Source organism: Hordeum vulgare, chromosome 6H, assembly GCF_904849725.1.
Source record: "Hordeum vulgare subsp. vulgare chromosome 6H, MorexV3_pseudomolecules_assembly, whole genome shotgun sequence".
Lineage (NCBI taxonomy): Eukaryota > Viridiplantae > Streptophyta > Magnoliopsida > Poales > Poaceae > Hordeum > Hordeum vulgare.
The window spans coordinates 24,433,680-24,499,791 of record NC_058523.1 but is presented as its reverse complement, the minus strand read 5'-3'; the positions used below and the strand labels follow the sequence as shown (position 1 = coordinate 24,499,791).

The 66,112-nt window shown below is 45.5% G+C and overlaps 1 protein-coding gene, 2 non-coding genes and 1 pseudogene across 4 annotated transcripts; all 4 read right to left on the bottom strand.

Moving 5' to 3' along the window:
- Window positions 1-17,559: 17,559 nt before the first annotated feature.
- Window positions 17,560-17,645, bottom strand: LOC123406504. The gene has a single exon (XR_006612193.1). It is a non-coding gene; the product is annotated as a small nucleolar RNA SNORD24 (small nucleolar RNA).
- A 54-nt stretch (window positions 17,646-17,699) lies between these two features.
- On the bottom strand, window positions 17,700-17,781 carry LOC123406569. The gene has a single exon (XR_006612241.1). It is a non-coding gene; the product is annotated as a small nucleolar RNA R12 (small nucleolar RNA).
- A 91-nt stretch (window positions 17,782-17,872) lies between these two features.
- Window positions 17,873-17,964, bottom strand: LOC123406576 (annotated as a pseudogene).
- A 19,066-nt stretch (window positions 17,965-37,030) lies between these two features.
- On the bottom strand, window positions 37,031-40,125 carry LOC123401962 (gamma-glutamylcyclotransferase 2-2). 2 transcript variants are annotated; one of them, XM_045095826.1, is made up of 9 exons: window positions 39,817-40,125; window positions 39,518-39,656; window positions 39,335-39,411; window positions 38,324-38,380; window positions 38,176-38,232; window positions 38,048-38,088; window positions 37,897-37,968; window positions 37,722-37,801; window positions 37,031-37,478 (listed from the first exon to the last, which is right to left on the bottom strand). In XM_045095826.1, exons 2-9 carry the CDS (start codon window positions 39,624-39,626, stop codon window positions 37,315-37,317), a joined length of 657 nt encoding a protein of 218 aa, XP_044951761.1. In that variant the 5' UTR covers window positions 39,627-39,656; window positions 39,817-40,125; the 3' UTR covers window positions 37,031-37,314. The 2 variants fall into 2 exon arrangements, with proteins under 2 accessions (XP_044951761.1, XP_044951760.1); XM_045095825.1 differs by having other exon boundaries at window positions 39,518-39,647; window positions 39,817-40,116.
- Between the last annotated feature and the right edge of the window lie 25,987 nt (window positions 40,126-66,112).

Genomic DNA, 66,112 nt, shown 5'->3' with positions numbered 1-66,112 from the left:
CAGGGGCTGGATGTCGATCTTCTCCGCCTTCGTGAGCGTGAGCTGCTTAGGCAAAGCGGGACGATCTAAGCTAAAAGGAGGCAACCCTGTCGAGGCGTTCGGGCAGGCAACGTCTTGGCAGTAGAACCACGTCGACTGCCAGTTCCTAACCGACTCACTCAGCTGAAGAGCAGGATAACTACTCCGACTCTTTTTCTGGAAACCTAAGCCTCCGCAGAGTTGGAGAAGATGCGTTTTATCATCCGACTGGCTGAGTCGTTTGATAGTTTGAGATCTAGCAGAGAATATATGTTTGAATAACCCCCAATGGGGGGGGCAGCCGATGAAGCACTCGCACATAACTATGAAAGCGGAAAGATGGGCAATAGCATTCGAAGGAAAGTGGTGAAGCTGTGCCCCGAAGTGGTTCGTAATGCCCTTGAAGAAAGGATGCGGGGGCAGAGAGAAACCTCGATAGACATGGCTGAGCAACAGGACGCGCTCCCCCTCCCGGGGTGCCGGCTCGACCTCATTCTCCGCCGGCAGCCTCCAAGACTTGTGCACGATCATCCCGTCTTCCACCAGCTGCAGCAGATCCCCCTCCGTCACCGTGGAGGGGAGGAAGTCGCCTTGAATCCACCCCACCGGCAACGGCCGCTGCCGCCGCTGAGCAGGAGCCGCTGCCTTCCCCTTCTTCTTCCTCGCCTCCATCTTGCTGGTCTGACCCTTGGTCATGGCGGAAGTTGCGAATCCGTAGAGGGGAAGGAGGAGTGGAGAAGTTAGGTGCGCTGGAGGCGGCGAGGAGGACGAAGCAGAGGCAAGATTAGGTGCGCTGGAGACGGCGAGGAGGACGAAGCAAAGGCAAAAGATCCGGCGGGCGTAACGAAAAACCCTTGCCGCTGAGATTTAAATAAGGTTCCGAATGGGCCGCTGGCGGGTGGCCCCGAAACCTTATCCCCCGACCGACCGCGGCGATATCAGTGGAGAAGTTGAAGGCGCGAGAATCGAGGCGTCAGGCGCTACTCGAGCGCGCTGGCGTCATCCCCGCTGAGCGCGCGGAAACCGAAATTTGAGGATCCCGGAAAATCCGCTGCTGTCAGTTGACTGGTCATGTCAAGAGATACCCAGGGAGCACTCGGTTTCCGACAGTTTGTTCCACAAAGATTTCCACTCGGATCGTTGGTCAGAGAAGATAAAATGGATCGAGGCAGACAACGCCAAAGTCGCATTCGTTCCAGTCGGATCCAAACTTCAAGCACCGCTTCGTCGTTCCAACCCCAATCCATTCGGGGACTAATGATGGGGTTATAGTCCTAGGGTAGGGTCATAGGCCTGCCCTATAAGTCCTACCCAAGGACTACCCCTCATAAGGGACAAGACCCTTAGTCAGTTCCGACTGAATTAAGGAGTCCCCATCATCCAGTCGGCAACGGTTCCTCGACCGTCCAGTCGGAGACTAGCATTCGGAGAACATCCAACTAACCGACTAGCTGCCACTCGGGACACCGTAACCCCCCTGGAGGGAAACGGTCGTACGTTTCCCTGTGCATTTATTAGCATTTAGGACGTACGTTACCGGTAACGTACGCATTCAATCGCCACTACTCCACCCCTGTACCGGAACCGTTGTGGAGGACAGCACACTCTATATAAGCCACCCTCCCCCTCTGGTGCAGGGGTTAGCAACTCATTTGTATTCCATATTCCACTCGACAACAAGCTCCCAGAGCACTGAGACGTAGGGCTATTACCTCCACCGCAGAGGGGCCTGAACTCATACAACCTCGTCGTAGCTAAGGCTCTGCCCATCCTTTTCGTACCCTACACATCTACTGTCAGGCTTATACCCACGACAGATAGGATATGCGTGCATGCATGCATGCGTTCGCAGGACGAGTGTATGTGCATATGAATAAGCGTGTGTGAGTATATTCTAGTAAAAACAAGAGTAAAATCGGCTATTTTTTAAATAATATATTTTTATCAAATTTGAGAGATATGTCATATGTTACAAAATTTACACTTATGTTACACCGCCGGTCGAACGGTGGCCGACTAGATCCAGTCGGTTGTACTGAAGCCAATAGGGGGCAATCGGTCACGAGTAGGCCGACAAGTGGCCACTCGATCGCGTGGCAGTCAACTACTGGCAGGGCCACGTCACTCGGCCTGGGCGGTTTTCAGTCGGCCACGGCAAGACCGATAGGGGCATGCTCACCCTCGACTGCACGTGCCCCTTCTTCCTCCTCTCCTCTTCTTCTTTCTTTCTTACTTTCTCTCCCCCCCTCTTCCATGCCCCGATTTTTCTATGAAAAATCAACCGATTTTCCCCGTTTTCCACCGTGGTTGGATTCTAAAGGGTTAGAGGAGGCAAGGGAACCCTCGATCTCGTGATGGGGTAGCTCGTGGTGGTGGTTTTGAGCATTTTGTTGGTGGTAGTGTAGGTGGAGGTGGGGGTGGTGGTGGTGGTGGTGGTGGAGGAGGAGGAGGTGGAGGTGGTGATGGTGGTGGTGGTGGTGGTGGTGGAGGCGGGTGCCTTGGCCGTTCGTCTCTCGGTGTTCGTCATTCTTCTCCGTGGTTTGTCGTTCACACGCTTCAAGGGTAAGTTTCAACGTCCGTTCCCTCTCATATTTAATTGTGCAAATATTTGTAGTTTCTTTGGTAATACATGTAGATGTCAAATATTTAGTTATGTGCATATTTTTAGTATTTCTTGTAGGTTTCTCCTTCTGCTTAATATTTGTCCATGTTGAATAATTTTTTAGGTCAACAGAGATGTCTGATGTACTGAAGTTAGGTTTTTACTACGGTTCTTGTACTGTTCAAACAAATGAGATGTGAGCTGATTTGAGTGAATTTCAGTACATTGAGGTGCGAGTGACTTCTTCTGAAACATGGTCTATTGGTGAGTTGATAGAATGGTTGGCCGGAAGTTTAGGGTTTAACATTGAAACACACACCGTCGGTGTTCATGCATTATGGACCCGGTCCAGTTCAAACATTTACTTTTATTTGAAGCATATAGAGCGGGACTCTTAGTGGGTGCAGTGATTAAAAGCTTGCGAGGGTAGGGGATGTAATCGTGTCGCCTTACTACTTCCCGTGGTGAAGCCGGCTAGTGCACCTGAAGCTGAATGTAGGTACGGTTATGGCCACAACAGCGAAGGGATGCATGATTCAATGCCAAATTATGCGTCCCATGCTGGAGATGATGTTTACGAAGCAGGGCAGAACAGTCAGGCAGAAGGAGGAAATACAGATGATTATGTCAGTGGCGAGGCGGACGCTGACGAGATAGACGGAAACATGCAAAACCAGATGGAGGAAGAAGATAGGGATGGTGATATTGCCGATGATTCCTCCGAGTCGGACGAAGAAGAGAATGCACATGAAGCACCTATTCCTGCATCATGGAATCAGGACTTCTCATCTGCAATGATCGTGAACAACATTGCGACAGGTGCCTTGTCCAAACAAACAAGCTGTGAAGGATGCAATCATTGATTGGGCAGTGTCCATGCAAAGGGTTTTTGTAGTTCATGTGTCGAGTGTGAAATACTTGCCAATGGTATGCAGAAACTAGGGTTGTCCCGCAAGGGTGCATGACTATCTCCCTAAGTATGGCACAAGCTGGGTCATTGGTGACTTAGTTCATCATACTTGTGTTATTCCATGTATCCCTCAAGATCATCCTAAGCTTACGTCCACGATCATTGCTCGACTGCTTTAAAGCGAGATAGTGGAGAGCAAAGCGATGGAAGTTAAGGCTATCCAAACAAAAAGTCTTCGTCAGGTTCAAGTACAGAATTTCTTATGGCAAGGCTTGGAGGCTAAGCAGAGGGCACTTGAGACCAGATTTGGTTCATATTTCAATGCATATGACTCTGTTGTCCGACTCCTCCACACATCGACTCCTCTATCTCAAATCATGTGGTCATTATTATCGAGTTCAGCTTTTGCCTGAGGACAAGCGGGGTCTATGTTTGGGGAAGTTGATGCATCCATTATGCATCATGAATTATTATTGATATTTATGTTATTCATGTCCTTTATTCTACATTATGATACAATTATTATGCATTTTCTCTCTGAATATGCAAGGTACACCACGAAGAGGGAAACTGTAGGAAATTGTAATTTCGGACGTGAAAACCAAGAAAAGGGTGAAAAATCATTGGACTCCAAATGGCTTAAAATTTCACGAAGAATTCTTATGAAATATATAAGAATGAGTGGGCCAAAAATATACCAGAGAGGGCAGCTGCTGTCCACAAGCCAACAGGGTTCGAACACACCCCTGGTCGCGCCCTGTTGCCTTGTGGGGGCCCAGCAGGTCTCCCGACCCCATTCTTCTCCTATATGGTGTTTTTTCACCTAGAAATAAATAATAAGCATACTTTCGGGACGAAACGCCGCTGTCTCGAGGCGGAAACTTGGACAGAGGCCCTTTTGCTCTCTGACGGAGAGATTCTGTCGGGGGAATTCCTCTCCGGGAGGGCGAGATCAAAGCCAGTGTTATCATCAATGCTTTCTTCTTCGTGGAAGGACCAATCATCATCAACATCTTCACCAGCACCATCTCATCTCCAACCCTAGTTCATTTCTTGTATTCAATCTTTGTCTCAAAATCTCAGGTTGATACAGGTAGGTTACTTGGAGTGTTGATTAGATCTCGTAGTTGATACTTGTTGGAATATATTATGTTCAGATCCTTGATCACCATTATTACACCTATGATTTTCAATTGTTGCGTATTTTAATAGTTACATGTAATTTTTTAATAGAAATTCAGCGCGTGCTCCGCTGGGCCCAACCAGCTGGCCCAGCATGTTTGTGCGTCCAACTCGATGGATACTTACAAAAGAGTCTGATTCGGTATTTAGAAATTACAATCATTTTTTCCTTTCACATGATCATTTTTCCTACGAAATAAAGGGTATTTATATGATTACATATGAAGCAAGGGGGTTTTCTAAAAAAACTTGCCACGTTGGCACCCGACAGACTGGTCTGTCGGTCAGATACACCATAAATACATATTTATACGCGGTTTAGATCTTTTTGTAATGGCTTGTTCCAAAGTTGGTACCAGCATAAAAAATACGAATCTTGATACCAGTCTGCGCATACTGCCCCAATTGTGGTACGTCTATGCAATTTACTCATGTGAGACAGTGAGGCGACAACAGATGGAGGCGGACGGTGTAGCCCCTAACTTGCGTCTGCTGCAAGCGGAGCCCTTCGGCCTCTCTTAATAGTATCATGTACTTCTTGTCCCCGTGGCATAAGAATGGCAAACTTGTTTTGCTTCGACATCAAGAACAAAGAGGGTTTGTCCCAAAGTTGGTACTGACATGAAACAATTACCAAACCTGATATTAATATGCATGTATTGTCTCAATTGTGATACTTCTATGTAATTTACTCCTGTGAGTCAGTGATGCCACACCGGATGTAAGCGGACGGTGTAGGCCCTAACTTACGTCTGCTGCAAGCGGCACTCCTCGGTCTCTCTTAACAGTGTCATGTACTTCTTGTCCCCATGGCATAAGAATGGCAGCTTGTTTTTCTTCGACATGGAGAACAAAGAGTGGGGGCGGGAGATCAAAGGCCCGCTATTTTTTTAATACAGACACAAACTTTCATATACATGCATATACATTTATCTCTATGAATGCACACACATATACCTTGCCCCTATGAGCATCTTTGAAAGACTAAGCCGGCATATCATTTAGAAATTTAAGAAGTTATCGTAGGCGCCTCGTCGTCGACGGAAACGTCTCCTCCAACTGAAAGCGTATCGCCGAAAATCTAAAAATAAATTAAAAAATAATGCGAGCATCAGGAGTTAAGCCTTAATGAGCTGAGAATGTCATTATCCCTATAACTATTCAATCATAAATTGGTTCAGAGGCCCACTAAAATATTAATATGTAAACCTTGTGATGTACAAGTCTGACACGTCTAGCACGTCCAGCCCGTTTATATGATCACAACCGCAGCCCAGGCCAGCCTGCGTTCTCGCCTAGGAGCCATATAGCGAGTGCTGCATGCAATAGCTAATACGGTAAGGGAGCCCTCTCGCTTTAAGCGAGCACAGAGGGATGCCTACTGTAAGAGCAACTCTAGCACACCCCGTAAAACTTTTACGGTCTAACCCATAAAACAACTATCAAAATGCTGGTCGGGACGAAAAAGCCAGCCCGATCAGACCCTGCAGCTAGGGCTGGGCGTTTGGTTTATATGGTTAATACGGTTCGGTTTATTTGGTTTTATATAATTTCGCTTTTGAAGGAATAGAAAGCGAAATAATCATTCAAAATTCAGAAACCGAACCATATTAACCATAATATACGGTTCGGTTTGTTCGGTTAACCGAAAAACCAAAACTCATGCACTTGTCAGTATAAGTGTAATGACTCCAGAGCTCTAATTTGGATTTTATAATATGCAAAAGGATAATCACAAGTTCTAGCAACCTTAATATCATTCTACGGTTCATTGGGTCAAGCAAACTAGTAACCATAATTAAGTAGAAAAAGCACATGGAACGTGAAATGTATTATGTGCGGAGAAATGTGTGATGCCTCCATATCGTTGCATTTTCGAAAACAAGGTATTACATGAGATATCTCACATATCGGTTTGTTCGGTCTATTCGGTTTCTCGGCATAAAAAATCGAACAAAAATAAAACACCGAGCAACCTTAAAATTTCCCACCGAACCAAAAATCAAACCACCAAATAAACCGATAAATCGGTTAATACGGTTCGGTTCGGTTTGGTTTTTCGGTTTTCGGTTTATAATGCCCACCCCTACCTGCAGCCCGCCCCGGTCCACAAAAAAATTTAGGGGACGCGGCAAATTCCCAACCCCAATACGGGAAAATGCGAGTTTCCCCCTCGCGGCTGCGGTGCCCTGCATATATGAGGAAGCGGTTGGTGGGGGACATTTCATCCCGCGCTTTCTACCACCAACAACCTCTCCTCTCCCCCCTCGCGTCGCCGCCGGCCGCCGCCCAAGATTCCGGCGACAGCAGCCGGCAGGAGCATGCCGGAAGGTCGTCACGCGCACGAGGCCTCCCTCCCTTCTCCCCTTCGTCGGAGGGCCGCCGGATTTGCAGATCTGCGGCACTTCATCGCCGGATTTGTCTTTTTCCGACCGCCGGTTGCTGCCCGAGGCGATGGAGTGGTCGGCGAGCCTCTCCCGCAGCCCACGCATGGTCGCATCGCCGCATGCAGGCACGGGTTCGTCCGCCCGCCGCCTAAGGTTTGCGGGCATGGACTCGTCCGACCGTCCACCGGGCTCGGCGCTCGCGCAGCGTCTTTGTGGCCTACCGATGCCGCTCATACAATGCGACGACTGTCGACGCCAAGTGCTGCGGCTCACTTCGGGCACGTCGACGCACCCCGGATGGGTGTTCTACAAATGCGAAATCGACGGGGTACGTGCACTTGCGGTAGCTCGTTTCATAGCTCATTCTTTAGTTCAAAGCTCACTTCGAGCTTCCTCATTCTTTTGTGTAGGACGATGGATGCTCATTTTGGTTTTGGGAAGGCCAATACATTGATTTGTTGATAGAAAGAAACTTAATAGATGTTAGTGCACTCCTTGGTACAATCGAAGGCAATGCTGCTACATGTGCAACCAGAGGGGAAACAACGTCTACTTCTTTGGAACCAAGTTTGAAGGATGAAGAAAGCAAGATCAGCAATGAGTGCATGGAGAAGATATTGATTCAACTAGTGGGAGCAGTTATGGAAGTTGGAAATCTTCTGAAATGCATACTTGTGGTTTTTTTTCTTTGGTTTTGCTATTCTAGCCAAGAATTGGTGATATCTTTTGTATCGATAATATTGTTGCAAAAGCAAAGAAAAACATTGTGCTAGATCAATTTAAGTTGGAAATCTAAGTTTTACGGGTCGGGAGGAGCTACGCCAGATCAGAACCCGCAGAAGCTGACCCGTAAAAAAATATATTCCATGAATATACATTTTTACGGATCCATTATGCGGGGTCTGCATCTGTGCCAGCCCGCGCCGGCCCGCAAAAGCGGTTTTGCGCGAACTGCAAACGTGTTTTGCGGGCCGGCGGGATACGGGGTCTGCTAGAGTTGCTCTGAGGGGCAGCCCGGATGGGTGGGCCCAGCTACGCGGAGGCTCTGGCCTTATTATTTTCTTTTTTCTGTTCTTATTTTTGCTATATTTTTATACGTTTCTTTATAATTTAAAATAGTCTACATATATATAGAGAAAACACTCTTTAAAAACACTTTGAAAAGTATTTGCCAAAATATTGAATAAATATTAAAAATTGTTGAACGAGTATCCAAAAGATGTTAAACAAGTATTTAATTTTTTAAATAAGGATTAAAATGTTGACCAAGTATTTAACAAAATTTTGAATAAGTATTAATAATTGTTGAACGAGTATTCAAGAAATGTTTAACTAGTATTTTAAAATGGTGACAAGTATTATAAATCTTGACAAAATATTTATGAAAATGTTGAATAAATATTAAAAATTGTTGAACATGTATTTGAAAATGTTGATAAACATTAAAAATGTTGTACAAGTAATTCAAAATGTCGAAAAAGTATTAAAATATGTTGAATAAATATTTTTATTTTTTGAACAAGTATCTAAAAATAGTTGAATACATACTAAAATGTAGAACAAGTATTTTCAAATATTGATTAAGTATTATAAAATTTTGAAATTATTTTTGAATGCTGAATAAGAACAAAAATATTGAACAAGTATTTATAAAATGTTGAATAAGCGTTCGGACTATGTTGAACGTGTATTCAAGAAATGTTAATCACTTACTTAAAAATGTTTTTAACACATAAGACAATATAGAGTGAAAACGAAAACAAACATTAAAAATAGAGAATAAAGAGAAAATCAAACAAAAAATAGAGAAAAGAAAATGAAGACAAAATAAAGAAAAAAACCCAATGAAAACAGTGAGGAACAAAAAATGGAGAATAAAAATAAAGTAAATGATATAAAGTGATTCTTTTTGGAGAAAACGATGAAGAAACAGTGGAAATCTCAACACATTTGCACTTAAGTAAATTAGCATAATAGCTCTGTGACGAATCTGACGAAAATCCTATTCGTTAGCTGGACATTTCCTATTTGCGCCACAGCCGCCAGTTACCGTGCATTTTTGTTAATTCACGCCTGTGGAATTTATAAATGGGCCGGGCCAACTAGGCACCGGTTGATCATTTGTTTTTAAAAATTCTATGAAGTTGGTAGGTATTGATGATTTTTTTAAAATTTGAACAAATATTTTATAAGATTGGTGAAATTTTCTCTAAAAATTGATGAACCTTTTGTAAAATAATAAAAATATATGATTTTTTCTGAATATGGAAGATTTTGTTTGGAAATGTCCATTTTTTTGGTTCGATGAACTTTTCTAAAAAACACATGAACTTTTTCAGAATATATATGAGCTTTTTTAAAATAACATGAGCTTTTTTAAAATAACATGAGCTTTTTAAAAATTTAGTTAACTTTTTACGAATTGTATGAAGTTTTTTTCAACAACAATGAACATTTTGTCAAATCGATTAACCTTTTTGAAAGGTATGATTTTTTAGAAAAATGGATGATCTTTTACTTTAAATCTGTAAACCTTTTCTGATTTCATATTTTTATTTTCGTAACAAATAGAGAATCTGATACTTTTTCTACTGGATCAACAAGAAAAAAGAACAAAATAGAAACTGAACAGCAGACTAATTGGCCGGCCCATGCCAGCAATGCTGCAAGCAACCGATCGTTAACAGGCGTAGGATCGTTACCGGACGCCTGTACACAGCAATTCCTATTTAACGAGACCACCGATTTAGCTTCCTGTGTTGCAGAAAACAGTAAAAAAACGCAAACCTGTTTTTCTTTGAAAATTGGGGGACGCCACCTGTTTTCCTTCTTTTTATTTTTTTAGGGTTTATATTTTTTCAAAAAGTCGGTGTTTAAATATTTTCCTGTTTCTGAAAGAACTGAATTCAAAATTTCACTATTTTTTCAAACTAAGAAGAAACTTCATTGCTTCAAACAATGTTCGCCGATCCAACAAAATGTTCATGTATTTCATAATAGACTTTCAACAACAATAAAATGTTCGTGTATTTCAAATGTCCGCAATTGAGAAAATGGTCACAAGTTTTTAAAAAATGTACACAATTACAAAGAAAGTTTATTAATAAAGTTTTGGAAAGGAAACAAAATAAAAAATAGAAACGAAAATAATAAAGGGAAAAAGAAAATGAAAAAGGAAAACAAATAAAAAAAGAATGAAAAACTATGTAAAAACGGAAAACTCGGTTGTAGAAAGAAACTGATAGATGCTAGGTTGATATTCAGCGAGCTACGCAGCACCAAATAGGACTAGCACCTATTTAATGCCTTTAGCGTCAAATTATTGTCGATAACCCAGATAAAATCTTCGTGGGCCAGCCAAAGTTGGTTCAGATTCACAGGTTTTTCTTTCCGCTTTTGATTCCATATTTTATTTATTCTTGTTTTCTAGTGTTTTATTTTACTAGCAAAAGGGGCGTGCGTTGCAACGGGAGAAAAAAATACCATCTTCAATGACGATGACCACATTATGTTCATATCTCATGACATGATTTCGAAAATTTGTCCATAAATACAAGAAAATATTTTAATTTTATTCACAATTCACAAGTTGAAACAATGTTCATATTTTTTTAAAAATATCATGGTTGTCAAAAAACTTGGTAACTCAAAGAATTATTCTGAATTTCAAGAAACATTTTTTAAAATATACTATAATATTCCGATCCATCCTGACAATTAATTCTTCAAAATTCACTCAGGTATATAATCTAAAAGACTCAGAAGCATTGTTGTTGAACTGCATACATTCGATCATTCGTGAACATTTTTACAAATTTGGGAATATTTTTACAATCAAAAACATTTTTTACTATTTATAAACATTTTTCAAAAATGCCAAACAAAATTTTATATTACGAACTACTTTCAATTATTTTCTTGTGAATTGACGAATAATTCATTTTTTGAATTATCAAATATTTTTTTATTTGCATTAAAGAAATTGCTCAAAATGATAGACTTTTTTGATTCACGAATGTTTTCTCCAAAATTACAATTTTTTTAATATGCAAACATTTTTACGAAAATCCCGAACAATTTTTGAATTCGCAAATATGTTATGTTTTATCAAACATTTATGTAAATATAATTTTTTGAATTTCCAAAGTTTTATTGATTTATTTGAAATATAAAAATGAAAAGGAAGAGATAAATAATAATTGAAAAACTAAAAAACAGGCTGAGCATAGCGTGCTGTTTATTTTCCACTAAGCAGAGCGTAGTATAGTTCGTGCCTATTATTGGGCCGGCCCATGCGAGGGTTCCCTGCAAAACCTTTTTTATATTTTTTTTTAAACTTAGGTGTATGCTACGGGTCAACTGGCTACCTTGATTAGAATTTGATTGTACGAAAGGGGTTTTTATGTAAAACTGGAAAAAAAAGGTTCATAGTCATTTAAAAGAGGGACTGCGGGTTAGTTCGGATAAAATATAGGGTTTTTTTTTTGCAAAACGTAAAATAATGGTTCGACTTGACTTACAAAAGGACTGCGGGTTGAATCCTCAAAAACGGAGGGGCATTTTCACAAAAGCGTCACGACGGACGACAGAAACACTACGTGCTTTATTATTAGGAAGAGATACATGCAAGTTTACTTTTCGACGTTCGAACACATTTCTTTTCTTCCATTCCTTCCTTTACAATAACTGCCACAACACCCTCTTCCATCTACAAAGTGTCCCCTTCTTTCCTTTGACCGGCTGACCCGTAATAAGATGTAAGGTGGGTGCCTTGGGTGGCAAAAGAGTTATGTGAGAAGGTGACTGGTCTAATTGCAAAATGAGCATTCAAGAATTTTTTTTGTTGTGCTGACTCAAGTGCGAACCGTGCATGACGAACAAGTGCTTGAACCGTGCATTGTGAAGGATAATTTCACCGTGCAATCGACACCAACAACAGCCTACAAAATTCTAGGTGAGAGATTTTTCCAGTTACTCATCTAGATTCCGTCAACCTCCTAGACGTTGTCCATCATTGCATTGTTGTTGTTGACCGCACACACCATTCTCCGTGGCTCCGTGCAATCCACGGACATGAAACAGATGCCAGCCGATCCTAGGGATGTATCAGTGCTGCAGGAGTGTTCGTGAAGCAGAAATATTATTATATGGAACAATAAACTATCTTGGCTTATGGACTATATATAGAACTATGTCCTCGTCACTATAAGGCAGGCGTAAATCAAGTTTTGGGAAAAAGACAAGCGGGAGCCCACATACCATCACACGTACTCAGCGTGGATGCCGTTGATGTCTCCACGGGCAGAGGTGATACTATCCGGTCTCTCATGTTGTAGACACCGGAGTCGAGAAAGGGATTCTCACGACTTGTGTTTCTACACGAGTCCGAGGACATGGTATCATTTTTGGACACGAAGTAAATGCAGTCTTCTTGAACTCCGGTGCGGCCACATTGGTTGCCCGCAGCAGCAGGGACCGACTCAGAGCAGCTTTGGCTGACGAAGAGTGCATGCCCCATCAACGTACTGACATCCCTCCATCGTCCATCGCCGCAGCTCAGGTCTGCCGCTTCGTAGACATGAAACTGGTAAGTCCATGGCTGACATATTGTTGCTGGTATAATGGTAGTTAGTTCCACCCTTAGTAGCTGATTTCCGGCCACGACGAGGTAGTCCCGTCGTATGTGCATGTCGGGGCCATAATAATCACCGTTCCATATATGGTCGAGGTCATGATCTTCAGGGCTCGGGGTCAGTGTTTTGCGTATGCAGCAGATGTTTGTGATGTGCGGATCCCCGGCGTCCAGGACATGTAGCTCCTCTTCTCTGATAAGGACATATAGCTTCCCTTGGAAGAGTGCAATGTCGGCGATGGATTTGTGCGCAGGCGACGTCCACGCCATGCATGTTGTGCTAGCCCCTGCTGCGAGGTCACGCGCCGCCGCGAGTATACACGCGGCAACCCACGAATTGTCTAAAACTGCGACGAGTGAACGGACACCACCACCTTGCTGATCGTGTGTCCTGAAAACCAGAACCGTGGCTCGGGAAGATCGACGGTCGCAGCGGAGGAAGGGCACATTAGGGAGAAGCTGTCGTCTTCATGCATGAGGAAGAGCGCGCCTCCGGTTGAGAATCCGAAGAAGACGTCGTCTGGGACGGGCAAACGGTGAACGGCGTCGTCGGGGAGGCTGAGGAAGGTGCCGTTGGGGAGGGCTAGCCAGGGGAGCAGCGGCTGCAGCGGGTGCTGCTGCCTTTGCGGCCGAGCGCCATGCGCGGCACACGGCGGGTAGGCGGACGCGGTCGGCGTGCGATGGAAGCCGCATGAGCACGAGGGCCAGCAGCTCTGCCGGGAGATCCGGCCATGGAGAGCGGCGGCAGGAAGAGCCAGACGCGGCCATCAAGATCGTTTATTATTAGGTGCGCTTGGGTCGGGGGCGCTTGTGTCGTTCATGAACAAAACGGTTTTGAACTGCGGATTGAATAATAAAAGTTACAGATTTTTTTATATAAAAATGCCGTGGTGGGTTTTCCGACGAAAGCAATAGCCTCTTTATTATTAGGTATAGATTTACTATTTTTATCTGGTTTCCAGTTGGTTTTATGTTTCCTCCCATTTCCTCTAGGTTTTTTTCTTGTTTTTCCTTTGAGTAATTTTACTTTTATATTTATGTATTTTCATAAATTATATATATAAATGTTTCTCAATATATGGTGGACATTTAAAAAATATAAATTTAACATTTTTAACATATCTAGGGAATTTAATGTATGATGAAATATTTTCAACAAGCACTAAACATTTTTTAGCGGCATACATAATTGTCTTTAATATTTTCGAACTTTGTGAATATGTATTATATTTAATAGATTTGATATATTTAAATCCATAAAAAGATCTACAATTGTTTCTGCGGGAGGAAAACATATTTAAAGTAAAAAAGAACCAAATCCCACTATGCTCGAACTTTCCCTCACAGTCCCTTTACTTCAAAAAAAATATGCCCCTTTTCTAACACAATCCAAACTCAGACTCTTATACGTACGCACGTACGCTCACCTCTACATATGCACACTCTACGGTTATGAGCACTTTGGTAGTCGACACATGGACGCGCATCATTGGAAGGCTTGCAATGAATTTAGGATAATGCGAGCATCATTGTTAGAGCATCTACAGTCGAACCCCCTACTTTCTCCTCAACCTCCCAAAACGTCCGCTCGCTTAGTGCCCGGTCAAAAAAGAGTGATCCCGCCTGACTCCTCACTTTACACTAAACGTCCGAACTAATCGGCATCCTTCAAACCCGTCTCAAATTTAGGGATATTATGAGGAGATCCGGTCACGCCCTAGCACCATACTGCATGCCAATAGGGTCCCACCTACAGCGACTTGGCGAGAGCACAACAACCATGGCCCACGTCTGGAAGGAAAATCGCAAGAGCTCTAAGACCGGAGCTTGCACTCATGGCCGTTCCATGGCTGGAGCTCGCGCCCGCAAGCTAACCACATGCTGCCCCTATGGCATGTGTGCGCGCTCTAGTCATAACGCACATAATCTCCTTGTCGAAATGTGTGCAATTTGAGATGTGTGGATGTGAATGCGGGTAAACAAGGGCTCAAAGCGAACGCGGCCGGACACTGACAAGGCGTGTCCGTATTTGATGATTGCGATTGTTGATGCTCTTAAATAGAGTATTTGAATCCTAATGGGCTAAGGATAATATTTGTCCTCCTAACCATCCAAACACAAATTGGTTCTCATGCCCCATTTTCCGTTGCATCTAATAACAATGCTCCTTGAATATAATTATACATTATACAAGACAGTTCGTCGATGACGAATTTGTAGATGCATTTGAATAAACTCTTCAAATGTGGTCTGATTATTTTTGAATGTTGAATAGGAACACTCATGTTCTCAAATTTCAAAGTTTGCGGCATCATCATCACCCTCATCCTCAACAACTATGGCGTGCATGATCACATAACATGTCATCAACTCTCATAAGGTCTACGGATCCCATTGTTTTGAAGGTCCACGAACAACTGCAAAAGGGGTGTGTAAAATCTAAAGGTCCTTGGCCAAGTGAGACTTTTTGTATCTTTTGGGTTAGAGATGGTGGCAAAGGTAGCCCGAGAACAATATCAAGGTCATCTTAAGAAGTCCATCATTCTTGAAGCAGTTGCGTCATAGGATTTTTGAATTTGGCACGCTTTCTTTGGTATGTCCAGGTCTCACAATGACATCAATGTGTTGCAATGATCGCCGTTTACGAGGAGGATGACTGAAGAACATGGGCTAACTTTGCCAGGATCATCTCTAGCCATTGAGAAGTTCTCCCGTTTCCAATGCATGCAGTCAAGAGATCCAAGCAAACCCGACCATCCTCTTGCTTCTAAGATTGCCAAGAGCCTCTGCATGTCTGCCATACTCAGGTCCAAACACCTTGATTATGGCAGTTGCAAACCTAACAATGGCATCTCCGCAAGAGCTCTAAAACATCCATAGGTATTCGTCCCACGAATCAGCAGATGCAGCCATGCCCTTCTGATAAGCAAAGAAGCCAATCAGCAGATGCAGCCATGCCCTTTTGATAAGCAAAGAAGCCAATCGTTCCCACCTCACTTCTTTAAGATGAAGTAGTCACCATTTGATTAGACGCTATGGTACAAATGACCGACAGTCCTACGCATCCAAAAACACGGACAGAAATGGTCACACAATGTCACACAAATAGTGCATCGAGGTAAAGTAGTCAGCCATCAATGTCCATTTTGCAATAGTGCATCAAGGTAAAGTAGTCGGCCATCAATGAATCATGTTGAGGATTTTTTTGACAACACAGATCATATCACAAGAAAAATTCATGACAGTGAGATTGTTGAAGAAACACCTTCGCCGCCGTTGGAGAGGACCTAACATCTCACACGGGTTGCTAAAAGGCCGATGTGAATAGCCAAAGAGCGCACAACACCAGCGCAGTGACAGTGAGATTGTTGCAGAAACACCTTCGCCGCCGTTGGCAGGACCTAACATCTCACACGGGTTGCTAAAAGGCCGATGTGAATAGCCAAAGAGCGCACAACACCAGCGCAGTGACAGTGAGATTGTTGCAGAAACACCTTCGCCGCCGTTGGCAGGACCTAACATCTCACACGGGTTGCTAAAAGGCCGATGTGAATAGCCAAAGAGCGCACAACACCAGCGCAGGGATGGTGAGATTGTTGCAGAAACACCTTCGCCGCCGTTGGCAGGACCTAACATCTCACACGGGTTGCTAAAAGGCCGATGTGAATAGCCAAAGAGCGCACAACACCAGCGCAGTGACAGTGAGATTGTTGCAGAAACACCTTCGCCGCCGTTGGCAGGACCTAACATCTCACACGGGTTGCTAAAAGGCCGATGTGAATAGCCAAAGAGCGCACAACACCAGCGCAGGGATGGGATGGCCGGCCTGCAGCAGCGGCCGCTTCTCCGTAGCATTCGTCAGTAGCGGCAAGGACGGCGGGGCTACATAGTTGCACCATGACCACGAGCTTAAGAGAGATTCTGAAAAATTGTGGATGGATAAGGGACGTTGACTTGCGAAAAGATAGAGATGCGTTTGGTGAAGCTAGATATTGATTCACATATGATCAGACGGCTGTTCACTAGGCCAACGTATCGGTTGAATCAGCCGGTTGAACAAAAGCTTTTCTCCTTCAAACAATTGCCCAAGGTTTACAGGTCCACCTTAAAAATGCCAGCATAGACGGTACGTCATACCATCCGTGCAGAGGCTCACCAACCCCACGGTTCCACAGCACACCCCTAAGTTAAAGTGGGTTCAGAACAACACCACCAAATGCTATCTTATTTATTTTCTGTTGAAAGACAGTTCAGGTCTAAATGTATTAGAGGATGAGAAGATTGGGATAACATTTTCTCATCGTAGCAAATTTGTATAGAAATGGCAGTTATACTAGCAGTTTACAAAGTGGCTTGGTAATTTTACAGAAAACTACATACAGAAATTGGGAGTAGTATTTTTCAACATCGTTAGCCTTTTTTCTGTTTTGATCACATATTATTTTCAATAACTCAGATTGCATTTCCAATTTGTAAGGCAGTTGTTTATGAGAAATGATTTTTGTTATGGTGTTTTCTTAATAAAAAAAGTTAACTGTCAGAGTTCGGCCTGGTCTGTCTCAAAGTTCCGAGTAACCTAATATTCAAGATTCTGCAATAATCGATCAAAAGAACTGTGTCTGAATCCCAATCGATGGCCACCAGATGATATGAATGCCCTGTCGAAACAGCCTCCTCATGCGACGGTAACCGTCTTTCAGTTTCCATTTGAAACTCATACATCATATACAGCATACCATTTGAACCTAGTTGAAAAACGTACAGATATGGTGCACCCGAACGCGGTGCTGTCCGAAGAATCGACAAAAATAACAGAGATGGTTTACAGGGCCTCAGAGATCTTGGTGGTTGTGGTCATCAGATGAGGCCATTGCCCCATCAAGAGTAGCAAATATTTTGATAACATCACTGGCACCAATAAAAACATGAGCAAGCACAAAAAAAAACAAAGATGGCAGATTGCATGGTTCGAGTCAGAAGTAGCTGGTTAAAGATCTCATTTTTATTACAAATCAATGGGAATCCGAACGATTTTCTTCTTCATCCTCGCCATGCAAAAGGACACAGCACCCAAAACAAATCAAGAACACAGACAAAATTCCCTAGAAAATCCAAACAAACAGATGGCTCATGGCATGCCGCCGGGTCAGAAGTAGCTGGTTTAAGATATCATGTTTGTGAACACAAATCTATGGAATTCAAAATTCCGAATGATTCTCTTCGTCACACCTCGCCGCGCCACCGGGCGAAAGCACACAGAACAGAGAACGGGCAGATGCAATACCGAAAACAAATTACCTGCGTATAGAAATTTATCTGCTTTGTCACCGGCAAATCCTGGATAAACAGAGGGCGGCCGGAGCTTAAAAAGCAGACGGGGAGAGCTAGGAAAGTGCCCTCCCCTCTGGTTCGATCTGGCCTAAGGATAGATTCCTCGCCGCATGTTGGCGGCGAACAATTGCAATTTTAGGCCAAGAACAGAAGAAACCGGACATGAAAAGCAAATCAACGTCGGGGCGGGATAAACACGGCACATGAAAAGTCAAGAAGGATCAAGACGAGGGCTAAACCCTATATCGGAGAACGGGGAGACGAGGTTGGGGGCGGCGGCGGCGGCGGCGGTGGAAGGAAGAGAGTTCGGGGATCTTGTATTTGTAGCCGTCATGGCGGGTTGGTGTGGTGGGTGCTATCGGGCTAGGGTTTGGACCCCTGGTGGATGTGTGCGTGGGCTACGGCCCATGAAAGGATGGACCGAGGTGGTGGGCGGCGACGAGAGCTCCTTTTGTTACGCTCGTTGAGGCATCTCTACCTGATCTCTTAGCTTTGTCTCGAAAAAAGAAAACTGATCCCTTGGCTTAAAAAAAGCTTATCTCTCAAATTTTAGAGGAGTAAATGACCAGTGTTTTTTCAGAAAATCTATAACATATCCATCTCGCACAACCATTTTAAGTAGATTCATGATTTTCAACAATATAATATAATCTTTATGCAACAACACTATAGATTAAAATTGTTAATGTTTTGGCATCGTACAATAAGGTAATCATCTCAATTACAATATTTGTTCACATCTGAATAATTAAAACAATACTAATGGTACGGAATGAAAAGAACTGTTCAAATTACGCATGGATACAAATAAGGCGTGTGTCAATGCATCGTCTCTTAGCATGTAATCATATACGTAATAAAAATATAAGAAATAACCAGTACAATGCATTGCATCTTATGTGGTGTATGTAGATTTAATGATTTGTGACTCATGCATGCATGTGATTGGGTTAGCACCTCTTTTTTGCTTATGACCACGTGCCAAGGTTGTATGTTAGCTAAGGCCACTTTCAATGCATTGGTGCTAAAATGAGGTGCTAAGTACATTAAATAGTTTAGTAATTAAAGTTTTCAATGCATAGTTGCTTAGCTTGTTGTAGCTAAGCCTTCTTATTTAATGCTTTTTCAATTAAAGTTGTGCATGCATTGGTGCATTTTTTTTCATTTTATTGTTTTACCTAGGTTCATGGGTTTAGCATTGTTTCTTCCTGGGGTCATCACACCATCTCTCTCCTATTAATTAGCTTGCCACATCAGATTTTTTTGCCTATGTGGCAGCCTTAGCATATGTACAAGGTGGAGTATTTGCGAGTAGCCTAAGGTACAACCTCACTATCTCTTTCCATTAAATACAGTGCCACATAAGCAAAATGTCTATGAAACTGCGCTAAGAGACTTGCATTGGCACATGCCTAAGATCAAAAGAATAAAATGGAGTCTACCTCCCATACAGTTACCACTAGTGCTTAATGGGATCATCACACACCTAACTATGTGTGGCATTGCCCTCAATCTTTCGATAGGTCTTTAGAAATGCGAGTAATCCTTAATTTATTGGTTCAGTGCTAGAAAAGCATGTTCATACGAGAAACTTTCTTTTTGTGGTAGAAAAAATGTTTCGAGAAATTATTCATTCAAATGTGCCCATATGAGATATAGTCTTGAAGATCTCATTGCGAGGGAGACAATGGTGAAAGCAGATTTCAATTTGGCCAATTTCGTTTGAAAGTAATGAGTATTTGAAATTTAAGAACATGTTTATATGAGTTGATATCAGCTGATTCATGTTCCTGTTTAGTTGGAAGAAAACAATTGTTCCGTGTTTATGCGATGTAAAAACAGTCTATGCCGAGTCGTCACCTCTCTACCTTTGGTGAGCTCAAGTGGATTCATGTCTCAATTTGAAGCGAGACAGCACACATGCACTTTATAGCATTTGGGTAAAACCTAATTGTCATGGGTATAAGCCTGACAGTAAATGTGTAGGGTACGAAAGGATGGGCAGAGCCTTAGCTACGGCGAGGTTGTATGAGTTCAGGCCCCTCTGCGGTGGAGGTAATAGCCCTACGTCTAGTGCTCTCGGAGCTTGTTGTCGAGTGGAATATAGAATACAGTGAATTGCTAACCCCTGCACCAGTGGGGGAGGGTGGCTTATATAGAGTGCGCTGCCCTCCACAACGGTTCAGTGCACAGGGGTGGAGTAGTGGCGAATAAATACCTACGTTACAGGTAACGTACGTCTTAAATGCTAATAAACCGTTTCCCTCCAGGGGGGTTACGATGCACAGAGTGGAATCCAGTCGGTTAGTTTGATAAACTCCGAATGCTAATCTCCGACTAGATGGACGAGGATCTGTTACCGACTGGATGAAGGGAACTCCTTAGTTCAGTCGGAACTGACTAAGGGCCTTGTCCCTTATGAGGGGTAGTCCTTGGGTTGGACCTACGGGGCAGGCCTATGACCCTACCCTAGGACTATAACCCCATCATTAGTCCCCGAATGGATTGGGGTTGAAACGACGAAGCGATGCTTGAAGTTTTGGATCCGACTCGAACGGATGTGACTTTGGCGTTGCTTGCCTCGATCCATTTTATCCTTTCTGACCAACGATTCGAGTGGAAGTATTTGTGGAACAAACTGTCGGAGAGCGAGTGCTTCTAGGGTATCTCCTGACGTGACCAGTCAACTCAGAGCGGCGGATTTTCCGGGATCCTCAAATTTCGGTTACCGCGCGCTCAGCGGGGATGACGACATCGCGCTCGAGTAGCACCTGACGCCTCGATTCCCACGCCTTCATCTTCTCCACTGATATCGCCGCGGTTGGTCGGGGATAAGGTTTCGGGGCCACCTGCCAGTGATGCAGTCGAAACCTTACTTAAACCTCAGCGGCGAGCGTTTTCTCGTTACGCTCGCCGGATCTCTTGCCTTTGCTTGCTCCGCTCCTCTCGCCTCCTCCTGCGCACCCAAGCTTCCTCCTTTTCCTTCTCCTTCACGGACCCGCAGCTTCCGCCATGACCAAGGGACAGACTAGCAAGCTGGAGGCGAAGAAGAAGAAGGGGAAGGCGGCGGCTCCTGCTCAGCGGCGGCAGCGAGCGTTGCCGGCGGGGTTGATCCACGGGGACTTCCTCCCCTCCACGGTGACGGAGGGGGATCTGCTGGAGCTGGTGGAGCACGGGATGATCGTGCACAAGTCGTGGAGGTTGCCGGCGGAGAGTGAGATCGAGCCGGCGCCCCGGGAGGGGGAGCGCGTCCTGCTGCTCAGCCACGTATATCGAGGTTTCTCCCTGCCCCCGCATCCTTTCTTCAAAGGCATAATGAACCACTTCGGGGCGCAGCTTCACCACTTTCCCCCGAATGCTATAGCTCATCTCTCTGCTTTCATAGTCCTGTGCGAGTGCTTCATCGGCTGTCCCCCCCATTGGGGGCTTTTCAAACATATTTTCTCTGCTAGATCCCAAACCATCAAACGACTTCACCAGTCGGATGATAAGACACACCTTCTCCAGCTCTGCGGAGGCTTAGGTTTCCAGAAGAAGAGCAGAAGTAGTTATCCTGCTCTTCAGCTGAGTGAGTCGGTTAGGAACTGGCAGTCGACATGGTTCTACTGCCAGGACGTTGCCTGCCCGAATGCCACGACAGGGTTGCCTCCTTTTAGCTTAGATCGACCCGCTCCGCCCAAGCAGCTTGCGCTCACGAAGGCGGAGAAGATCGACATCCAACCTCTGGTCGACGCACTCGTAGATGTCGTCAGAAGGGGAGTCATCGGCACAGATTTGCTGAAGGTTTTCCTCGGACGGCGCATCCAACCACTGCAGGCTCGCGACCACGCCATGTGGCACTACACGGGGCCCGAAGACTCCACTCGGACCAACGTCTTGGGCGTGACCGAGGAGAAGGTGGCATCATGGGTGCTCCAGATCACGGGCGCCTGCGAGAACCCCAGAGGGTCCCGGCGAGTGAGGGCTTTCTGCACGGACAACCCTCCTCCGAACGAGGTGAGTACCACTTGTCGAGTGCACGTAACTGTCTTAGTTTTATCGCTTTCTTGAATCTCTGTCTGACGCCTGATGTGACCGACTGTATTTTATGCAGAAGTGGACCAACTGGTTTTCCCCTGTCTCGAACGGGAACCCGGCCGAGGAGGAGGAGGAGGGCAGCGTGGAGAGCGTCGAGTACGTCTCCGACAGTGGGGAAACGGAGGAAGAGTCTAGTGAAGAGGAGGGGGAAGATGAAGAGCATGACTCGCCACCTCCGCCGCCAAAGCATCGAACCAAGCGCCGACATGAACCTGCAGCTCTCTCGGCCCTTCCAGCATCCTCGAGTGCTCCGCCAACGGCTACTACAGTTCCAAGTGCCCCGTCAACTGTTCCCGGGGGTCCGAGTGCTCGGAGCACCAAGAGGACCAGGGACGCTGCTACTGAACTTGCGGGTCAGCCTTCCAAGGTGGCCAAACCGAGCGGATCAAAACCTCGGAAGGCTTTGCCGTGGATGAGGGTCACCGTTCCCGTCACCTCAACGTAAGTGTATTGTTCTTCTAACTTCTTCTGATATTCGATTGGACTCCTGTTTATTGGTCGAATGAATTTCACTCGACAGGGTTGCTACCTCTGCCACCTCTCCGGCACGCCAGGGGGATGACCCCATGGACATGGACAACGTCGTCTCGTCCCAGTCAGGTGCATCGTAGCGATTCCGAGAGTTTACATCATCGCATCACGAATTCTGTCTTCGGTCTTGCCCCTTTCTTTTTCTGAGATCTCACGCCGTTCGGTCTGACTTCCCTCAGGGGCGATTTATGTGGATGAGGTTGACGAGGGGAGATCTGAGCAAGCTGCGGTGCCTGTCCTTGAGGTTGTTCCACCAGTTACTGCTCTCGCTGCGGACGTGCCGCCGACTGAAGCGATGCCGTCGACTGAAGCGGCGCTGGTTGCTGCTGAACCGACTGGAGCAAGCCTTGGGATGCCCAAGGAGCCTCCAACGATGCCAGGCCCGTCGAATGTAGACTATAACGTCCAGCACCTCCCAGAGGATCAGGTGGGAGCGGCCAAGGGGGCCATGGTGCAGGCGGAGCTGATGGCGGGAGAATCCAAGAAGGCGTACGACTCCATCGCATCCCTGTACCAGCGGAGCTTGGAGCTGCGGGACGATATCCGAGTAAGTGGGCTAGTAAGTATTTACTTTTCTCTTGTAACCCACTGGGTGTGCTCGGATACCGTATGATTTTTGCAATGGGTTCACTCTTAGTGAACCCAGTGGGTGTAGTCCCCGAGACTTATGTCGAGTGCTTGCACCGGCAGTTGTCTTTATACACATTGTCTTTGACTTGAGCATATCCAAAATTAATCTGTTCGAATGCTAACAGTTGAGGCACTCGGAGTACCTTGACTGTATGAGTCCCCGAGAGTAAGTTTACTCAGGTCGGGTAGTATTAGCCTCGTAGGCGTAGGTGTTGTCATGTAGCTCAATAGGGCGGACCTATTTGAGTTTCATGCCAGTGGGGTCACTCTCAGTGAACCCACTTGGTGTAGTCCCCGAGACCGCTGTCGACTGCTTGCGTCGGCAGGGGTCTGAAGAACTTAGACTTTTTATTGTTGGATTTGTCTGGTCGTCTCTTGGCGCTGGCTGGTAGAAAACTTGCGAGATGGGGACAACGTACGAGACTCTCAGGGCTGAAAAGGTTCAGTTTGCTGGTGAGCTGGATGCAGCGATGGTTGCCATGGCTGGAATGAAGGATGTGCTGGCGGAACGAGAGAACTCGTTGGAGCAGGCCCGCGAAGCAAACAAGGCATTGACTGCTGAAGTGGAGAGGATGAAAACGCATAGGTCCGAGCTGATGGGACAAATGAAGGTGCTGAACAGGCGGTGTATAGCGCAGGAAAAATATGTCAGTGACTGAGCCCGACAGATGACAACGCTTCTGGGTGGTAAGTACTGTTTTCTGAGTGCTTGTGGTATTTCCATTTCACTCGGCGCTTATTGTTTGCTTGTCTTGTCTTTGCAGATTTTTTGCATGGACGCTGAGGCTGAAGCAGCTGACATCGAGCGGTCGATACTTGAGAACATTCCACTCGGCGAAGACGCCAATCGAGATCTGCTCCGAGCGCACATTCGCCTGGGCAAAGTTGGTCCTTTCATCGGTCGACTGAGAGAAGTCGTCGGCCGGATCGATAAGGAGCTTTGGCCTGAAGATGAGTCGCGACATGAGATGGAAGGCTTGATGACTCGACTGGAGGAGGTTCCAAACCGAGTGCAATCATGGAAGAAGTCTGCGGCTCGTTGTGGTGCAGACGTTGCCCTGTCCCTGGTCCGAGTGCATTGCAAGGAGGTGCGTGAAGAGAAGCTGAAAGCATTGAAGGTCGCCAACACGAAGAAACTTCGTTTCGAAGACTTCATGGAAACCTTCCTTGAGAGTGCCACCCGCATCGCCGACGGGATCGACCTGGACACATTCGTGGAGCCCTTTAGTCCTGACGCCAACCCGGACGACGCTTAAGAAAACTTTTACCTCGGTATGCCGAGTGTTGGTTGTAAGAAACCTTGGCCACTTCTGTTGGCCGTCACATTCTTGGTTCGGTGCAGGTAAGCTTGATCCGCACCGAGTCAACTATCTTTAGGTGAACTTCGAATTTAAATCAAATCTTTTGCTCTTCTGCTGCAATTTTGGCTCGAGTTTTTGTTTGGCGTTTCTTGGTGAAGCCAATGGCAAACATGCGGAGCATGTCAGTGTCAGTTGTCTTGACAGCTACATGAGCCTCTCTGAGGGTCTGCCGAATCTCCGAGTGGATCTGTAGGATACACTGGAAGGTAATAGAGTACTTAGGCGATTCATGATCGCGGCTAAGTCTTCGAGTGCGACGGCCAGGCCGCACTCGGAGCGAGTTGGTACTGATGTAATTGTCAGTGGTCTTGACATCCACATGAGCCTCAATGAGGGTCTGCTACTCATGTAATTGTCAGTGGTCTTGACATCTACATGAGCCTCAATGAGGGTCTGCTGAGTCCCCGAGTGTATCTGTAGGATACAGTCGCAGGAAGCTTTCCCATTATAGCGATTCTTGATCGCGGTTAGGTCTTCGAGTGTGACGAGTGGTGCACGCTCGGAGGAAATTTGTACTGAGGCGATTCTTGATCGCGGCTCGGTCCCCGAGTGCTACGTTTAGTGCACACTCGGAGAAAGTTATTGTTTAGGCGATTCTTGATCGCAGCTAAGTCCCCGAGTGCGACGTTTAGTGCACACTCGGAGAAATTTAGTACTTAGGCGATTCTCGATCGCAGCTAAGTCCCCGAGTGCGACGTTTAGTGCACACTCGGAGAAAGTTAGTACTTAGGCGATTCTTGATCGCAGCTAAGTCCCCGAGTGCGACGTTTAGTGCACACTCGGAGAAAGTTAGTACTTAGGCGATTCGTGATCGCAGCTAAGTCCCCGAGTGCAACGTTTAGTGCACACTCGGAGAAAGTTAGTACTTATGCGATTCGTGATCGCAGCTAAGTCTCCGAGTGCGACGTTTAGTGCACACTCGGAGAAAGTTAGTACTTAGGCGATTCGTGATCGCAGCTAAGTCCCCGAGTGCGACGTTTAGTGCACACTCGGAGAAAGTTAGTACTTAGGCGATTCGTGATCGCAGCTAAGTCCCCGAGTGCGAAGTTTAGTGCACACTCGGAGAAAGTTAGTACTTAGGCGATTCGTGATCGCAGCTAAGTCCCCGAGTGCGACGTTTAGTGCACACTCGGAGAAAGTTAGTACTTAGGCGATTCGTGATCGCAGCTAAGTCCCCGAGTGCGACGTTTAGTGCACACTCGGAGAAAGTTATTACTTAGGCGATTCGTGATCGCAGCTAAGTCCCCGAGTGCGACGTTTAGTGCACACTCGGAGAAAGTTAGTACTTAGGCGATTCGTGATCGCAGCTAAGTCCCCGAGTGCGACGTTTAGTGCACACTCGGAGAAAGTTAGTACTTAGGTGATTCGTGATCGCAGCTAAGTTCTCGAGTGCGACGTTTAGTGCATACTCGGAGAAAGTTAGTACTTAGGCGATTCGTGATCGCAGCTAAGTCCTTTTTTTTTAGACCGGAGTCTGCGACCGCGGAAGAACTTTGGATCTGCAAAAGCTCAATCTGCTTTATATTATTTCACCAAAACTTGTTCTTTACATTGCTTCAGTCGACGGTCACGTGTAGAAGCGCTTCAGGAGATCTCCGTTCCATGCTCGCGGCTCGTCTGTCTCCCTGTCGATGTTGTAGAGTCTGTATGCTCCGTTGTTCAGCACCTTGGAGATGATGAAGGGTCCTTCCGAGGTAGGAGCCAACTTGTGAGGTCTTTGCTGATCCACTCGGAGCACCAGGTCGCCTGCTTGGAACGTGCGACTCCTGACATGTCGTGCGTGAAAACGCCGTAGATCTTGTTGATAAATGGTTGAGCGAGTCAGTGCCATCTCGCGCTCCTCCTCTAGAAGGTCCACTCCGTATTGCCTTGCTTGTTCTGCTTCAGCTTCGGAGAAGAGTTCGACTCGTGGAGCATTCTGAAGCAAGTCACTCGGAAGGACTGCTTTTGCTCCGTAAACGAGGAAGAACGGTGATCGCCCTGTAGATCTGTTCGGGGTTGTGCGAAGACCCCGAAGCACTAAAGGTAGCTCGGTGACCCATGCGCGAGCGGCATGTCCCACCTCTCGCAGGATTCGGGGCTTCAAACCTTGCAGAATAAGTCCATTCGCCCGCTCTGCTTGTCCATTGGATTGAGGATGCGCCACGGATGCAAAATCCACTCGGATACCTTGGCTTGCACAGAAACCTTTGAATCTGTCCGAGTCAAAGTTTGTCCCGTTGTCCGTGATTATGCTGTGAGGTACACCGAATCTGGAGATGATGTCCCTGACAAACTTGATGGCTGTTAGGGCGTCGAGCTTCTTGATGGGCTTGGCTTCAATCCATTTTGTGAACTTGTCGACTGCCACCAACAGATGTGTGTATCCTCCTTGGCCTGTCCTGAATGGACCAACTGTATCTAATCCCCATACTGCAAACGGCCACACAAGAGGGATTGTCTTCAACGCAGATGTTGGCTTGTGGGACTTGTTGGAGTAGAACTGACAACCTTCACATCGGTCGACCATATCTTTAGCCATTTCGTTTGCCTGCAACCAGAAGAAACCAGCTCTGAATGCTTTGGTGACGATCGCTCTCGAAGAGGCGTGATGACCGCAGGTTCCCGAGTGAATATCTTCCAGGATTAACTGTCCCTCCTCTGGGGAGATGCATCGTTGAAGAACGCCTGAAACGCTTTCCTTGTACAACTGGCTATCAATGACAGTGAACGACTTCGACCTGCGAACTATCTGCCTGGCCTGGACTTTGTCTTCTGGTAATTCCTGCCTCAGGATATATGCAATGATCGGCACAGTCCAATCGGGGATGACATCAAGAATCTCCATGATCAGATCAACCACAGCAGGTACGTCGACTTCAGTCGGATCTGTCGAACTCTTTGGTTGTACTGGTTCCTCTGTAAAAGGATCTTCTTTAACTGAGGGAAGGTGGAGGTGCTCGAGGCAGACGTCACTCGGGACTGGTCTCCGAGTGGATCCGAGTTTTGCCAACTCATCAGCTGCTTGGTTTTTCAGTCGCAGAACGTGATGGAGTTCCAAACCTTCAAACTTTTTCTCGAGCTTCCTCACCGCATTGCAGTATGTAGTCATGGTGGGGTTCCTGACGTCCCACTCCTTCATCACTTGATTGACCACCAAATCTGAATCGCCGTAGACCATCAGGCGACGGACGCCGAGTGAGATGGCCATGCGCAATCCGTAGAGGAGAGCTTCATACTCTGCCTCGTTGTTGGAGGAATCAAAGTGTATCTGCAGCACATACTTGAGTTTGTTGCCCTTTGGCGATATGATCACAACGCCAGCGCCGGAGCCATTCAACATCTTGGACCCATCGAAGAACATTGTCCAATGAGCCGAGTAGATGTGGGTTGGTTGCTGTTGTTCTACCCATTCTGCTATGAAGTCAGCCAGAGCTTGAGACTTAATAGCTTTCTTGGCCTCGAACTTGATATCGCAGTACAACATCTCCATTGCCCACTTCGCCACTCGGCCTGATGCGTCCCGATTGTGGAGGATTTCCGACAACGGAGCATCAGAAACGACAGACACCGAGTGGTCTTGGAAATAATGGGCCACCTTCTTCGCAGTCATGTAAATCCTGTAGATAAGTTTTTGATAGTGGGGATACCTTTGCTTGGAAGGAATCAGGACTTCGGAGACGTAATACACTAGCCGCTGAACTTTGTATGCTTTGCCTTCTTCTTCTCGTTCGACTGTAAGAACAGTGCCGACGACTTGATTAGTAGCCGCGATATACAGGAGAAGGGGCTCTTTACTGAGCGGAGCAGTAAGAACCGGCTGGGTGGAAAGTAGGACTTTGAGGTCGTCGAATGCGACATGGGCTTCATCTGTCCACTCGAAAGTATCTGACTTCTTCATGAGTCGGTACAGAGGAAGTGCTTTCTCGTCGAGTCGACTGATAAACCTGCTCAAAACCGCTAGGCAACCTGTGAGCCATTGAACATCGTGTATTCTGACCGGCCTCTCCATTCGGACGATGGTCCCGATCTTTTCGGGGTTGACATCGATCCCTCGTTCGGAAACAAAGAAACTGAGTAACTTTCCGCTGGGAACGCCGAATGAACACTTGGCGGGGTTGAGCTTGATATCGTACCTACGAAGGTTGGCGAATGTTTCTGCCAAGTCAGTCAGCAGGTCGAAACCTTTGCGTGACTTGACTACGATATCATCCATATACGTCTCCACATTCCGAACGATCTGGTCGAGGAGGCATTTTTGGATCATGCGCATAAAGGTAGCTCCTGCATTCTTCAAACCGAATGGCATAGTGATGTAGCAGAAGCACCCGAATGGGGTGATGAAGGCTGTTTTTAATTCATTGGGGCCATACAGACGGATCTGATGATAGCCCGAGTAGGCATCAAGAAATGACAGACGCTCGCAACCCGCAGTCGAATCGACAATTTGATCGATGCGGGGGAGCGGAAAATGGTCTTTCGGGCAGACCTTATTGAGGTGTTTGAAGTCGATGCACATTCGGAGCGACTTGTCCTTCTGGGGAACCATGACAACATTGGCGAGCCACTCGGAGTGGTGAACCTCACGAATGAAGTTGGCTGCCAAAAGCTTGGCTACCTCTTCTCTGATTGCCTTCCTCTTGTGCGCGGCGGACCGACGCAAGCGTTCTCGGACAGGCCGAGCGGTGGGATCCACATGCAGTCGGTGCTCAGCCAACTCCCTGGGTACACCTGGCATGTCAGAGGGTTTCCATGCGAAGATGTCCCAGTTCTCACGGAGGAATTGGGTGAGCTCGGCTTCCTATTTAGGATCGAGGGTGGTAGAGATGTTCGTCGGGGCAGCAGTGTCATCCGTCGGGTGGATGCTAACCTTCTTCGTCTCTCCCGCCGACTGGAATGCAGACTCCGAAGCTGGCTTCTTCGAGCGCATCAAGTCAGCGGGGTCAACTGTTTTCTTGTACTCATCAAGCTCGAGGACGGCCATCTGCTGGTCGGTGATTCTTGATCCCTGCTGCAGACACTCTTCGGCTCGATGCCGATTGCCTGTGATGGTGATCACACCCTTCGGGCCTGGCATCTTCAGCTTCAGGTATACGTAACATGGACGGGCCATGAAACGTGCATACGCTGGGTGGCCCAGAATTGTGTGGTAAGCGCTCTGGAAGTCGACCACTTCGAACGTCAGCTTTTCCTTGCGGAAGTTCTTGTCGGAGCCGAAAACGACGTCCAACGCGATCTGGCCGAGTGACTTGGCCTTTCGTCCAGGGACGACTCCATGGAACTGCATGCTGCTCTCGCTGAGTTTGGACATCGGAATGCCCATCCCCTTGAGAGTGTCGGCGTACATGATGTTCAAGCCACTGCCACCGTCCATGAGGACTTTGCGCAGTCGGACTCCCTCCACCACCGGGTCGACGACCAGAGCCTGTCTCCCTGGGGTGGGTACGTGTGCTGGATGATCCGACTGGTCAAAGGTGATCGCAGTCTGAGACCATTTGAGGAACTTGGGGTTGGTAGGGGTGGCCATGTTCACCTCCCTGTTCACCAGCTTCAGTCGACTCTTGCTCTCAACGTCAGCAAAAATCATCAGTGTTGCATGGACTTGGGGGAACGGATCCTCCTTCTCCTCCTCATCCTGTTCATTGTCCTTTTCACTCGGTTGCCCTTCGTTGAACCCCTGGATCAGGAAGCGACACTGTCGAGTGGTATGCTTCGCATATATGGGGTTGCCCTCTTCATCCATCTTCGTATGAAGCGGACATGGCTGGTCCAGGATGGGGTTATTGAACTGCTTCTTCTTGGGGGTGAACTGAGCCTTCCCTTTGCCCTTGAACTTGGCATTGGTTACGGCTGCAGCTTCTGCCTGCGGAGCGGAGCTTTCTGCTTCTGCTTCCGAGTGTTACTCCCATCTCCATCGGCGACTGTTTTGTGCTTGCCGCTTCGGATGTGGTCCTCTTCTTCGCCATTTGCATAGCGTGCTGCTATCTCCATCATCTTTCTCATGGAGATGTCACCTGTTCGGCCGAACTTCAGGTACAGATCCCTGTACCGCACGCTTGCCTTGAAGGCGCAGACTGCTTGATGCTCTATGACGTTCTCCACCGTGTGGTAGAGAGTTGTCCAATGCTGAATGAAATCACGCAGGGGCTCATTCTGCTTCTGGACGCAGTGCTGGAGCTCCACGAGGCCAGCATGGCGCTTGCATGTCGCTTCGAAGGTCCTGATGAACACTCGGGCCAGATCTGCCCAGCTGTAGATGCTTGAGGGGGCCAACTGGTTCAGCCACGCTCGCGCCGAGCCGTCGAGCATCAGAGGGAGGTGCTTCATGGCGACATGGTCGTCTCCTCCTCCGATCTGGACTGCCACTCGGTAATCATCCAGCCACGTTTCTGGCTTGGACTCTCCTGTAAACTTGCTAATTCTCGTCGCCAATCGGAAGTTGGGAGGGATGTCATCCGAACGGATGGCTCGACTAAAACACTCGGGACCAGAAACGATGGTCCTGCTTCCACTCGGACGGTCAATATCGTAACCATCGCGGTGGGCTCGACCCCTGTCGACCCTCCGCTGGGCGATATGCCCTCTCGCGTCGGGCCTTGGGTCGTAAGTGTCACCGACTGAACGCCGATCATCATGATGTCGGGGCCCGTAGGGCACACCCCGCGGAGGGGTGCGTGAACGGCGACGATCTTCGGGATTTATGGAACGACTGCCTCCCCTGTGTCGCTGATGAGAACCAGGGCTGTGAACTGACCGATGCGTATTCGCATGAAGAGAACTATTGTGGATCCTGTTGTGCGACTGGGAGACAACCGAATTTTGCTGCTGCGCCGTGTGCAACAGGGCGCGGATTTGCTCGATCCCCCTGCCAGCTTCTGAATCAGTCGGCTGAAGGGAATCGGCTATCTTGGCAGCCGCAGCCAAGTTGAGGAGGGGTGTGCGGAACAACTCCACGTTGCTCCGCCGAGTGTGCTGACTCGCAGAACGGCGTGGCGGACGACGCGCGCCGGACGTTTCGCCGATCTCGTGCTCGTTCCGGCCAGCTTGACGGGGATCTTCATGGGAGTTGGCCATGTGTACTTCTGCTGCAAGCCCGCGACCCGCGTACTCGGAGAAACTCAGTCGGAACCGAGTTCGAGCGCTGGGACGGCGGGGCAACCACAACCGACTCTAGAACCGCCACTTGTGAAGACGCGTTCTGGCGCGCCTGGGCGTGTTGCACCCAACGCTGGAGCCGCGGACGGCGGGACCGCTTGTTGCGGCGCGTGACGGCGGTGTAGGTCGACACCGGAGCCGACTGCTGGAGAAGAAGAATGCCGCGGGCGCCGGCACGGAAGTGCGTAGCCCCGCGGCGGGGAAGCGCCTCGACGTCGAGAGGGGCGTCCCGAAGCCATGCCGAATCATCGACGATGAAGGAGAGAGCGCCGAAGAAGATCTCGTGACCCATGCTCGAATCTCCACCGGACGACATGACGAAATGATGTAGTCGCAAACTCGCCGGAAGTCGCTTAGACGTCTGCCCCACGGTGGGCGCCAACTGTCGTGGGTATAAGCCTGACAGTAGATGTGTAGGGTACGAAAGGATGGGCAGAGCCTTAGCTACGGCGAGGTTGTATGAGTTCAGGCCCCTCTGCGGTGGAGGTAATAGCCCTACGTCTCAGTGCTCTGGGAGCTTGTTGTCGAGTGGAATATAGAATACAGTGAATTGCTAACCCCTGCACCAGTGGGGGAGGGTGGCTTATATAGAGTGCGCTGCCCTCCACAACGGTTCGGTGCACAGGGGTGGAGTAGTGGCGAATAAATGCCTACGTTACAGGTAACATACGTCTTAAATGCTAATAAAGGCACATGGAAACGTATGACCGTTTCCCTTCAAGGGGGTTACGATGCACAGAGTGGAATCCAGTCGGTTAGTTTGATAAACTCCGAATGCTAATCTCCGACTGGATGGACGAGGATCTGTTACCGACTGGATGAAGGGAACTCCTTAGTTCAGTCGGAACTGACTAAGGGTCTTGTCCCTTATGAGAGGTAGTCCTTGGGTTGGACCTACGGGGCAGGCCTATGACCCTACCCTAGGACTATAACCCCATCATTAATAATATCTTTCGGATCAAAGTGGTCTTTGAGGAAATTTATTGTTCCAGGGGAGAGAGCTCCCAATCACCAACGTCATTCACTAAAAATCCAAAGGAAATAGAACAAAGTGAATTCACTCAAAAAGAAAAGGCTAGGAGCTAGATTCACATGCCAAATTTCATCAAGTGATGTTCGGTCTGTAACAACTGTCCAGCTCGCCATCAGCATTAGTAATAGCTTCTTTCAAACTTAGGAGCGAGTGCATACATCAGTCCCTGAAGGATGATCTTTGCGTAACCTGACAGCGTTGGCCTTCTTCCATTCTTATACAGCCTTCACGAGAAATACATCCAATTTGGACAAATATGAAATACTTCTCTGAGTTGAGAGCAATAACATCTTCGTAGACAAACAAGACATCAATCTTAGAAAAGATTATATCATATCCAGATGCATGGGCCTTCATCTTTGCATAGTCGTCCAATAAGAAAATCTGAAAGAACACTTTAGATCATTGCTAAAAAGACAACTTTCAGCATGCACATACTCAAAAGACATCTAAAAATACCATGATTCACCTTATCAGGGCGGTAAACTCTATATGATGCTCCACGGTAACACATCATCTTCAAAGCTGTTGCAAATTCTATTAGAAACCAATTCGCACTGTCAATGCCAGATTTAATCATAAAGTCCTTAAGAAGAAGACACAAGAACTTCAAATATTCCTTTTCACGCAAATCGATTTGGTGCAAGCGATGATCTTCCTTAACAATTGAGTCGTTAACCTGGATAAAGAGGAGCATCTACTACCACTAAAAAAGCAAGAGAAGACATATCCAACTCTAAATCTGGACCATCTAATCACATAATCAAGGGACTTAACTCGTCGCTAATGAAATCTTTCGTTAACACTGCGAAGCCCCACGTTCTCTTCGCGAAGCGCCCCAAAACCGCACCTGCCCCGACTCCTCTCCCCTCCCATCCCCGCCCGCCGCCTCCCCCGAGCTCGCCCCGCCCGCTACCTCTCCCCCGCTCAGCCCCGCCTACTCGCCCCGCCCGTTGCCTCCCCCCTGCTTGCCCCGCCCTCCGCCGTACCCCACCGCCCCGCCGTTCCCCGCCGCCCTGCCGTTCCACGCCGCCTTTAGGCTGGGAACTGCCCGTGCCGCACCCCGCTCACACCGCGTCGCACCCCACTCGGCCGCCGCCCCAGCGCCGCTCACCCACACGCGCTCCCGGCTCGTCCCGCTCACATTGTCTCTAGGTTGATGCCGGCGAGACCGGACAAGGGACAAGGGCGACGCCAGCGAGACGTAGTCGCCGCCAGGGACGGGGACGCACGGGGCGGCCGTTGGCGAACAAGGTCATGCGGATGTGAGCCAGCAGTGCGGCGATGCTGGGTCCTTCGACACCAGCACTCTCGGTCAGTGCTATCCTGCCCAAGTCTTCTCACTGAATTTCAAAGCGACTTGCACAATGAACACGAACATGCAGTGGATAGATTTTTTCCTATCATCTCTTCCTGAGTACTCCCTCCGTCCCAAAATAACCGTCTTGACTTTATACTAGCTCTAATACAAAGTTGTACTAAGCTTAAGACAGTTATTTTGAGACGGAGGGAGTACAACTTTTCTATATCAATCAAATTATTGATATTGCAAAGCAGCAACTAGATGTGCTCTGAGGCTCCTTTTTTCCCCTCCGTCTTTCTACTCACAGGATATGCTTTCCAATGGGAAGGGGCACATATCAAGTGGTTCATATACGTGAAGATGAGTCTGTTCCTCTAAACTCCAGAGAAAAAGCTCCTTATCTTATATGTGTTGATGTTTTGAAGGTAGAAACACCAACGTATGTAGCTCAGCTGCTAGGATTACATGCATAAGGAGTGCTCGGTGTTTATGTATTACTCTAAAAGGATCATATTACACAGTCAAGGTTGTGCCAAAAGAATGTTCGATACTAAGCAGATTAAAGCACTGTATCAAAGCCTAATTCACCTCATCCGAAAAAACGATTAAAGGTTAATTATCCCTATCGTGTTTATGCCAATGAAACAGAGTTTCCAAAGGAACAACGGCCTCCTAACAATGGGCTTCATGCATCTTCTCAAACAGTACTGTATGAAACTAGAAATTCCAACAATTGCATGTATTACTTCAATTTGTTCTTATAAATAGTCAAACATCGGAATCATTGAGAAATATATTATGATGCTCACCTCCAGATTTTCTTAAACATTTTCATTTACACTAATATGAGAAGCATGCATGTGACCAAAAAGATCATGTGTCCACTGTCCACTGAAATCTATTTGCAATGAACCAACAAAAACTGAAGTGTTAATAACTATTTTATTATTGCCTCTAGGGCATGTTTCCAACAATCTCTCACTTGCATTAGAGTCAATAATCTAGCTCACATCACTATGTGATTTACATTGTAATGAATCTAACAATCATACAACTCTACTACTGATCATGTTTCGCTCGTGGAAGAGGCTTAGTCAACGGATCTGCATCATTCAGATTCGTATGCACTGTACAAATACTTATGTCATCCTCCTTGATGTAATCACAGATGGAATTGAAGCGTCGTTTTATGTGTCTGGTCCTCTTGTGAAACCTTGGTTCATTGGCTAGGGAAATGACACCACTGTTGTCACAGAACAGAGTCATTGGATCCAGTGCACCGGGCACAACTCCAAGATCGGTCATGAACTCCTTCATCCAGACACCTTCTTTAGCCGTCTCCGAGGCAGCTATGTACTCTGCTTCGCATGTAGAATCAGCTACCACGCTTTGCTTGAAATTACACCAACTTACTGCACTCCCATTGAGAATAAATACGCATCGGGTTTGAGACTTAGAGTCATTCAGATCAGTATCAAAGCTTGCATCGATGTAACCCTTTACGACGAGCTCTTGATCACCTCCATACACGTGAAACATTTTTTTAATCCTTTCAAGGTACTTCAGAATATTCTTGACCGTTGTCCAGTTTTCATTCCTGGATCACCTTGAAACCCTCCCACCATATTTATGACAAGGCTCACATCAGGTCTTGTGCACAACATTGCATACATGATAGAGCTTATGATTTTCCTCGGTTGGACTTCCGTGATGCCGTTCACGCAGTTTAGGCCATGCTTATTAGGCTACATTGTGCATTACATTTTTGCTAGTGTTGTTTACAACACAAATAATTTAGCCTTTTCTGGTAGCCAGTCCTACTTCCAAGGTTGAATGCAAAACACATTGTTTTTTGTGTCTCTGTTAAAGCGGGCAAAAAAGAAGTTCGCAAAGAGAAGGTTTTCTACGTATTAACCGAGTGCAAACAACTATCAAAGGCATTGCTGACATGGAAGCCACATGGCTGGGTTTTTTGATGGGTTTTTGTCTTTTTTTGATCAAATTGCAAAGTTTACAAGCTAAAATTGCTCAATTCAGTGTCTAAAACATGCAATCAGTTTGAGTTATTCACTCCGTGCACGCTGTCTTAGAAAGTTAGAACAAATGTTACGCGGATACGCTAGATCATGCGTAGTGCTGGTACTGGGGTGCTACAAATGCAATCCTTACGTGAAAATTTTGTACTACCTCCGTCCGGAAATACTTGTCCTAAAAATGAATATATCTAGACTTATTTTAATTGTAGATACATCCATTATATGCATTTTTAGGACAAGTATTTTTAGACGGAGGAAGTAGCATTTTTTTACTGCACAAAAGAATTCGGAACTTCTTGTAAACACACACATACACATACATACTATTCATGTGCAAAAATTCATTACATTGTACATTCATACGAGGCATACAAAAAAGGCAAATATGTATTTTTCAAATGAGCCAGAATTTTGTTTTTTTGTACAGCCTACAAATTGCATTTTTTTTCAAAACAAAAATTTATGGATCATAGTTAATACATACAATTTTTTACATAATTATCTTTGATTTTTTTTAACTTATAAATATGGTTTTTTATTTTATTTCTTCATTAAAAAAGCACACAAAGTTCACACTCATCCTTGGGAGCTTTCTTACAGAACCTACATATTCTATTTCATGGGATTTTTTTCATGACGTCTGACCCCTCGACCAAAATCCTATGATTTCCCAATGCTGCCATCAAACACTAAGTTATGACAATTCCTGTGTTCTCCAAATCTATGCGACTCAAGTGCGCCGGACAAACCAATCCTCCATTTTCCCCATTTTCTCTATTATATGAATCGAAGGAGCACCAAGAGACCATTCGCTTGCTCAAAAAGAGTCAATGATATTCATAACCCATTAGGAAACAGAATTATGAAGCAAAGCATAGCATCACACTCAGCAGCACAGAAGTGCTGAAGTCGCCAAATGCATTTATTATTAAGGGAAGCAATAACACTTGAAGTCTCAGGCTTTCGCATTAGCACTCTGGAAGCTACAGCCTTTGCCACAATAGTTGCCAAAGAAAATTAGCACACACCCTCAATGGTGCCAGAGCCGAAGTATACCGCGGATCTTTCAATGGGAGAATGTCAAGAGTGAGTATGGTCAGAGGAAAATGCCATCTGTTTCGCTAATCCAGCCATGCCGCTCTTCTTGCTATGTTGAAACCGCGACGGTGCCCTCGGGAAGAGCAGAGATGTGCACAGCTGGAGTATGCGATTTTAATGGTACGTCGGAGCCGGTAACCTTCTTCTCTGTCGACCTGCCCAGCACCTTCCTCACCTCATCCGCAAGCACAATGATCGAGTCGTCTTCATGGCCTGAACAATTCCACATAGCACCATTTGTAAGGGATTGATGATATCACTAAAGTGCAATTTTGTTCTACTAATATGCAAGGAGGACAGATAACCAGAACAAACTGTTTGTTCTACGGACAACTAGACTGTCATGTTTGCAACGTCAACATAATAGACAGATGAGAAATAAGTCCAACTTACATGCTTGATCAAACAGCATGCGTTAGAATAGGACAGATGATAGAATGAGAAACAATTCCTTACTTATATTGGACAGTGCCTTCTCCATTGAGAACAGGTAGTCCCTATTATATCCATTAGGGCCACTGGCTGTAGCAATTTGCCTGTTTTTGTAAACAAGACAATTGGAAAGGAAGTCAGAATGCTCTTAATGAAGCAGAGTATTCATAAAAGAGGATCGAAGGGTTCAACAGCACACCTTGCCATATCCTCCAAAGCAGCAGGGCCAAGATAGTACTTGTTGCCAACTGGATCAGGAGTGGATACGAATCTGTGCATTGACCAAGTAAGCTTGGCAGCGAGTCAACACGAAATGTGCACAAAAGTTACTAGTCAAGTTCGATCCTTACACTAATACATCCGTCACAGCTGGTTCCAGAGAATTTCCATCCTAAACAGTGGAGTTCAACAAGAGCAAATGAGAGTACTGAAGGAAAGAAGAGAGAAATATGTCAAAATATCCGCCTTGCATTTATACCTTGTAGAAATCCACAGAGATCTTCTGGTCATACTCGCATTCTCTTCTCTCCAAGTACTGTGGAAATTCGTACATCATCAATTTAATTCTAGCGTGATAAATCCAATCTTTCTTTCAACCAAATAAACAAGAAATAAAATCACTGCACCTGCATTGCTTCTCGCTCTTTTTCTAGACCACCTTTGACACAATAAGCAATTCCCCACTGTAAAAAGGATGAGTTGTAAATGTAAATACCAAAGGAATAAGGAAACTAAAAGAAAGAGCAATGTCATAGCATTCCAGAAAGCATATCAAAATTGGATAATGAACAACAGTAAATCTTTATGGCGATGGTACAGTTGTAACAACATCATACATGTTGGCCTACTCATTTTGGCAAATAGAATTGCTTTGGCCTTACTCATTCAGCGGATAGAACTTCTAATGCAGCGAATATACTTTCAGCTATGTGTACAAACACTTGCACATGAATCCTATTTAAACATTCAGCATTAAAGTGGGTGGGTGAGGAACCAAACAATATTAGGGTAGGTTTGTAAGGTGGAGAAACCACCAGAACATTATTTGGGTGACAAAAGCTGAGCAATTTTTATTCAATTTCAACTGAATACTTACATAGGAATGGCAAATAAGGAGGACAAGACATAACAAGACTCTGGGCATATCAAGTTTTCATGATTGGACAGAAATGCAGCAAAAGCATTTCTAATGAACAAATGAGCAAGAAGATAGGATGTACTTGGACTGAGCCCATGATTTGGCCAGTTTTAGCAAGAGAAATGAGCTGGAGTGTGCAAAAGGGATTGACATGGCTAAAAATTGGCAACCATATGAACAAAAGACACTCTGTCCTGAGTCCTGACCAAACAATTCAGAAGGTAATTTTTTTGTGAACCGTCCAAACAAAACCACTTTATAATTGGAAGTGTGATAGGTATTGTAATATGAGGCCATAGCAATAGACATATATTTCTGTGCGATAAACAAAGCCCTGCAAAACAAGCATGTTTCCAGGTGCAACAAGTCTCAGAAATGTGACCCATTGCTGGCCATGGCAACACTCATAGAGAATACTGTAGTACTTAGACGGTGTCAAGAGACAGTAATGCAGTATCATGCGCTGTATATGCCGAATTCGTGGCTGCGGTCAACTTACGCATATGGCTTCATCTTCGGATTCAAGGGTGCAAGTCCTGGCCGGATGCTGCGGCGTGCCTCTATGGTCAATGCAAGCTGCAGAGAAAGAAAAGGTGAGATGCGAGCCTTCAGACCAGAAACGCACTCTGAAAGTTCAGATTCGCTTCCAATCAGCCAGGCGGGACCAAGCATGTATGTATACCGAGATTGAAGGTCCGCTTGTAGCCCTTGATGAATCCGAGGATCTTGTCGTCGAAATCGAAGCCGGGGTTCCAGATCAGGGACCCGTATCCGAAGACCCACAGCACCATCCTGCCGCTTCTGTTTTTCCCCTGCAGACGCTACAAACCGAGCCGGGGGATCACGCCAAATCAAAGATATACTGCTACTACGAGCACTAAAAACATCCCCGTATCCTAATCGCACAAGAAGTCATGTCAACATCGGCCCCCCGAATCAAAATCCCCGGAAAGGAAGCGTGGGCTGGGCGGATTCAGCTACCTGGCCGGAGGAGGAGCACCGGAGAGAATGCCGCGGGAGGGGCCGGCGGCGGCTCCGGCGGTCTTCTCCCCGGGGCGGACGGATGGGGGTTTCGGGTCGGAGGAGGGGAGGGGGGGAGAAGACGGTGGTGGGGGAGCAGTTATACCGAGGGCGGAGAGGATAGTGGTGGCCTCGTCTGGGGATTTGGGGTCACGGGCGGTGGGCGGCACGTGAGGCCGCGCGCGCGTGGCACGAGCTCCGGACGCGGGTTCCGGCGGTTTCTTGGTGCGGTGTACGTCGCGTCAGCGGGCGGGCGGGCGGGATGCCGACGCGGATGCTTGCGGAGGGAAGGGTTTTATTAGCCGGGACCGACGCGGCCGGTGGGATGGACCTGGACGGGTTAATGGGCCGCAGGGTGGTTGACACGGCCAGGTTCGATGAACTGAAGATTTATTTTTGTCGGCGAGGGGTCTCGCCGGCGTGTGCACCGCAGAGATCGCCAAGACTTCCGCGGATGTATAAACCCCGACGGTTAGACATTTGTAGGGCTTGAGTCAATCCGGGTCATCAAATTAGACCGGCCCGGTCCGCACGTCTTAAATATTTTAGTTTGACCTTAGGTCAACTCCAATGCGCGACCCCATCCGATACGTCTATTTAGGGTAAAACGAACGAATAGCGCGGCTTCAAACAGACAAATGTCCGTTTTCGATCTATCCCCGGCCCAAACTTGCGTGACTTTTGGGGAGAAACGGACAACATGTGGACGGGCGGGACACATGCCCTTGTCCTTCTCTGGCACACCTGTCGGGGACACTGCCAATTCATTCCCCCCGCCTCAACCGACCCCTCCCCATCCAATCCGGCCGTCGACGACGCCCATCAGCAACGCCAGCTTCCGTCGGGGGTGTTATAGAGCGACCTGTAGCCGGCTGTCATCCGCCCCCGCTGCCTCGAGGTGATTCGTGACCTCTTCGCCATCACGACCGCAAGGTGTTCGACACTTTGCCCACAAAGGTATGGACAGTGGAGATGATTTTTTTTTCAACCACTTCATTCGTTCATCGGATGATTCGTCCTCGGATGGCGAAGAACTTGTGGTGGCTGCACTGGCCGCTCATGACCACATTCAAAGGCAGCGACCTCGGTACAGGGGTCAGTGTCTGGTCGTGCGCCCAACCTGAACCGCGCGCGAGAGAGAGGCCACACCTTGCTCTATGCTGATTATTTTGAGAATACCGCACTCTTCAAACTGGAGAAATTCCGTCGCCGTTTTCGTATGTCAAGGCATGTGTTCAATCGCATCCGTGAGGGAGTGGTTCAGCATGACCCATTCTTTGAGTGCAAAACGGATGCCCTTGGCAAGCTTGGATTCTCCTCTTATCAGAAATGTACCGCCGCCATTCACATGCTTGCATATGGAATTCTTGTGGATGAGTACTGCTCATTTGCTTGGCAGGGCCAGTACAAGGGCATGTGAAAGCGTGCATTGTCATATTAGAAGCGGTGGCTTCGCACGATCTTTGGATATGACACTCTTTCTTCGGCATGGCCGGTTCTCACAATGATATCAATGTGTTGCAGCGTTCCCCAGTGTTTGCTAGGCTTGCAGAAGGCCACTCCCCACCTGTCAACTTTGAGATCAATGGCCACCACTACAACAAGGGATACTACTTGGCTGATGGTATATATCCTCAGTGGTCAACTTTTGTGAAGACAATCTCAAACCCCCAAGGAGAGAAGAGAAAGAGATTTTCCCAAATGCAAGAGAGTGCTAGAAAGGATGTGGAGCGTGCTTTTGGTGTGCTTCAATCCCGATGGGGTATCGTTCAAAACCCTGCATTGACATGGGATGAAGGGAAGCTTTGAGAGGTGATGACTGCTTGTGTGATCATGCACAACATGATCGTCGAGGACGAGCGTGATGACTCCATTTTCGATCAAGGATTTGATTTTCCAAGGTAACAATGTTGAGTCCCTGCACCAAGAACCGGCCACGTTTGAGCAGTTTATCCAATTCCATCGTGAAATCCGTGATTGGCACACTCATTTGCAGCTTCAAAATGACTTGGTTGAGCACATGTGGGATCAAATTGCAAACCAATAGATGTATTGGTTAATTATCTTTATTCAAGACAATTTCGATTTGGTTGTAAAACTATTTTATTCGAGACAACTTCGATAGGGTTAAAAACTATTTTTATTAGAGACAAATGATATTTGGACGTGCAAACTTGTTTAAAACATTGATAAGTATGAATATATGGGCATATTGGGCATGGCGGACAGGATGCGGCTGAAGGATGCGGCCGCGTGTTGGACGCACGGCCACCGCACCCCAGGACAGGCCCGGACACGACCCCATCGCCCGCCCCAAACGAAAAGAATCCAGGCAAAACGGACGTCCGGATGGGGTCGCATGCTGGGTGCGTGACCCTATCCTGTCTGGGTGTGTCCGTTTGGGTAAAACGGACATACCACACGGCCCAGCACGCTGGCGCAAATGAACTTTTGTCCGTTTTCTGTTCGCTTTTGACCCATCTTCGGCCCAAGTTTGGGGCGCATTTGAGGTGAAACGGACAGCGCGTGGACGGGCGGGACACACACGCTGTTGGAATTATGCCCTAGAGGCAATAATAAATGTATAGTTATTATTATAATTCCTGTATCAAGATAATAGTTTATTATCCATGCTATAATTGTATTGAAAGAAGACTCATTTACATGTGTGGATACATAGACAAAACACCGTCCCTAGCATGCCTCTAGTTGGCTAGCCAGTTGATCAATGATAGTCAGTGTCTTCTGATTATGAACAAGGTGTTGTTGCTTGATAACTGGATCACGTCATTAGGAGAATCACGTGATGGACTAGACCCAAACTAATAGACGTAGCATGTTGATCGTGTCATTTTGTTGCTACTGTTTTCTGCGTGTCAAGTATTTATTCCTATGACCATGAGATCATATAACTCGCTGACACCGGAGGAATGCTTTGTGTGTATCAAACGTCGCAACGTAACTGGGTGACTATAAAGATGCTCTACATGTATCTCCGAAGGTGTTAGTTGAGTTAGTATGGATCAAGACTGGGATTTGTCACTCCGTGTGACGGAGAGGTATCTCGGGGTCCACTCGGTAATACAACATCACACACAAGCCTTGCAAGCAATGTAACTTAGTGTAAGTTGCGGGATCTTGTGTTACGGAATGAGTAAAGAGACTTGCCGGTAAACGAGATTGAAATAGGTATGCAGATACTGACGATCGAATCTCGGGCAAGTAACATATCGAAGGACAAAGGGAATGACATACGGGATTATACGAATCCTTGGCACTGAGGTTCAAACGATAAGATCTTCGTAGAATATGTAGGATCCAATATGGGCATCCAGGTCCCGCTATTGGATATTGACCGAGGAGTCTCTCGGGTCATGTCTACATAGTTCTCGAACCCGCAGGGTCTGCACACTTAAGGTTCGACGTTGTTTTATGCGTATTTGAGTTATATGGTTGGTTACCGAATGTTGTTCGGAGTCCCGGATGAGATCACGGACGTCACGAGGGTTTCTGGAATAGTCCGGAAACGAAGATTGATATATAGGATGACCTCATTTGATTACCGGAAGGTTTTCGGAGTTACCGGGAATGTACCGGGAATGACGAATGGGTTCCGGGAGTTCACCGGGGGGGGGGGGGGGCAACCCACCCCGGGGAAGCCCATAGGATTTTGGGGAGACACACCAGCCCTTAGTGGGCTGGTGGGACAGCCCCAAGGGGGCCTATGCGCCAAGAGAAAGAAATCAAAGGAAAATAAAAAAAAGAGGGAAGAAGTGGGAAGGGAGGGGGACTCCTCCCACCAAACCAAGTCCAACTCGGTTTGGGGGGGGGGAGTCCTCCCCACCTTGGCTCGGCCGACCCCTTGGGAGTCCCTTGGACCCCAAGGCAAGGTCCCCCTCCCTCCTCCTATATATATGGGGCTTTTAGGGCAGATTTGAGACGACTTTCTCACGGCTGCCCGACCACATACCTCCATAGTTTTTCCTCTAGATCGCGTTTTTGCGGAGCTCGGGCGGAGCCCTGCTGAGACGAGATCATCACCAGCCTCCGGAGCGCCGTCACGCTGCCGGAGAACTCTTCTACCTCTCCGTCTCTCTTGCTGGATCAAGAAGGCCGAGATCATCGTCGAGCTGTACGTGTGCTGAACGCGGAGGTGCCGTCCGTTCGGTACTAGATCGTGGGACTGATCGCGGGATTGTTCGCGGGGCGGATCGAGGGACGTGAGGACGTTCCACTACATCAACCGCGTTCTCTAATGCTTCTGCTGTACGATCTACAAGGGTACGTAGATCACTCATCCCCTCTCGTAGATGGACATCACCATGATAGGTCTTCGTGCGCGTAGGAAATTTTTTGTTTCCCATGCGACGTTCCCCAACAGTGGCATCATGAGCTAGGTTCATGCGTAGATGTCTTCTCGAGTAGAACACAAAAGGTTTTGTGGGCGGTGATGTGCGTTTTGCTGCCCTCCTTAGTCTTTTCTTGATTCCGCGGTATTGTTGGATTGAAGCGGCTTGGACCGACATTACTCGTACGCTTACGAGAGACTGGTTTCATCGTTACGAGTAACTCCCTTTGCTCAAAGATGACTGGCAAGTGTCGGTTTCTCCAACTTTAGTTGAATCAGATTTGACCGAGGAGGTTCTTGGATGAGGTTAAATAGCAACTCATATATCTCCGTTGTGGTGTTTGCGTAAGTAAGATGCGATCCTACTAGATACCCTTGGTCACCACGTAAAACTTGCAACAACAAAATTAGAGGACGTCTAACTTGTTTTTGCAGGGTATGATTGTGATGTGATATGGCCAACGATGTGATGTGATATATTGGATGTATGAGATGATCATGTTGTAATAGAAATATCGACTTGCACGTCGATGGTACGGCAACCGGCAGGAGCCATAGGGTTGTCTTTATACTAACATATGTGCTTGCAGATGCGTTTACTATTTTGCTAGGATGTAGCTATAGTAGTAATAGCATAAGTAGCACGACAACCACGATGGCAACACGTTGATGGATGATCATGGTGTGGCGCCGGTGACAAGAAGATCGTGCCGGTGCTTTGGTGATGGAGATCAAGAAGCACGTGATGATGGCCATATCATGTCACTTATGAATTGCATGTGATGTTAATCCTTTTATGCACCTTATTTTGCTTAGAACGACGGTAGCATTATGAGGTGATCTCTCACTAAAATTTCAAGACGAAATTGTGTTCTCCCCGACTGTGCACCGTTGCTACAGTTCGTCGTTTCGAGACACCACGTGATGATCGGGTGTGATAGACTCAACGTTCACATACAACGGGTGCAAAACAGTTGCGCACGCGGAACACTCGGGTTAAGCTTGACGAGCCTAGCATGTGCAGACATGGCCTCAGAACACATGAGACCGAAAGGTCGATCATGAATCATATAGTTGATATGATTAGCATAGGGATGCTTACCACTGAAACTATACTCAACTCACGTGATGATCAGACTTGGGATAGTGTAAGTGGATCATGAACCACTCAAATGACTAGAGAGATGTACTTTTTGAGTGGGAGTTTAGCATATAATTTGATTAAGTTGAACTCTAATTATCTTGAACATAGTCTAAGTCCACTTTGAATATATTTGTGTTGTAGATCATGGCTCACGCAAGTGTCATCCTGAATTTTAATACGTTCCTAGAGAAAGCTAAGTTGAAAGATGATGGAAGCAACTTTGTAGACTGGGCTCGTAATCTTAAGCTAATCTTACAAGCTGGAAAGAAGGATTATGTCCTTAATGCTGCGCTAGGAGATGAACCACCCGCTACGGCTGATCAGGATGTTAAGAACGCTTGGTTAGCACGTAAGGAGGACTACTCAATAGTTCAATGTGCAGTCTTGTATGGCTTAGAACCGGGACTTCAACGTCGCTTTGAGCGTCATGGAGCATTTGAGATGTTCCAGGAGTTGAAGTTTATCTCTCAGAAGAACGCCCGGATCGAGAGGTATGAGACCTCCGATAAATTCTATGCTTGCAAGATGGAGAAAAACTCGTCTGTCAGTGAACATGTGCTCAAAATGTTTGGGTACTCAAACCGTCTAGCTGAGCTGGGGATTGAACTCCCGCAAGAAGCTATCACTGACAGAATCCTTCAATCACTGCCGCCAAGCTATAAAGGCTTTGTGTTGAACTACAACATGCAAGGGATGAACAAGTCTCCCGGCGAGTTGTTTGCGATGCTGAAAGTCGCAGAGTCTGAACTCCGTAAAGAGCATCAAGTGTTGATGGTGAGCAAGACCACTAGTTTCAAGAGAAACAGCAAAGGCAAGAAGGGCAATTCGAAGAAGAGCGGCAAGCCTGTTGCCAATCCGCCGAAGAAACCCAAGGCTGGACCTAAGCCTGAAACAGAGTGCTTCTATTGCAAGGGTATGGGTCACTGGAAGCGCAATTGCCCCAAGTATCTGGCAGATAAGAAGGCGGGCAAAGAAAAATCAGGTATATTTGATATACATGTTATTGATGTGTACTTAACCGGCTCTCGTAGTAGTGCCTGGGTATTCGATACCGGTTCTGTTGCTCACATTTGCAACTCGAAGCAGGAACTGCGGAATAGACGAAGGCTGGCGAAAGACGAAGTGACGATGCGCGTAGGAAACGGTTCCAAGGTTGATGCAATCGCCGTCGGCACAGTGTCACTTCAGCTACCATCGGGATTAGTGATGAACTTAAATCATTGTTATTTAGTGCCTGCGTTGAGCATGAACATTATATCTGGATCTTGTTTATTGCGAGACGGTTACTCTTTTAAGTCTGAGAATAATGGTTGTTCTATTTCTATGAGTAACATCTTTTATGGTCATGCACCGAATGTGAGAGGATTGTTCATATTGAATCTTGATAGCGATACGCATATACATAACATTGAGACCAAAAGAGTTAGAGTAAACAATGATAGCGCCATATTTTTGTGGCACTGCCGCTTGGGTCATATTGGTGTAAAGCGCATGAAGAAACTCCATGCTGATGGACTTTTGGAGTCACTTGACTTTGATTCACTTGACACGTGCGAACCATGCCTCATGGGCAAGATGATTAAGACTCTGTTCTCCGGAACAATGGAGCGTGCAAGTGACTTGTTGGAAATCATACATACCGATGTGTGTGGTCCAATGAGCGTGGAGGCACGCAGCGGATATCGTTATTTTCTCACCTTCACTGACGATTTAAGTAGATATGGTTATGTCTACTTGATGAAGCACAAGTCTGAAACATTTGAAAAGTTCAAGCAATTTCAGAGTGAAGTGGAAAATCATCGTAACAAAAAGATCAAGTTCCTACGGTCTGATCGTGGGGGTGAATATCTGAGTTTCGAGTTTGGTACTCACTTAAGACAATGTGGAATTGTTTCGCAGTTAACACCGCCTGGAACACCACAGCGTAATGGTGTGTCCGAATGTCGTAATCGTACTTTGTTAGAGATGGTGCGATCTATGATGTCTCTTACTGATTTGCCGTTATCATTTTGGGGTTATGCATTAGAAACAGTTGCATTCACTTTAAATAGGGCATCATCAAAATCTGTTGAGACGACACCATACGAACTGTGGTATGGTAAAAGACCAAAGTTGTCGTTTCTTAAAGTTTGGGGATGTGATGCTTATGTCAAGAAGTTTCAGCCTGAAAAGCTGGAACCCAAAGCGGAAAAGTGCGTCTTCATAGGTTACCCAAAAGAGACAGTTGGGTACACCTTCTATCTCAAATCCGAGGGCAAAGTGTTTGTTGCTAAGAACGGAACTTTTCTCGAGAAGGAGTTTCTCTCGAGAGAATTGAGTGGGAGGAAAAATAGAACTTGACGAGGTTGTCGAACCTCTCATCCCTCTGGATGGTGGCGCAGGGCAAGGGGAAACCTCTGTCATTGCGACGCCGGTTGAGGAGGAAGTTAATGATGATGATCATGAAACTCCGGTTCAAGTTTCTGTTGAACCACGCAGGTCGACGAGATCACGTGCTGTTCCAGAGTGGTACGGTAATCCCGTCTTATCAATCATGTTGTTAGACAACAATGAACCTGCAAATTATGAAGAAGCAATGGTGGGCCCAGATTCCAACAAATGGCTAGAAGCCATGAAATCCGAGATAGGATCCATGTATGAGAACAAAGTGTGGACTTTGGAGATACTACCTGAGGGCCGCAAGGCTATTCAGAACAAATGGATCTTTAATAAGAAGACGGACGCTGACGGTAATGTGACCGTTTATAAAGCTCGACTTGTGGCAAAGGGTTTTTCACAAGTTCCAGGAGTTGACTACGATGAGACCTTCTCACCCGTAGCGATGCTTAAGTCCGTCAGAATCATGTTAGCAATAGCTGCATTTTTCGATTATGAAATCTGGCAGATGGATGTCAAAACGGCGTTCCTTAACGGTTTCCTTAAGGAAGAGTTGTATATGATGCAACCCGAAGGTTTTGTCGATCCTAAAAATGCTGACAAGGTGTGCAAGCTCCAGCGATCCATTTATGGACTAGTGCAAGCATCTCGGAGTTGGAACAAACGCTTTGATGAGGTGATCAAAGCATTTGGGTTTATACAAGTGGTTGGAGAATCTTGTATTTACAAGAAAGTGAGTGGGAGCTCTGTGGCGTTTCTAATATTATATGTGGATGACATATTACTGATTGGAAACAACGTAGAGCTTTTGGAGAGCATAAAAGGTTACTTGAATAAAAGTTTCTCTATGAAGGACCTAGGAGAAGCTGCTTACATTCTAGGCATTAAGATCTATAGGGATAGATCGAAACGCTTGATAGGACTTTCACAAAGCACATACCTTGATAAAGTTTTGAAGAGGTTCAAAATGGAATAGTCCAAGAAAGGGTTCTTGCCAGTTTTACAAGGTACGAGATTGAGTAAGACTCAGTGCCCAGCAACTGATGAAGATAGAGAGCATACGCGCTCCGTCCCCTATGCTTCAGCCATAGGTTCTATCATGTATGCGATGCTGTGCACTAGACCGGATGTTAGCCTGGCCATAAGTATGGCAGGTAGATTCCAGAGTAATCCAGGAGTGGATCACTGGACGGCGGTCAAGAATATCCTGAAGTACCTGAAAAGGACTAAGGAGATGTTTCTCGTGTATGGAGGTGACGAAGAGCTCGCCGTAAAAGGTTACGTCGATGCAAGCTTTGACACAGATCCGGACGACTCTAAGTCACAAACCGGATACGTATTTATTCTTAATGGGGGTGCAGTAAGCTGGTGCAGTTCCAAGCAAAGCGTCGTAGCAGATTCTACATGTGAAGCGGAGTACATGGCTGCCTCGGAGGCGGCTAAGGAGGGTGTCTGGATGAAGCAGTTCATGACGGATCTTGGAGTGGTGCCAAGTGCACTGGATCCGATAACCTTGTTCTATGACAACACTGGTGCCATTGCCTTAGCAAAGGAACCAAGGTTTCACAAGAAGACCACACACATCAAACGACGCTTCAACCTCATCCGCGACTACGTCGAGGAGGAGGACGTAAATATATGCAAAGTGCACACGGATCTGAATGTAGCAGACCCGCTGACTAAACCTCTTCCACGGCCAAAACATGATCGACACCAGAACTGTATGGGTGTTAGATTTATTACAATGTAATTCACATGGTGATGTGAGGGCTAGATTATTGACTCTAGTGCAAGTGGGAGACTGTTGGAATTATGCCCTAGAGGCAATAATAAATGTATAGTTATTATTATAATTCCTGTATCAAGATACTAGTTTATTATCCATGCTATAATTGTATTGAAAGAAGACTCATTTACATGTGTGGATACATAGACAAAACACCGTCCCTAGCATGCCTCTAGTTGGCTAGCCAGTTGATCGATGATAGTCAGTGTCTTCTGATTATGAACAAGGTGTTGTTGCTTGATAACTGGATCACGTCATTAGGAGAATCACGTGATGGACTAGACCCAAACTAATAGACGTAGCATGTTGATCGTGTCATTTTGTTGCTACTGTTTTCTGCGTGTCAAGTATTTATTCCTATGACCATGAGATCATATAACTCACTGACACCGGAGGAATGCTTTGTGTGTATCAAACGTCGCAACGTAACTGGGTGACTATAAAGATGCTCTACAGGTATCTCCGAAGGTGTTAGTTGAGTTAGTATGGATCAAGACTGGGATTTGTCACTCCGTGTGACGGAGAGGTATCTCGGGGCCCACTCGGTAATACAACATCACACACAAGCCTTGCAAGCAATGTAACTTAGTGTAAGTTGCGGGATCTTGTGTTACGTAACGAGTAAAGAGACTTGCCGGTAAACGAGATTGAAATAGGTATGCGGATACTGACGATCGAATCTCGGGCGAGTAACATACCGAAGGACAAAGGGAATGACATACGGGATTATACGAATCCTTGGCACTAAGGTTCAAACGATAAGATCTTCGTAGAATATGTAGGATCCAATATGGGCATCCAGGTCCCGCTATTGGATATTGACCGAGGAGTCTCTCGGGTCATGTCTACATAGTTCTCGAACCCGCAGGGTCTGCACACTTAAGGTTCGACGTTGTTTTATGCGTATTTGAGTTATATGGTTGGTTACCGAATGTTGTTCGGAGTCCCGGATGAGATCACGGACGTCACGAGGGTTTCCGGAATAGTCCGGAAACAAAGATTGACATATAGGATGACCTCATTTGATTACCGGAAGGTTTTCGGAGTTACCGGGAATGTATCGGGAATGACGAATGGGTTCCGGGAGTTCACCGGGGGGGGGGGGGGGGCAACCCACCCCGGGGAAGCCCATAGGCTTTTGGGGAGACACACCAGCCCTTAGTGGGCTGGTGGGACAGCCCCAAGGGGGCCTATGCGCCAAGAGAAAGAAATCAAAGGAAAAGAAAAAAAAAAGAGGGAAGAAGTGGGAAGGGAGGGGGACTCCTCCCACCAAACCAAGTCCAACTCGGTTTGGGGGGGGGGGGAGTCCTCCCCCCCTTGGCTCGGCCGACCCCTTGGGAGTCCCTTGGACCCCAACGGCTGTATTTCCCTCCTCCTATATATATGGGGCTTTTAGGGCAGATTTGAGACGACTTTCTCACGGCTGCCCGACCACATACCTCCATAGTTTTTCCTCTAGATCGCGTTTCTGCGGAGCTCGGGCGGAGCCCTGCTGAGACGAGATCATCACCAACCTCCGGAGCGCCGTCACGCTGCCGGAGAACTCTTCTACCTCTCCGTCTCTCTTGGTGGATCAAGAAGGCCGAGATCATCGTCGAGCTGTACGTGTGCTGAACGCGGAGGTGCCGTCCGTTCGGTACTAGATCGTGGGACTGATCGCGGGATTGTTCGCGGGGCGGATCGAGGGACGTGAGGACGTTCCACTACATCAACCGCGTTCTCTAACGCTTCTGCTGTACGATCTACAAGGGTACGTAGATCACTCATCCCCTCTCGTAGATGGACATCACCATGATAGGTCTTCGTGCGCGTAGGAAATTTTTTGTTTCCCATGCGACGTTCCCCAACACACGCTTGTCTTCCCCTGGCCCGCCCGTCAGTGGCACAAAGCACCTACCCGCCGTCCCATTTCGCGCCATTTCCCCTCCCCCCGCCAAAACCTTTCCATGTTCTGGACTCCCCTGTGCCCATCACCCTCCCGCCATGGCCGATACCATGCCAAATTCCATCGGCTAGGTGATGATGAGTTGATGAATATACTACTCACCCCTCGTTGGTTACCCCAAGTGGAAGGTGGAGATGTAGTCAGTAGCAAGTTTTCCCTTACGCGGAGACTGTAAGGTTTATCGAACCAGGAGGACTCGGAGGATCAACAAGTAGGTGTTCGCTGCTCTAGCGCTAGCAGAAGACGTGGGCCTGCACACACAACAAATAACTTTGCTCCCAACGAGTATAGAGAGGTTGTCAATCTCTCCGGCCTTGTAGTTTACAAAGGATCAAAACACAAGGAGGAATAGTGATAGTGATTGTAACGGAAAAGTAAATAAAGCAGTAAATGGTGGAGGTGTAAGCAATGGTGGCAATATGGACCCGAGTCACATGATGTTCACTGGTGATATCTCTCTCCCAAAAGACGATAAACAACTATGCTTGGGTAAACAAATTACAGCTCGACAATTGACAGAATTATGAACGCACCGCAATGCTAATTATGCTACTTGAAATTTAGAGGCTCAATAGTAATGGGCAGTACGCCAAGACAAGTAGACCTTTATTCATCAACATCTACTTACTAATCATCCACCTTGAGATATCTATTCAGAACATCTTGCTGGTATTAAGTTGCGAGCCCCACCCAAAGTGTAAACTCAAAGCAACAGACAACTGCATTAACGAAGTATGCGTAAGGTAAACAATCCTTGCAACTGTGGTCACAAGCACCGTTGTTTTCTCCCTGGTGGCAACAACACATCCCCTAGTCTCATGTTTCTGTCACTCAAGCTAGACATCAGGGGGCATGAGCCCACAATCATCCATAACGCTCCCTCTTGGAGTTACAATCTACTACTCGGCCAATGCAACAAAGAGCAATGGAGAACATGCATGAATCACTAAAGAACATAAAATAAAAGGATAATCAAATATATAACTCATAACAATATGAACATAATCTTACAATCCATCAGATCCCAACAAACTGAGCATAACAATAGCAGGAAAATTACATAGATGCCTTGATCATGTAGGGCAGCTCACAAGGGCTAATCATGGAAGCACAAGATTGGAGAGAAGACATCACATAACTACTGATCATGAACTCATGGTACAAGGAGGACTATGTTGGAAATATGCCCTAGAGGCAAAGATAATTAGTTATTATTATATTTCCTATTTAAAGATAATTGTTTATTATCCATGCTATAATTGTATTGAACGAAAACATAGATACATGTGTGGATACATAGACAAAACAATGTCCCTAGCAAGCCTCTAGTTGGCTAGCTAGTTGATCAATGATAGTCAAGGTTTTCTGGCTATGTGCAAGTGTTGTCACTTGATAACTGGATCACATCATTAGGAGAATCATGTGATGGACTAGACCCAAACTATGAACGTAGCATATTGATCGTGTTGTTTTATTGCTATTGTTTTCTGCGTGTCAAGTATTTGTTCCTATGACCATGAGATCATATAACTCACTGACACCAAAGAAATACCTTGTGTGCATCAAACGTCACAGCGTAACTGGGTGACTATAAAGGTGTTCTACAGTGAAAAGACCTCGATGACGCCTAGAGGGGGGGGGTGAATAGGCTATTTAAAAACTTCTTCGGATTTGGCTTGAACCTAATGCGGAAATAAACTAAGAGGGTACTTGTCAAGCACAAATCCTAAATGCACTAGGCACTGCAACGTGTATCAACAACACGATCTACCAAGATGGACACAATACAGTTACTAACAAGCACAAGTAAGTTACACAAACTTACTTGAGCTATATCACACGACAAGTAGGTGAACAACACAAGATACTAGATCACACTATATCAACACAATATATCAAGGGCTGCAAGTATGAACCTGTGGATATAGAGGGTATGCTTGAATGATTAATATTGTACAAGAAATAGCCAACACAATATAATGAGCACAAGCAATATGCAATGTATGTATGCTCAAATAACACAAGTAAACCACAAGTAAGGAGTTAGGATTAAGGATAACCAAGGTCACTGAGACGAAGATGTATCCCGATGTTCACTTCCTTGGAGGGAAGCTAGTCACCGTTAGAGAGGTGGATGTTACCACGAAGGCACATCAACGCCACGAAGGCTCACCCTATTCTCCCTTTGAGATAACACCAAGAAGGCGTTTCTCAACCACTAGTGGTAAGCCTTTGAGGTGGCTTCCAAACCCTCACAAACTTTTCTGGGGAAAATCACACGGATTGATTCCTCTCCGAAGAACTCCTACCGCCTAGGAGTCTCCAACCTCCAAGAGTAACAAGATCACGGGGAATGCTCAAAACTTTCTCAAATCACAAATAGCTTGGGTTGAGAGAAGGAGAGGGAGACGATCTATCTTTTGATTGGAACAACTCTCGATGGGGCTCACAAATGCTCTTGGGATCTAAGATTTGGAGTGAGCAAATGTGTGTGAGGTGGAAATGTGTTCTTATGAGGATAAGGCTATGTTAGGCGACCCTCTCACGAAGTGGGAGGGGGGGGGGTATTTATAGAGGGGAGAGAAATACAGCCGTTGGGGACACTTTAAGTCACACAGGGTCCGGACGTCCGACAGTTGCCGGAAGTCCGGGCGTCCGCGAGGGGTCGGACGTCCGACAGGGGTCGGTCATCCGAGGCCTGTAGATACGACTGAAACTATTTTGAATTAAACAGCCACCGGACGTCCGGAGAGGACCGGAAATCCGAGTTATACAACTCAACTTCTACTGGTGGTAGGTTCCAGATTTCCGACGGGGGTCGGACGTCCGGTCCTCGGAAGTCCGGAGGGAGCCGGAAATCCGAGTTATAGAGCTCATGTTCTTCTGGTGGAGGGCTCCGGATTTCCGAAGCTGGTCGGTCGTCCGACCCTTGACCGGCCCTCGGACGTCCGGAGAGAGCCGGAAGTCCGAGTTATATGGCTCAAGTTTCTCTGATGCATAGTCCGGAATTCCGAAGCTGGTCGGATATCCGGGCCTCGGACGTCCGGAGGGAGCCGGAAGTCCGAGTTATATGGCTCTGATTTCTCTGTTATAGGATTCCGGATTTCCGAGGTAGTCGGTCATCCGGCCCTCGGACGTCCGGAGGAAGCCGGATGTCCGAGGCACTGGTTCTGTTTTCAGATAACAGTAGAGCAGTGGAGATGTGGTCTGAGCAGAACAGTGGAGATGTAGTTTGAGCAAGTTCATCACAAAACCTGTGATCCCCTCTTAATAGTGCGAGATCCCTAAAGACTCAAGAATCATAAAAGGGGTACTGATTCGGCCCGGGCATAAAAACCGACAAACCGAAAAATGAACCGAAACCGAAACCGAAATAACCGAATTTTCGGTTTATTTAGTATGGGCAGGAAAATTCGGTTAGCTATGCTAAAAATTGAACCTAATTCGGTCGGTTCGGTTTTTAAATCGGTTAACCGAATTAGAAACCGAAAAGTAGCCCATTCCCCCGCCCCCCGGCCCAGGCTTTCAGCCTTTCACCACGCAGCCCACCTAGGCACCTAGCAAAACCTAATGCTAAACCCCCACTCGGCCACTCCCTCCCCGCAGCCGCAACACACCCCCACTCGGCAACACACCCCCGCAGCCGCAGTCCTATCCTACCGCACCCCAGTTTCCCAACCCCTTCTCTTCGTCCTCCACCGCCGCCGATCCCGCCGTTCACCACGGCGCTGCTGCCGACGTTGTCTTCTGCTGAGCGCCTGAGCCCAATCTCTTTCGAAGACTATCTCAGGTCTCAGCATCCCAACGCATAGCCTCCTCGTCCACCCTCCACAGGTAAGCCCTAGAAGTCCATGGGTTTCACCTTTTCTATATTTGTCAGCAACTAAATCGCCTGGTCCGTCCCGGTCATGCTCGCGTGCGTGGTTGTCCTTCGGCCTAGTTGTCCTGGATTGATTACTGAAGAATTTTCCGCCGCATATGTAATTGATAGGGTATATTTTTCCCTGCAGAAGCTTGTGTGCAGCTGCGCCGGTGTCTTCTCCAATTCGTCACGACGTCTTCCACGGGAGAAACTGAACATTCAGTCAATGTAAGAACTAAGAATCCCAATATCACATCCTTTGTATGCATTTTTTGTCTATTATGTGTAAATCAATAGATTTGGTTCAGTAGGTTCAATATACTTATGTGTAAATCAGTAGACTAGGTTCAGTAGATTAGGTCCTTTGTTTAATTTTTTTCTATTATTTGCTGATTTTCTGATGCACTTGTTTAATTTTTGTCTATTATTTGTAGATGGTTGAACCTGGTGGGTTTGGTGATAATGAGATGACAGAAGAGGAGATGGAAATTTATGAGGAAGAAGAACATAAGAATGATGAGTTTGAAAAGAAAAAGAAAGAGATGGATGAACGACCTGAAAGAAGGCTGATGAAAAAAAAGATCACCGCTGTGGGATCATTTTTCTGAGGTACTAGTTGCTGGTTGCCTCACATTTGGAAAGTGCAACTATTGCAACCGTAATATCAAGGCCGTCCCACATTTAAACGGTACATCTGCCTTAAACAGTCATTTTAATACTTGCAAGCATAATCCTCATAATGAAAAGAATAAGAAGCAAGGTACTTTGCAAGTAATCCAAGGAGAAAGTCCTTCGGTGCATAAATTTGATCCTGAATTACTAAGGAGAGCTATTGCTAAGATGATTATAGTAGATGAGCTTCCCTTTGCATTTACTGAAAAATCTGGTTTTAGAGAAGTTATGGCAATTGCTTGTCCACGTTTCAATATGCCTTCTAGAAGAACATGCACTAGGGATGTCGTGAAGCTTTATTTTGAAGAGAGAGCAAAGCTGAAACTTTTTTTCAAACAATCATGTCAAAGAGTTTGTCTCACTACTGATGGTTGGACTTCTCAAACACAAGATTGTTATATGACTATCATGTTGGAAATATGCCCTAGAGGCAATAATAAATTAGTTATTATTATATTTCTTAGTTCATGATAATCGTTTATTATCCATGCTATAATTGTATTGATTGGAAACACAATACTTGTGTGGATACATAGACAAAACACTGTCCCTAATAAGCCTCTAGTTGACTAGCTCGTTGATCAAAGATGGTCAAGGTTTCCTGGCCATAGGCAAGTGTTGTCACTTGATAACGGGATCACATCATTAGGAGAATCATGTGATGCACTAGACCCAAACTAATAGACGTAGCATGTTGATCGTGTCATTTTGTTGCTACTGTTTTCTGCGTGTCAAGTATTTGTTCCTATGACCATGAGATCATATAACTCACGGACACCGGAGGAATGCTTTGTGTGTATCAAACGTCGCAACGTAACTGGGTGACTATAAAGATGCTCTACAGGTATCTCCGAAGGTGTTCGTTGAGTTAGTATAGATCGAGACTGGGATTTGTCACTCCGTGTGACGGAGAGGTATCTCGGGGCCCACTCGGTAATACAACATCACACACAAGCCTTGCAAGCAATGTAACTTAATGTAAGTTGCGGGATCTTGTATTACGGAACGAGTAAAGAGACTTGCCGGTAAACGAGATTGAAATAGGTATGCGGATACTAACGATCGAATCTCGGGCAAGTAACATACCGAAGGACAAAGGGAATGACATACGGGATTATATGAATCCTTGGCACTGAGGTTCAAACGATAAGATCTTCGTAGAATATGTAGGATCCAATATGGGCATCCAGGTCCCGCTATTGGATATTGACCGAGGAGTCTCTCGGGTCATGTCTACATAGTTCTCGAACCCGCAGGGTCTGCACACTTAAGGTTCGACGTTGTTTTATGCGTATTTGAGTTATATGGTTGGTTACCGAATGTTGTTCGGAGTCCCGGATGAGACCACGGACGTCACGAGGGTTTCCGGAATGGTCCGGAAACGAAGATTGATATATAGGATGACCTCATTTGGTTACCGGAAGGTTTTCGTGCATTACCGGAAAAGTTTCGGGCTCATCGGTAGTGTACCGGGAGTGCCGGGAGGGGTGCCGGGGACCATCGGGAGGGGTGTCACGCCCCAAGGGGTCTCATGGGCTATGGGAAGAGATAAACCAGCCCCTAGTGGGCTGGAATAAGTTCCCACTAAGGCCCATAAGGTTTGAGAAGGAAAAAACACAAGGTGGAAAGAGTTTCCAAGTGGGAAGGTGGAATCCTACTCCAAGTAGGATTGGAGTAGGACTCCTCCACCTCCAATTTCGGCCAAACCTTTAGGTTTTGAGGCTGCCTCCTCCCCTCCCTCCCACCTATATATACGGAGGTTGTAGGGCTGATTTGAGATGACTTTTCCACGACAGCCCGACCACATACCTCCACGGTTTTTCCTCTAGATCGCGTTTCTGCGGAGCTCGGGCGGAGCCCTGCTGAGACAAGGTCATCACCAACCTCCGGAGCGCCGTCACGCTGCCGGAGAACTCTTCTACCTCTCCGTCTCTCTTGCTGGATCAAGAAGGCCGAGATCATCGTCGAGATGTACGTGTGCTGAACGCGGAGGTGCCGTCCGTTCGGTACTAGATCGTGGGACTGATCGCGGGATTGTTCGCGGGGCGGATCGAGGGACGTGAGGACGTTCCACTACATCAACCGCGTTCACTAATGCTTCTGCTGTATGATCTACAAGGGTACGTAGATCACTCATCCCCTCTCGTAGATGGACATCACCATGATAGGTCTTCGTGCGCGTAGGAAATTTTTTGTTTCCCATGCGACGTTCCCCAACATATCACGGCACATTTCATTGATCCTGAATGGAATTTGCACAAGAAGATCATTAGCTTTTTCCTAGTAAAAGGTCATAAGGGAGATGATATTGGAAAAGCCTTAGAGCAATGCTTGATGGAGTGGGGAATAAACAAAGTTATGACAATAACTGTTGATAATGCTAGCACGAATGATGGTGCTGTATGTTACATAAGGAAGAAAATGATCAAAACTGGCAATAGCATAGCTGAAGGTAAATATTTTCATATGAGATGTGCTGCCCATATTATAAATCTGATTGTTACTGACGGTCTAAAAGAGTTGGATGAATCAGTTAAGCGTGTGCGAGCTGCGGTTAGATATATAAGACATGGGCCATCTAGAATTGCAAGATTTAAAGAGCTTGCTGAGTTAGAAAAGGTGGACAGCGAGGCATTCTTGAGTTTGGGTGTATGCACTAGATGGAATTCCACGTACCTAATGTTAAAAACTGCAATCTTCTATGAGAAAGTGTTTGCAAGGTATGAGGAAGAAGATCCACTATATACATTGGATTTAAACAGTGAGAAAGCTCCTGGTACTCCTGTTGATAGTGACTGGGATAATGCTAGGAAAATGGCTGAATTTCTTGGCCATTTTTATGAGCTAACTCTTAGTGTTTATGCCACACTCCATGTGACCGTGAACCAATTCATTATGGATATTGCTGAAATAAATGTTGTGTTGGAAGAGTGGGCTGATAGTAATGATGTTTTGCGGCAACTAATGGCCAACAAAATGCAAGTTAAGTATGATAAGTATTGGGGACGTTGGCATGAGGAGGCGGACATTGTGACTGAAAAGTGGAAGTGTAAAGGAAAGAAAAAAGAGGAGGAGAATGTGAACATGTTTGTATTTGCTGCAGTTGTTCTTGATCCAAGATTCAAGCTAACAAATTTCACAAAGTTAGCAATTGAAGAAATGTATGGTGAAATAAATGTAGACAAAGCTTGGGAGGCCGTGAAAACATTTGTGTATGCTTTGTTTGAAGAGTACAAAGCTAAGTATTCTCCAAGTGATGCAGGTAAGCAAGTGGGTGCTCCACAATCTGAACCAACTCAAAAAAGGGAAGGAAGAAAATTGGTGTCTCGGATTAATAAGAAGTTGAGAGCTAGTGGTGGTGAAACTAGCATGAGCAAATCTGAATTGGAGAAATATTTGCATGAAAACAGGGATGATTTTGACATTCTAAAATGGTGGAAGAACAATGCTGCTAGATTCCCAATATTGGCAAGAATGGCCCATGATGTGTTAGCTGTTCCGGTATCAACGGTTGCGTCGGAGTCGACATTTAGCACAAGTGGACGCATCCTAAATGATTTTAGAACCTCCCTTACGCCATTCATGGTCCAAGCTCTTGTTTGTACCCAATATTGGCTAAGGGTTTCGATTACTCTCGACACTGAAGATGAGGAGGAATTGTTAATCTTGGAAAAGGGTAATATGTTGTGATTGTTTTCCTATGTAATTTTGTTTATTTCTGATTTCCTATGCTAATTATATGTTTATTTTTCCTTTCCTATGCTTATTATATGTTTATTTCATTCTTTTTCAGAACTTATTGAAGAGTTTGGTAGTACAAATTCATCTAATTCAAAGGCAAGCAGTAGCAAGTCTGTTTGCAAGCCATCTTGTCCACCTCCATCCTCTACTTAACGTTGGTAAGTGAGTTGCAAGTAATTGTTTTGCTCTTTTTCAAAAGAATGAAAGATGCACAACACAACCAGATTTGCTTCATAGTCTTTTTGTTTTGCTCTTGTTCAAAAGAATGAAAGATGCATAACACAACCAGATTTGCTTCATAGATTCAAAAGAATGAAAGATGCACAACACAACCAGATTTGCTTCATAGTCTTTTTGTTTTGCTCTTGTTCAAAAGAATGAAAGATGCACAACACAACCAGATTTGCTTCATAGTCTTTTCGTTAGGTTTTTGTTTTACATATATGAAGTTCTTTCAATTGATTCGTGTACACTATACAGAACATCACAGATTTGCACATCACCTGGCTGGAACTTGGGAGTTGGAAACTTGGGATGATCATGATGCTCCGGACATGTCAAGATGCTCCTATTCATGTGTTGTGTCTGTCTTAAAGTGTAATAATATGAGCATTCCAGGTTATTATTGTTGGACTATGTGTTGTGTCGAGAGGCTGAGAGGCTGAGACTATTATTATATTGTTGGACTTCGGCATGTGTTGTGCTTCGGCCTAAGACTATTATTGTATTGTTGGACTTGGACTATGTGTTGTGCTTCGTCCCGAGACTATTGTTGGATTATATTTTTGCTGTTATTATTGTTGGATTATCACTTATTGTTGGATTATATTTTTGCTGTGAATATGCTCTATATTGTGCATTTTAACAATTTTACGTCGTTATGTTGTCAAATTTTTCGGTGAAAACATGCATATTAGTAGGACTGCGGGGTGCATTTTCTGGACCTGAACCATACTTCGGTGGAAACCGAAAACCGAACCAAAATTTCGGTTAACCGAAATTTTCGGTTAGTTACATTTCGACTCTAAATTCGGTTTTCACTTTTCAAAACCGAATTCACAAAAAAACCGAATAGCAGAAACCGAAATTTCGGTTTCTACCGAACGCCCAGGCCTACGCACAACTAACGTCAAAGGAACTGATACCTTTGAGTTAGCCCTTTCACTTGAGCTTGATGTTGTTGTTCCTTCTTGGCTCAAGTTGAAAGCAAGACATGATGAAGTCTTCAAGTAGCTCTCCCATACACAATGTGGAAAGCCTAGCTTATGTATTCATCTTCATTTGTCCACCATGTGAACATCCACAAGAATCAAGCATGTAGTGCTCAGGAATGCTTATCTTGATCTTGTCCTTGTTAGCACATGAGGTTGTCCTTATCAACACATGATCATTGACAATAGTTTCAATGATATATTCGTGCTGATCCACTTGAACTTGCACACCACAATCTTGATGACGATCAACACTTGACGTCATCCTTCATGAGTTGTATGAGATCTTCCTTTTGACGCAAGCCCAATGGAAGCACACCTAACCCCCACATAGGAGTCATACCATGGGATCACTTGATCCCTCCCGGTACATCTTATATGCTTTGTGTGTTGATCATCTTGATTTACTCTTTGTCTGAGATCTTGATCAACCTAGTGTCTCTATGACCATTCTTTGGATAATACCTTGAATAACATCTTGGTCATCATATAAACTCCTTGAACCCAACAGATGGACTTCAAGAAGTGCCTATGGACAAATCCTATAAATATAACTTAAGGCAACCATTAGTCCATAGGAATTCTCATCAATTACCAAAACCACATATGGAGATATATGCTCTAACAATCTCCCCCATTTTGGTAATTGAAGACAACCACTTCAAGAGAGTTTATATAAGTAAATAAGCATAACCAAGCGCACACATACAAGGTAATAATGCATGTGTGCAATATGTAAATGCTTACGCAATAAAAGCAAAACCCTTTAAACATATCCAAAGTAAACTCTCTAAACTTCTCCCCCATTGGCATCGATTGCCAAAATGGACAAAAAGTTTAGAAAGCCAAAATAGTAGGTGGTCCTCCAAAAAGTGTGTACTTCTCAGCAAATGAGTGCAGAAAAATACACAAATAAAATGATAAGTAGTTGGAGGAAAACAGACTATATTGAGGACCCAAAGATTGCAAATAAAAGGATCGTATGCCACAAAGACATACAAAGATAGAGGCAAGCAATCAAAGGATTCCAGATGGAACAAACAATCATATGGTCCTTCGAACCACATGAATAAAAGATATTATGATAAAGGCAACATAGTGCTTTATCAAAAACTAGAGAAGCTCCCCATGATTTGTGCACTAATATGAGATTTTTCTATTTGACACAAGTGCACAAAATAGGATCGTTGCTCCCCCAGAATTTATAAAACACACAACGAGTGCAAGAGGATAGATGAGACAATAAGCATATCAATTGCACAAAACAAATGGTTGAGCAACATGTAATAGAAGCAACTTAATAATAGGCTCAAACAAAGTAATGTGTATGAGTCATGGCAAAGCACTTGAGAAGACTAAGATAAGGATGAGCATTACTCATCAACATAGTCTTGATGAAATGAGATACAAAGTGCAAGACATATCATTTCCACACACACATACTAGAAAATGGGTTCACAAGCTTACTAATAAACAAAATAAGAACCAACGCTTGTGACAACCCATTGTGAAGATAGGAAGTAAGAACCTTGTCAAGAGGAGGGATACTTAATTGAAAAAGGCAAAACCCTCATCAAGACAAGCATGAGGAAAAATAATCTTCATGGCCAAAGAGTGCATCAAGATGTAGGAAAATAAGATACGCACTCAAAACAAATCCTTTCACGAAGCCACCAAAAACTGAAAAAGGAAATGTAACGATGGACGTGAAAGAAAAGAGGATATCAATTAGAGATGTAACTTCTCTCATGTGTAAAAGATTCTAAGTAGAAGACAATCATGATGATATTTATCCACAAATAAGGATATACACACAAAATGGTTACAAGAAGGAACAAACTAGATATCCAAAAGTAAGTCATAAATATATCAATGAGATCTTTTGCTTGGAAGCATAGCACATGGCCTAATATTTTCTTATTGTATAATATGAATTTCCAACATACGAACATCAAAGACATCCCAACTAGTAGTAAGACATCATCGTTCGGATGCTTTGAGAAGGCAAACAAGTACTACAAGAACGAATCAAGAGATTCATGCCATGATGCAACCTGGAAAAGAAAAGACAGGTTGGGTCCTTTGCAAGAAAAGAATGCATGAAGTGGATACTTGTTACCGAGACAACATTGGATTGATGTAGTAGATAGTTGTTCTTTGATCATCCTAACTTGGCTCCAATAATCACATGGTCTCAACATATTCCTTATAGGTGAGCCGAGCATCCAATGCATCTCCAGTTGTTCCTGGAACAACAAAAAACAAACAAAATGGTGCCCAAACTCATTGGGACCAAAGAGTTAGAAAACCAGCAATACATAGGACAAACTCCACACACATATGTGCATATAGATATGAATTTGAATTTCATGCACACCTTAGCCAATTTATGACAGGGTGGAGTTTCCCTTATATATTGGGTCAAAGGAGGAAAGCAAGCAAAAGAAGTTGTATATAGTAGCTAGATACGCATGCTCAAGACTCTCAAGAATCAACTCAACACAAAGTTGATAAGTCATCAAAAGACACGGTATCAAGTGATAATAAGATCCTAAAACAAAAGAACTATCACTTGAAGGATATCAATTAAAAGATACATCAAGGAATGAGATATCCATTGACACATGCCAAATAGAAGGCAACAAGGAACCAATTGAAGGAAAACAAACACGAGGTATCTAGTTTCCAAGAGAGAGCTAGGTTCCAACAAACAAAGACCTCTACAAATTTTCATGATGGCACAAAGCATCATAAAGAGCAAGACTTGCTTCCCATCAACACACACTTGATGGGGATCAAATGATTTTATGATGGGTGAATAAAGAGAGTGTTTTAAAGAGAATAGGATAGCTCCCCCAAGGGACGTGCATTATATAGAATTTGCATTTGAATACAAAACGCACACGATGGGATCATCACTTTCTCTATATCTATAACCACACTAGACATGTTAAAAATAGATTCATAAGAGGCAAGAAAGACAAACGAAACACAAAATCCAATGTAAAGATGATTATCAATTCCAATCACATGATGGGAATACCAATTGTCAAGGACAAGAAGTATTTTTGAAATGATACTCATTGGTAGATCACAAATATATCCAAGATCGTCTTTACCCATAAAATGCAAGCAAATGACACTTGTAGAGCTAACATGCCACCTAGGAACAAGATAATTTACAATATCAACACTAAGTGGCAATACGTCAAATGTACACATTTTCTAGGTTTGTAATATGCACATAGCATATTACTCCCCCATAATGTGATAAACCAATAACATTAACAAGTGGCAAATTAGAACCAACAAGAGATACTTAATGGACCATATAGAATTTGAATTTCACATGAGTAAGACATACCACATAGACACTAGATAATCTTGAAGCATCAAAACTAAGTGGTATTCCCCATGTATACACATTTATAGGATTGTGAGGTGTGAAAAGCACATCACTCCCCCACAATGGGATAATCCATTAATCTCTCACAAGAGCCAACAAAAATACAGACAAGATGCAAATAGGCTCAATACAAGACTCACATGTACATGATGTGCAAACCAACATACACATACTCGATTACTCAAGATAAGCAAGTTGGAAGCACAACATATACAAACGCATGCAAGGTACAAAACCACAACATGCAAAGGGGCAAGCACCTAACAATGTAAAAAGTTTAAGTATAAGTTACCGTAAGGAGGCACATTGGATATAAGATAGAAACTCGATAATCCAAATGACTTGGCTTGAGATAATATGAATGATGAAGACCCCTTAATTCTTCATTATGTATCCAAGTCTCTAATGTCCTCCATAGTCACCTATTGATCAAGTTTGATCTTGTTGGTCCCCAACTACGTTGGGTCCTAAGAGGTTAATCACAATAGGCTTGGCAACCCAAATGGTTCTTTTCTTGACACCATTTTGAGTACCAACAAACTTGGCATACACATTGCCAACCTTATCCTTCCCAAGGGAATAGATATCATCAATAGTGATTGGGTTGGATAAGTTAACTCTTGTGCAAGACGAAGCGACGTGACCCTTCTCACGACATAAGTAGCAACATCTACCCTTTGCTTTCTTCCCAGTTGATTTCTCACCTCGGGGAGTGTTGGCTTGGGTCTTATTGGGAAGAGGCCTTCCTTCAACTTGTAGTTGAATATGTGATTGAGTTTGTGGCCGCTTCCCTTGTTGCTTGTGACTTTGAGACTTCGTCTTCAGAGGGCAAGATCTAACATGGTGCCCTTTAACTTTGCACTTGAAGCAAATGATTTTGGCCGAATTCTTGACTTGTTCTAGGCCCCTCTTGTTCTTGTTTGAGTTTACTCCAACATCATTTTTGTCATTCGGAGATGTTTGCTCAGACAGGACGTTGTTGAGTGTGGGCATCCCTTCATGACACTGTTCCAAGTCTTTCTTCAAAGAAGTGACTTGGGCCTTGAGCTCTTTGATTTCCTCTGCACGGTTAGTATCAATGCAAGTACTAGAGGAAGTGTAAGCTTCAATGTTAGATCAACAAGGCAAGGAAAGTAATTCATCACACGAGGTAGCAATATTATGAGTAGACGAATTACGAGGACTAGCACATAGAAATATAGTACTTTGACTAGAAGTAGTGCCATTGTCCACATGAGGCTCACTTGATGTTACCTTGGTGATGATAACCTCATGAGCTAACTTTTGCACATTATGGGATGTTAGAAGATCGGCATGAGAGCTTGTGAGCATTACATGGTTTTCTTCCAACTTCCCATAATTGCTAGTTAGTAAATCAAGTTGAGCACGTAGCTCAACATTCTCCTTCAATGTTTATGCCTCAAAAGAGATAGGTTTAGATGTACAAGTATCATCAACAATATGAGAGGAGTAAGTAGCGATTAGAGACTTCTCATGAGTAGATTGAAGCTCCTCAAATATCTTAGAGGTTTTGACGAGCTCTCCCTTGACATTCTTGCATTCAAGGAGAAGGACCTCAAAATCCCTTTTAAGTTTACCATGAGCAACTTCAATCTCTCCTTTTGAAGATCTTAAGTCTCTACATGCTTGATGACTCTTCTCAAGTTCATGTTCAAGTTGTTCACTTTTAGCTTGTTCATGATTAAGTGAATCATTACAATTTTCAAAGTAAGCAAGAACATCTTAGAACCTTTGAAGAGCGTTAT

Bases quoted from the DNA above. Each gene is read 5' to 3' on its own strand.
- LOC123401962 (XM_045095826.1), bottom strand. From the start codon at position 39,626: ATGGTGCTGTGGGTCTTCGGATACGGGTCCCTGATCTGGAACCCCGGC. The intron at 38,089-38,175 runs GTATAAATGCAA...TCCACTGTTTAG, and splicing joins TCTCTGTGGATTTCTACAAG to GATGGAAATTCTCTGGAACC. The intron at 37,969-38,047 runs GTAAGGATCGAA...GTCAATGCACAG, and splicing joins GCTGTGACGGATGTATTAGT to ATTCGTATCCACTCCTGATC.